The 72,089-nt window shown below is 44.9% G+C and overlaps 2 protein-coding genes across 6 annotated transcripts; both read left to right on the top strand.

Moving 5' to 3' along the window:
• Nucleotides 1–39,090: 39,090 nt before the first annotated feature.
• Nucleotides 39,091–42,950, top strand: LOC123052289 (ruvB-like 2). Its single transcript, XM_044475423.1, has 2 exons — nucleotides 39,091–40,030; nucleotides 42,098–42,950. The coding sequence occupies exons 1-2, from the start codon at nucleotides 39,252–39,254 to the stop codon at nucleotides 42,741–42,743; spliced, it is 1,425 nt and encodes a 474-aa protein (XP_044331358.1). The 5' UTR covers nucleotides 39,091–39,251; the 3' UTR covers nucleotides 42,744–42,950.
• Nucleotides 42,951–43,299: 349 nt separating this feature from the next.
• LOC123052288 (uncharacterized) lies at nucleotides 43,300–54,773 on the top strand. 5 transcript variants are annotated; one of them, XM_044475418.1, is made up of 16 exons: nucleotides 43,321–43,678; nucleotides 44,895–45,109; nucleotides 45,346–45,482; nucleotides 45,570–45,680; nucleotides 45,768–45,869; nucleotides 46,634–46,742; nucleotides 46,799–47,014; nucleotides 47,228–47,396; nucleotides 47,493–47,574; nucleotides 47,659–47,752; nucleotides 49,232–49,328; nucleotides 49,966–50,059; nucleotides 50,669–50,741; nucleotides 52,378–52,551; nucleotides 53,686–53,808; nucleotides 54,336–54,773. In XM_044475418.1, the coding sequence occupies exons 1-16, from the start codon at nucleotides 43,648–43,650 to the stop codon at nucleotides 54,495–54,497; spliced, it is 1,989 nt and encodes a 662-aa protein (XP_044331353.1). In that variant the 5' UTR covers nucleotides 43,321–43,647; the 3' UTR covers nucleotides 54,498–54,773. The 5 variants fall into 5 exon arrangements, with proteins under 5 accessions (XP_044331356.1, XP_044331353.1, XP_044331354.1 ...); XM_044475419.1 differs by having other exon boundaries at nucleotides 43,324–43,678; nucleotides 46,814–47,014; XM_044475421.1 differs by lacking the exons at nucleotides 53,686–53,808; nucleotides 54,336–54,773 and adding an exon at nucleotides 50,892–50,964 and having other exon boundaries at nucleotides 43,300–43,678.
• Nucleotides 54,774–72,089: the final 17,316 nt, after the last annotated feature.

Here is a 72,089-nt window from a genome sequence, read left to right as displayed (position 1 = left end):
ATAGAAATGTGCCTGAAAGGGGAGGTGTCCAACTCCCGATACTCTCCACGAAGACGTGTCAGAGCAGCATAGGCAGCATCGTGGACAGCCATATCGATGGTCACTCCAACACCATGAGCGTTGTGCAGCACAGTAGTGGAGTCATACTCCCGCGAGTAGAGGTGGACGATGGCACGGTACTGCTCCTGGTTAAAGTCCTGGTACTCCTCGTAGACGGTGTACTCAGGGTGCCAGCGATAACCCAGGTAGGTCATCATCTCAGCTAGCACATCAGGTGATCCCGAGGCACCAATGGCCGTCGTGTGGCGCACGACCTGCCTCGTGGGTTCCATCTGAAAGCAAAGATGTTTCAAAGGAGTCAAATGACAGTGTGTGAATTGTTCAAAATACTATTCTAAGAAATAGCTATGGCTTATCCAACTATGGGGTGAATGCGGTCACGGGATCCTAGTGTTAGAGTTAGTAAATTCGTTTAACCCGAGTAGAAGAGAGTTCAGAGTCCCAGAGTAAAGGTCGAGGAGTAAAAGATCCTAGTACCACCCAATGGCGACATGGGCCCATAACCCACAGGTCCCAGGATCGAAACCTGGCTCTGATACCAACTTGTGACGCCCCCGATTTGACCGTACACTAATCATGCACGCAAATATGTACGATCAAGATCAGGGACTCACGGGAAGATATCACAACACAACTCTAAAACATAAATAAGTCATGCAAGCATCATAATACAAGCCAGGGGCCTCGAGGGCTCGAATACAAGTGCTCGATCATAGACGAGTCAGCGGAAGCAACAATATCTGAGTACAGACAAGTTAAACAAGTTTGCCTTAAGAAGGCTAGCACAAACTGGGATACAGATCGAACGAGGCGCAGGCCTCCTGCCTGGGATCCTCCTAACTACTCCTGGTCGTAGTCAGCGGGCTACACGTAGTAGTAGGCACCCCCAGTGTCGTAGGAGTCGTCGTCGATGGTGGCGTCTGGCTCCTGGACTCCAACATCTGGTTGCGACAACCAGGTAGAAAGAAAAGGGGGAAAAGAGGGAGAGAAGCAACCGTGAGTACTCATCCAAAGTACTCGCAAGCAAGGAGCTACACTACATATGCATGGGTATATGAGTAAAGGGCCATATCAGTGGGTTGAACTGCAGAATGCCAGAATAAGAGGGGGATAGCTAGTCCTGTCGAAGACTACGCTTCTGGCAGCCTTCATCTTGCAGCATGTAGAAGAGAGTAGATTGAAATCCTCCAAGTAGCATCGCATAGCATAATCCTACCCGGCGATCCCCTCCTCGTCGCCCTGTTAGAGAGCGATCACCGGGTTGTATCTGGCACTTGTAAGGGTGTATTTTATTAAGTATCTGCCACTCAGTCGCTGACGTCACAAAGGCTTCGGCTGATACCACGACGCCGGGATACCCATAACTACTCCCGCGTAGATGGTTAGTGCGTATAGACCAAATGGCCAGACTTAGATCAAATACCAAGAACTCCTTAAGCGTGTTATGTCGAAGTAACCGCGGACGCCGTCCAGGGCCATGCCCACCTCTCACTAGGCGGTCTCAACCTGCCCTGTCGCTCTGCCACAAAGATCCACTTGCGGGTACTCCTACGAGCCGACCCGACTTTAGTCACCACAGGTATCATGTATAGAGTATATAAGTATATACCCGTGATCACCGCCCAAGTGATCACGGCCCGATAGTATAGCACAGCAGACGGACAAGAATGTAGGGCCACTGATGGAAAACTAGCATCCTATACTAAGCATGTAGGATTGCAGGTAAAGGTAACAACAGTAGTAGCAAGGATAGGCTATGCATCAGGATAGGATTAACGGAAAGCAGCAACATGCTACACTACTCTAATGCAAGCAGTATAGAGAAGAATAGGCGATATCTGGTGATCAAGGGAGGGCTTGCCTGGTTGCTCTGGCAAGTAGGAGGGGTCGTCAACTCTGTAGTCGAACTAGGCAGCAGCAGTGTCGGTCTCGTAGTCTACCGGAGAGAAGAGGGGGGGAAGAAACAGTAAATACAATGCAAACATAAGCATGACGATGCGTGATATGACAATGAGCAGTGCTAGGTGTGTCCTAACACGGCAGTAGGTGGTACCGGCGAAGGGGGGACATCCGGGTAAGTATTCCCGATGTTTCGCGTTTTCGGACAAACGGACCGTAGGGGGAAAGTTCCATGTTCGCTATGCTAGGAACGTGTGGCTGACAAACGGACTACGTATTCGGATTCGTCTCGTCGTTCTGAGCAACTTTCATGTACAAAGTTTTTCCATCGGAGCTACGGATTATTTTATATTAATTTTTAAAGATTTAAATCATTTTTAGAATTTAATAAATTAATTTAATTCGAAATTTAATTAATGCATCAGCATGACGTCAGCATGACGTCAGCAGTTGACCGTTGACCTGGTCAACCTGACAGGTGGGTCCCACCTATCAGGGGCTGTTAGCTAATTAACAATAGTTAATTAGGTTAATTAGTTATTAGGTTAATTAATCTTAATTAGTTAATATTAACAGGATTAATTAAGTTAATTAATTATCTTAATTAATTATCTTATTTATTTATTTATTTTTATTAATTTAATTTATTTTTATTTTTTAAATCATTTTTTTAAAGCGTTCTCTGGGCGGGGCCCATGTGTCATAGGCCCTGGGGGCCTTATCGGGCACACGGGCGCGGGTGGGCGCCGGAACGTGCGGGTGCGGGCGCTGGGCTAACCGGGGCCCCGCCCCGGTGGTGCAGGCGCGTGTGCCAGGCGCCGGAGCGCGCAGCCAGGGGGAAGCAGCGGGCGGCGCCGGTGAAGGGCGGCACCGACGGAGGGCTGCGCGCGCGAGAGCACTGGGGGGGCAGCGCCGTGAGCGAGAGGGGGCTGCGGGCGCGTGGGCCGATAAGGCCAGGGCGCGCTGGGGAGCAGGGGCGCGGATGGCGCGGGCGCGGTGTGGCCGCGGCAGTGGCAGGCGCGGATGCGCGTGGCGAGCAGGGGGGGCGAGGCGACGGTGGCCTCGCTTGGCAGCGACAGGGGCAAGGCGGGGCTCGGGTGCACGTGTGCGGCAGTAGGCGGGTGCGAGGCACGGCAACGGGGCAACCAGCGCGGCGACGGCGCGCGTGGGAGGCGGGCGTGTAGCGGCAGTGGGTGCAGGCGAGCAGCGGGGCGAGCGCGTGCGGGGTGGACGGCGGGCGCGGTGACGGCGCTCGGCAAGCGTCATGGCGAAGCGGGGACAGGGACGGCAAAAGGGGCAGTGGCCGCGGGCAAGTGCGGGCACGCGCGGGCGGAGCGCGGTGACCGCGGGGTGAGGGAGAGGGGCGGTCGCGGTCCTCACCGCGATTCGTAGGGAACGGGGCAGTGGGGGTCGGGGTGGTGGTCGAGGACGACGGCGACGGAGGAGGCAGACCGGTGGGGAGGAGGAGGCAGGCCGGCGAGGGCGAGGCGGCGCGTGCTCCTGGCGGCGGCGGGTGATGCCGGTCTCCTCTCGATCCCGATCCAAATCGGGGGAGAGGGGGGAGATATTTCGGGGGAGTGGGGCGTGTCGGTGGTGAGTGGATAAGGGGGGGAGTGGGTGGCCGGCTTAGGTGGTGGCCTGGTGGGCCGAGGCCGTTCGGCCAAGTTGGGCCACGGCCCAGTGGGGGGCTCCTTTTCCTTTTTTTTAGCTTTCTTTTCTTTTTATTTATTTTCTTTTCTGTTTTACATCATTTTAAAATATTTAGGCATTTTCTAAAAATGTGTTTACTTCACCATAATTAAATATGCCTTATTTGGCACCCACCGAACATTTTTGTTTTGACTTTTGAAAACTTCGGGTGTTTGCCACTATTTAGAATTTAAATTTTGGAACGGTTTCGAATCATTGTGAGGTTAGCAACCGTAACAGAGGTGACGTGGCATGATTAGCGTGGGATTACTAATAGCATATTATCCGGGCGTTACAGCTTGGGAGAGGATGAAATTAATGATACGTAATTGCCCCACTCATGGTTTGAATTTGTGGATGATTATACAAAAAAATTATGCCGGATTGAATTTTGCTTCTAGAAATCTTTTAGATTCGTCCGCGGGAGGCACTTTTATGGAAATCACTTTAGGAGAAGCCACTAAACTCCTAGATAATATTATGGTTAATTATTCTCAATGGCACATTGAAAGATCTACTAATTAAAAAGTGCATGCGATAGAAGAAATTAATGTTTTGAGTGGAAAGATGGATGAACTTATGAAATTATTTGCTACTAAGAGTGTTTCTTCTGATCCTAATGATATGCCTTTGTCTACTTTGATTGAGAACAATAATGAATCCATGGATGTGAATTTTGTTGGTAGGAATAATTTTGGTAACAACGCGTATAGAGGAAACTTTAATCCTAGGCCTTATCCTAGCAATTCCTCTAATAATTATGGTGATTCCTACAATAATTCTTATGGAAATTTTAATAAGATGCCCTCTGAATTTGAGACTAGTGTTAAGGAATTTATGAATTCGCAAAAGAATTTCAATGCTTTGCTTGAAGAGAAATTGCTTAAAGTTGATGAATTGGCTAGGAACGTTGATAGAATTTCTCTTGATGTTGATTCTTTGAAACTTAGATCTATTCCTCCTAAGCATGATATCAATGAGTCTCTCAAAGCCATGAGAATTTCCATTGATGAGTGCAAAGAAAGAACCGCTAGGATGCGTGCTAAGAAAGATTGCTTTATAAAAGCGTGTTCTTCTAATTTTTATGAAAATAAAGATGAAGATCTAAAATTTATTGATGTGTCCTCTATTAAATCTTTGTTTTGCAATATGAATCTTGATAATGATGGGACTGAATATGATCCCCCTTTACCTAGAAGGCGTTCCAAAAATTCGGAGTTTTTAGATCTTGATTCTAAAATTGATGAAAGTGGGATTGAAGAGATCAAAACCCTAGATGTTAATAAACCCACTATTTTGGATTTCAAGGAATTTAATTATGATAATTGCTCTTTGATAGATTGTATTTCCTTGTTACGATCCGTGCTAAATTCTCCTCATGCTTATAGTCAAAATAAAGCTTTTACCAAACATATCGTTGATGCTTTGATGCAATCTTATGAAGAAAAACTTGAGTTGGAAGTTTCTATCCCTAGAAAACTTTATGATGAGTGGGAACCTACTATTAAAATTAAAATTAAAGATCATGAATGCTATGCTTTCTGTGATTTGGGTGCTAGTGTTTCCACTATTCCCAAAACTTTGTGCGATTTGTTAAGTCTCCATGATTTTGATGATTGCTCTCTAAACTTGCACCTTGCAGATTCCACTATTAAGAAACCTATGGGAAGAATTAATAATGTTCTTATTGTTGCAAATAGGAACTATGTGCCCATAGATTTTATCGTTCTTGACATAGATTGCAATCCTTCATGTCCTATTATTCTTGGTAGACCTTTCCTTAGAACGATTGGTGCAATTATTGATATGAAGGAAGGGAATATTAGATTCCAATTTCCATTAAAGAAAGGCATGGAACACTTCCCTAGGAAGAAAATAAAATTAAAATATGAATCTATTATGAGAGCCACTTATGGATTGCCTACCAAAGATGGCAATACCTAAATCTATCCTTGCTATTATGCCTAGCTAGGGGTGTTAAACGATAGCGCTTGTTGGGAGGCAACCCAATTTTATTTTTAGTTTTTTGCTTTTTGCTTCTGTTTAGGAATAAATTTTTGTTCTAGCCTCTGGTTAGATATGTTTTTATGTTTTAATTAGTGTTTGTGCCAAGTTAAACCTATAGGATCTTCTTGGATGATAGTTATTTGATCTTGCTGTAATTTCCAGAAACTTTCTGTTCACGAAAATAATTGTTAAAAATCACCAGAACGTGATAAAATATTGATTCCAATTGCTGCTGATCAATAAACAAATTGTCTAGCGCGTCCTATTTTGGATGATTTTTTGGAGTTCCAGAAGTTTGCGTTAGTTACAGATTACTACAGACTGTTCTGTTTTTGACAGATTCTGTTTTTCGTGTGTTGTTTGCTTATTTTGATGAATCTATTGCTAGTAAAATAGTTTATAAACCATAGAGAAGTGGGAATACAGTAGGTTTAACACCAATATAAATAAATAATGAGTTCATTACAGTACCTTGAAGTGGTCTTTTGTTTTCTTTCGCTAACGGAGCTCACGAGATTTTCTGCTGAGTTTTGTGTTGTGAAGTTTTCAAGTTTTGGGTGAAAGATTTGATGGATTATGGAACAAGGAGTGGCAAGAGCCTAAGCTTGGGGATGCCCATGGCACCCCCAAAATAATCTAAGTACACCAAAAAGCCAAAGCTTGGGGATGCCCCGGAAGGCATCCCCTCTTTCGTCTACTTCCATCGGTAACTTTACTTGGAGCTATATTTTTATTCACCACATGATATGTGTTTTGCTTGGAGCGTCTTGTATGATTTGAGTCTTTACTTTTTAGTTTACCACAATCATCCTTGCTGTACACACCTTTTGAGAGAGACACACATGATTCAGAAATTATTAGAATACTCTATGTGCCTCACTTATATCTGTTGAGTTATATAGTTTTTGCTCTAGTACTTCACTTATATCTTTTAGAGCACGGTGGTGGATTTGTTTTATAGAAACTATTGATCTCTCATGCTTCACTTAGATTATTTTGAGAGTCTTAGATAGCATGGTAATTTGCTTAAATAATCCTAATATGCTAGGTATTCAAGAATAGTAAAAAAAATCTTATGAGTGTGTTGAATACTATGAGAAGTTTGATACTTGATAATTATTTTGAGATATGGAGGTAGTAATATTAGAGTCATGCTAGTTGGGAAGTTGTGAATTTGATAAATACTTGTGTTAAAGTTTGTGATTTCCGTAGCATGCACGTATGGTGAACCGTTATGTGATGAAGTCGGAGCATGATTTATTTATTGATTGTCTTCCTTATGAGTGGCGGTCGGGACGAGCGATGGTCTTTTCCTACCAATCTATCCCCCTAAGAGCATGTGCGTAATACTTTGCTTTGATAACTTGTAGATTTTTGCAATAAGTATATGAGTTCTTTATGACTAATGTTGAGTCCATGGATTATACGCACTTTTCCTCCTTCCACCATTGCTAGCCTCTCTAATACCGCGCACTTTTCGCCGGTATCATACACCCACCATATACCTTCCTCAAAACAGCCACCATACCTACCTATCATGGCATTTCCATAGCCATTCCGAGATATATTGCCATGCAACTTTCCACCGTTCCGTTTATTATGACACGCTCCATCATTGTCATATTGCTTTGCATGATCATGTAGTTGACATTGTATTTGTGCCAAGCCACCATTCATAATTCTTTCATACATGTCACTCTTGATTCATTGTATATCCCGGTACACCGCCGGAGGCATTCACACAGAGTCATATTTTGTTCTAAGTATTGAGTTGTAATTGTTGAATTGTAAGAAAATAAAAGTGTGATGATCATCATTTTTAGAGCATTGTCCCAAGTGAGGAAAGGATAATGGAGACTATGATTCCCCCACAAGTCGGGATGAGACTCCGGACTAAAAAAAAGAGGCCATAAAAAAAGAGAAAAGGCCCAAATAAAAAAATGAGAGAAAAAGAGAGAAGGGACAATGTTACTATCCTTTTACCACACTTGTGCTTCAAAGTAGCACCATGATCTTCATGATAGAGAGTCTCCTATGATATCACTTTCATATACTAGTGGGAAATTTACATTATAGAACTTGGCTTGTATATTCCAATGATGGGCTTCCTCAAAATGCCCTAGGTCTTCGTGATCAAGCGAGTTGGATGCACACCCACTTAGTTTCTTTTGTTGAGCTTTCATATACTTATAGCTCTAGTGCATCCGTTGCATGGCAATCCCTACTCACTCACATTGATATCTATTAATGGGCATCTCCATAGCCCGTTGATACGCCTAGTTGATGTGAGACTATCTTCTCCTTTTTGTCTTCTCCACAACCACCATTCTATTCCACACATAGTGCTATGTCCATGGCTCACGCTCATGTATTGCGTGAAGATTGAAAAGTTTGAAAATGTCAAAAGTATGAAACAATTGCTTGGCTTGACATCCGGGTTGTGCATGATTTAAATATTTTGTGTGGTGAAGATAGAGCATAGCCAGACTATATGATTTTGTAGGGATAACTTTCTTTGGCCATGTTATTTTGAGAAGACATAATTGCTTAGTTAGTGTGCTTGAAGTATTATTATTTTTATGTCAATATGAACTTTTATCTTGAATCTTTCGGATCTGAATAGTAATACCGCAATTAAGAAGAATTACATTGAAATTATGCCAAGTAGCACTCCGCATCAAAAATTCTGTTTTTATCATTTACCTACTCGAGGACGAGCAGGACTTAAGCTTGGGGATGCTTGATACGTCTCCAACGTATCTATAATTTTTGATTGCTCCATGCTATATTATCTTCTGTTTTGGACATTATTGGGCTTGATTGTTCACTTTTATATTATTTTTGGGACTAACCTATTAACCGGAGCCCCAGCCCAGAATTGTTGTTTTTTGCCTATTTCAAAGTTTCGCAGAAAAAGAATATCAAACGGAGTCCAAACGGAATGAAACCTTCGGGAACGTGATTTTTGGAACGTACATGATCCAAGAGACTTGGACCCTACGTCAAGAAACAAAGGAGGAAGCCACGAGGTAGGGGGGCGCGCCTACCCCCCCAGGCGCGCCCTCCACCCTCGTGGGCCCCCTGTTGCTCCACCGACGTACTCCTTCCTCCTATATATACCTACGTACCCCAAACGATCAGATACGGAGCCAAAAACCTAATTCCACCGCCACAACCTTCTCTACCCACGAGATCCCATCTTGGGGCCTGTTCCGGAGCTCCGTCGGAGGGGCATCCATCACGGAGGGCTTCTACATCAACACCATAGCCTCTCCGATGAAGTGTGAGTAGTTTACCTCAGACCTTCGGGTCCATGGTTATTAGCGAGATGGCTTCTTCTCTCTTTTTGGATCTCAATACAATGTTCTCCCCCACTCGTGGAGATCTATTCGATGTAATCTTCTTTTGCGGTGTGTTTGTTAAGACCGATGAATTGTGGGTTTATGATCAAGTTTATCTATGAACAATATTTGAATCTTCTCTGAATTCTTTTATGTATGATTGGTTATCTTTGCAAGTCTCTTCGAATTATCAGTTTGGTTTGGCCTACTAGATTGATCTTTCTTGCAATGGGAGAAGTGCTTAGCTTTGGGTTCAAACTTGCGGTGTCCTTTCCCAATAACAGTAGGGGCAGCAAGGCACGTATTGTATTGTTGCCATCAAGGATAACAAGATGGGGTTTTTATCATATTGCATGAATTAATCCCTCTACATCATGTCATCTTGCTTAAGGCGCTACTCTGTTCTTATGAACTTAATACTCTAGATGCATGCTGGATAGCGGTCGATGTGTGGAGTAATAGTAGTAGATGCAGGCAGGAGTCGGTCTACTTGTCTCGGACGTGATGCCTATATACATGATCATACCTAGATATTCTCATAACTATGCTCAATTCTGTCAATTGCTCAACAGTAATTTGTTCACCCACCATAAAATACTTATGCTCTCGAGAGAAGCCACTAGTGAAACCTATGGCCCCCGGGTCTATCTTCATCATATTAATCTTCCAACACTTAGTTATTTCCGTTGCTTTTTTACTTTGCTTTTATTTTACTTTGCATCTTTATAACAAAATACCAAAAAATATTATCCTATCATATCTATCAGATCTCACTCTCGTAAGTGACCGTGTAGGGATTGACAACCCCTTATCGCGTTGGTTGCGAGGATTTATTTGTTTTGTGTAGGTACGAGGGACTCGCGCGTAGCCTCCTACTGGATTGATACCTTGGTTCTCAAAAACTGAGGGAAATACTGACGCTACTTTGCTGCATCACCCTTTCCTCTTCAAGGGAAAACCAACGCAGTGCTCAAGAGGTAGCACCTCCCAACAAGCGCTATAGTTTTACGCCCTTAGCTAGGCATAAAGCAAGGATCTACGTTTTGTCTTACGAAGTTTTTTGGCAACTTTTTTAAGGGTTTTCTCAAACCTGGGAGGCTCTTTACGCTTCCCTAAATTCTCCAGAAAAGAAACCATCTTAAGATCCAAAATATCCAATCACTTGTTGCAAAGAGTAATCAGGGTATTCATGCGATTGATACTACCATTGAGGTGTTTGAGGGGTTCATTATATTTCTGTATTTCAACCATATGTTTATGCAAATCACCAAGTTTATCCAACATTTGAACTCCCTCAGGGGTAAAAGAAAATCCCGTCTTTTGAGGTGGAATTCCCAAAATTCCTTCTAAAATTTCATAGGCAGCATTGGCATCAAGCTCAATAAAATTTCCTTTGGAGGCAAAATCCAGAAGTTGTCTATGATGCAAAGCTAATCCTATGTAAAAATTACGAAGCAAAACCTTAGCGTCCCCCTTTAAATTAGAAATACGATACGATTCCATAACCCTATATCAGGCATCATTCAAATTTTCTCCTTGTCTTTGCTTGAACTAAAGGACTTCAAAATCTGGTGACAAAGGAGGAGTAAGGACGCTAGCCATCAAGGCTAGAAAGCAAGAGAACGGCGAACAAAAAAGAGGGGCGAATAAAACGACAAATTATTGTGAAGTGGGGGAGAGGAAAATGAGAGGTAAATGGCAAATAATGTAAATTGCGAGGAGATGAGATTTGTGATTAGGAACCTGGTATATGTCGAAGATCCTCCCCGGCAACAGCGCCGGAAATTCCTTTTGATGTCGCTTGAAGCTACGTCGGTATTTCCCCAAAGAGGAAGGGATGATGTAGCACAACGGCGGTAGGTATTTCCCTTAGATATGAAACCAAGGTTATCGAACCAGTAGGAGAACCAAGCAACACAACGTAAACAGCCCCTGCACACAGATAACAAATCCTCGCAACCCGACGTGTTAAAGGGGTTGTCAATCCCTTCTGGGGTACGGCGCCTCAAGATAGGCAAACGGGCGTGAGGTAAATTGTAGTAGATTGATAGATCGAACGCCAAATAAAATAAATAGAAATAAAACGCAGCAAGGTATTTTTGTATTTTTGGTTTAGTAGATCTGAAAATAAATGCAAAAGAAAAGTAGATCGCAGAGGCAAATAATATGAGAAAGAAGACCCGGGGGCCGTAGGTTTCACTAGTGGCTTCTCTCGAGAAAAATAGCAAACAGTGGGTGAACAAATTACTGTTGGGCAATTGATAGAACTTCGAATAATCATGATGATATCCAGTCAATGATCAGTATATAGGCATCACGTCCAAGATTAGTAGACCGACTCCTGCCTGCATCTACTACTATTACTCCACACATCGACCGCTATCTAGCATGCATCTAGTGTATTAAGTTCATGGACAAACGGAGTAATGCAATAAGAACGATGACATGATGTAGACAAGATCTATCCATGTAGAGATAGACCCCATCGTTTTATCCTTAGTAGCAATGATACATACGTGTTGGTTCCCCTTCTGTCACTAGGATCAAGCACCGTAAGATCGAACCCACTACAAAGCACCTCTTCCCATTGCAAGATAAATAGATCAAGTTGGCTAAACAAAACCCAAATATCGGAGAAGAAATACGAGGCTATAAGAGATCATGCATATAAGAGATCAAAGAAACTCAAATAACTTTCATGGATATAAAAAGATAGATCTGATCATAAACTCAAAGTTCATCGATCCCAACAAACACACCGCAAAAGAGTTACATCATATGGATCTCCAAGGGACCATTGTATTGAGAATTCAGCGAGAGAGAGGAAGCCATCTAGCTACTAACTACGGACCCGGAGGTCTACAAAGAACTACTCACGCATCATCGGAGAGGCACCAATGGAGGTGGTGAACCCCATCCGAGATGGTGTCCAGATTGGATCTGGTGGTTCTGGACTCTGCGGCGGCTGGATGAATATTTTGTCGACTCCCCTAGGGTTTCTGGAATATTGGGGTATTTATAGAGCAAAGAGGCGGTCCGGGGGGCACCCAAGGTGGGTACAACCCACCAGGGCGCGCTTGGGCCTCCTGGCGCGCCCTGGTGGGTTATGCCCCCCTTGGGGCACCCCCCAGGCGCAGCCAGGGCCCATTATGTTCCTTCTGGTCCAAAAAATCTCCGTGAAGTTTTGTTGCATTTGGACTCCGTCTGATATTGATTTCCTGCGATGTAAAAAAATCCAGAAAACAGCAACTGGCACTTGGCACTATGTCAATAGGTTAGTACCAAAAAATAATATAAAATGACTATAAAGTGATTATAAAACATCCAAGATTGATAATATAACAACATGGAACAATAAAAAATTATAGATACGTTGGAGACGTATCAATTGGTGGTAAGCAGTATGACTATCAACGCCCACAACTCTTTGTGTTCTACTCGTGCATATCATCTACGCATAGACCTGGATCGGATGCCACTATTGGGAAACGTAGCATGCAATTTCAAAAAAATTCCTACGCTCACGCAAGATCTATGTAGGAGATGCATAGCAACGAGAGGGGGATAGTGTGTCCACGTACCCTCGTAGACCGAAAGCGTAAGTGTTTGACAACACGGTTGATGTAGTCGAACTCCTTCTCGTTCCGATCGATCAAGCACCAAACGTACGGCACCTCCGAGTTCTGCACACGTTCATCTCGATGACGTCCCTCAAACTCTTGATCCAGCAAAGTGTTGAGGTAGAGTTTCGTCAGCACGACGGCGTGGTGACAGTGATGGTGAAGTGATCCGCGCAGGGCTTCACCTAAGCACTATGACAATATGACTGGAGGCATAAACTGTGGAGGAGGGCGCCGCACACGGCTAGGAATTAATGTTGTGTGTTCTAGCGGTGCCCCCCCTCATATATATAGGTTGGAGGGGAGGAGAGGCAGACAAGGGGGCGCCCCAAGTAAGAGGAATCCTACTTGGGCGGCTCGCAATTCGGCCTTGATAACCCACAAGTATAGGGGATCGCTTGTAGCCTTTTTCGATAAATAAGAGTGTCGAACCCAACGAGGAGCTAAAGGTAGAACAAATATTGACTCAAGTTCTATCGACCACCGGTACAACTCTACGCACGCTTGACGTTCGCTTTACCTAGAACAAGTATGAAACTAGAAGTACTTTGTAGGTGTGATAGGATAGGTTTGCAAGATAATAAAGAGAACATAAATAAAATCTAGGGGCTGTTTAGATAAAGACACAACTAAGTTAGTTTTAGTAGAGAGCTTTTGTGAACAAGAAAGTCATTTGTCCCTAGGCAATCGATAACAAGTACCGGTAATCATTCTTGTAATTTTATATGAGGGAGAGGCATGAGCTAACGTACTATCTCTACTTGGATCATATGAACTTATGATTGGACCCCTAGCAAGCATCCGCAACTACTAAAGATCATTAAGGTCATGAAACTCAACCATAACATTAAGTATCAAGTCATCTTTACTCTCATACGGCATACCCCACTTACTCGGGTTTAAGCTTCTGTCAGTCTCGCAACCCACCATAAGCGAACCATGAACATATTGCAACACCCTACAGCGGGGGCCCCTCACGTTTGCGCAAGAACAGAGGGCACCGTAGGACAACACCATAAATAAAATATACAATCATACTAACCAAGATGACGATTAACCCACAGGACAAAACTGTTGGGGAACGTAGTAATTTCAAAAAAATTCCTACGCACACGCAAGATCATGGTGATGCATAGCAACGAGAGGGGAGAGTGTTGTCCACGTACCCTCGTAGACCGAAAGCGGAAGCGTTAACACAACGCAGTTGATGTAGTCGTACGTCTTCACGATCCGACCGATCAAGTACCGAACGCACGGCACCTCCGAGTTTGGCACACGTTCAGCTCGATGACGTCCCTCGAACTCTGATCTAGCCGAGTGTTGAGGGAGAGTTTTGTCAGCACGACGGCGTGGTGACGATGATGATGTTCTACCGACGCAGGGCTTCGCCTAAGCTCCGCAACGATATTATCGAGGTGTAATATGGTGGAGGGGGGCACCGCACACGGCTAAAATATTGTATATCAATTGTGTGTCAAGAGGTGCCCCCTGCCCCCGTATATAAAGGAGCAAGGGGGAGGACGGCGGCCAAGGGAGGAGAGGCGTGCCAGGAGGAGTCCTACTCCTACCGGGAGTAGGACTCCCCCCTTTCCATGTTGGACTAGGAGTGGAAGATGGGAAGAGGTGGAGGGGAGGAAGGAAGGGGGGCGCCCCCCCTCTCCTTGTCCTATTCGGACTGGGGGGGAAGGGGGGCGCGGCCCTGCCCTAGCCTCCTCTCTTCTCTTCCACCTAGGCCCACTAAGGCCCATTAAGTTACCGGGGGGGTTCCGGTAACCTCCCGGTACTCCGGAAAAATCCCGATTTCACCCGGAACACTTCCGATGTCCAAACATAGGCTTCCAATATATCAATCTTTATGTCTCGACCATTTCGAGACTCCTCGTCATGTCCGTGATCACATCTGGGACTCCGAACAACCTTCGGTACATCAAAACAAATAAACTTAGAATATAACTGTCATCGTAACGTTAAGCGTGCGGACCCTACGGGTTCGAGAACTATGTAGACATGACCGAGACACCTCTCCGGTCAATAACCAATAGCGGAACCTGGATGCTCATATTGGTTCCCACATATTATACGAAGATCTTTATCGGTCAGACCGCATAACAACATACGTTGTTCCCTTTGTCATCGGTATGTTACTTGCCCGAGATTCGATCGTCGGTATCTCGATACCTAGTTCAATCTCGTTACCGGCAAGTCTCTTTACTCGTTCCGTAATACATCATCCCGCAACTAACTCATTAGTTACAATGCTTGCAAGGCTTATAGTGATGTGCATTACCGAGTGGGCCCAGAGATACCTCTCCGACAATCGGAGTGACAAATCCTAATCTCGAAATACGCCAACCAAACAAGTACCTTTGGAGACACCCGTAGAGCACCTTTATAATCACCCAGTTACGTTGTGACGTTTGGTAGCACACAAAGTGTTCCTCCGGTAAACGGGAGTTGCATAATCTCATAGTCATAGGAACATGTATAAGTCATGAAGAAAGCAATAGCAGCATACTAAACGATCGAGTGCTAAGCTAACGAAATGGGTCAAGCCAATCACGTCATTCTCCTAATGAGGTGATCCCGTCAATCAAATGACAACTCATGTCTATGGCTAGGAAACATAACCATCTTTGATTAACGAGCTAGTCAAGTAGAGGCATACTAGTGACACTCTGTTTCTCTATGTATTCACACATGTATTATGTTTCCGGTTAGTACAATTCTAGCATGAATAATAAACATTTATCATGATATAAGGAAATAAATAATACTTTATTATTGCCTCTAGGGCATATTTCCTTCAAAAACAGATCTACTCAAACATCATAGGATAACCATAGATCATTGGGAAATAATATATGCAGTTGAGCACCATGTTTAAGTAGAGATTACAGCGGGGGGAGAGGTGTTACACCGTTGCATAGAGGGGGAGAAAGTTGGTGTTGACGGTAGCAAGATTGTTGATGTATATCACCATCCCGATCTGTGCCCCGATGGCACTCCGACGCCACCGGAGGCGAGGGAGAGAGAGCCCCCTCCTTCTTCTCCTTCCTTGGCCTCCCCCTTAGATGGGAGGAGGGTTCCCCCTCTGGTCCATGGTCTCCATGGCGGAGGAGGGGCGGGAGCCCCTCCGAGATTGGATCTCTCTCTCTGTTCTCTTCTGTTTCGCGTTCTCCAAATCTGGCCGAAAACCGTTTCTTATATTCCCGGATATCCGTAACTCCGATTGCGCTGAGATTTTAACACGATTTTTTCCGGATATAAGCTTCCTTGCTCTCCAAGTAGAGCTCCAACCGACATACGAGGTGAGCACAACCCACCACCACACGCCTGGCTCAGGGGTGGTGCGCTGGTGTCTTGTGCCCTGTGTGGGCCTCCGTTTGCGGTAATTCCAGCCCCCAAAAATCACATATATTCCAAAATAATTCTCCGTGAAATTTTATTGCATTTGGACTTCGTTTGATATGGATATTCTACGATACAAAAAAGATGCAAAAAAACGGGAACTGGCACTGGGCACTGGATCAATAGGTTAGTCCAATAAATCATATAAAAAGGTGCCAAAAATATGTGAAACTTGTATAATATTGGCATGAAACAATCAAAAATTATAGATACGACGGAGACGTATCAGCATCACCAAGCTTAATTCCTGATCATCCTTGAGTAGGTAAATGATAAAAAAGATAATTTTTGATGTGGAATGCTACCTAGCATAAACTTGATCATATATCTAATCATGGCATGAATATCAAGACATAAGTGATTCAAAGCAATAGTCTATAATTTGACATAAAGACATCTACTCAGGCGTCGCAACAAACAATCATGTCTTTCAAAATATCAATGCTGAAGAAAGCTATCCCTACAAAATCATATAGTCTTGTCATGCCCTGTCTTCTTAACACAAAGTATTTATCATGCACAACCCCATGACAAGCCGAGCAATTGGTTCATACTTTTTAACGCGCTTCAGCTTTTTCAACCCTCACGCAATACATGAGCGCAAGCCATGGATATAGCACTACGGGTGGAATAGAGTATAATGATGGGGGTAAATATAAAGAAGACAAAAAGTAGAAAGTCTCACATCGATGCGGCTAACCAACGGGCTATGGAGATGCCCATTAATTGATATCAATGCGAGGAGTAGGGATTGCCATGCAACGAATGCACTAAGATATATAAGTGTATGAAAGCTCAATATGAAAACTAAGTGGGTGTGCATCTAATCCTATAATGAAAAATTCCCACTAGTATATGAAAGTGACAACATAGGAGACTCTCCATATGAAAAACATGGTGCTACTTTGAAGCACAAGTGTGGTAAAGGATACTAACAATGCCCCTTCTCTCTTTGTTTTTTTTCTTTTTCTTTTTCTTTCTTTTCTTTTTTCTTTTTTTCTTTTTTTCTTTTTCTCTCATTGTCTGGAGTCTCATTCCGACTTGTGGGGGAATCATAGTCTCCATCATCCTTTCCTCACTGGGGCACTGCTCTAAAAATGAATAATGATGATCATCACACTTCTATTTATTTATAACTCAAAAGAAATAAAAATTACAACTTGATACCTATGACAAAATATGACTCTATATGAATGCCTCTGGCAATGTACCAGGATGTGCAATGATCTAGCATAACATGTATGAAAAATGATGAACGGTGGCTGAGCCACAACTACTATGTCAGCTATATGATCATGCAAAGCAATATGACAATGAATGCTCAAGTCATCAAACGAAAGCGGTGGAAGTTGCATGGCAATATATCTCGGAATGGCCATGGAAAAGCCATAATAGGTAGGTATGGTGGTTGTTTTGAGGAAGATATAATAAGGCTTATGTGTGATAGAGCGTATCATATCACGGGGTTTGGATGCACCTGCGAAGTTTGCACCGACTCTTGGGGTGAGAAAGGGCAATGCACGGTACCGTAGAGGCTAGCAAATTGCGAAAAGATAAGAGTGCGTATAATCCATGGACTCACATTGGTCATAAAGAACTCATATACTTATTGCAAAAGTTTATTAGCCCTCGAAGCAAAGTACTACTACACATGCCCCTAGGGGGATAGATTGGTAGGAAAATACCATCGCTCGTCCCCGATCGCCACTCATAAGGAGTACAGTCAATAATAAATCATGCTCCAACTTCATAGCATAACGAGAGACTATACGTGCATGCTTCGGGAATCACAAACCTTAACACCAATATTCTTACTAAACACAACCATTTACTAGTACCTCCCACATATTCCATCTCTATATCGCAAAACTATTGCAAGGAATCAAACATATCATATTCAGTGATCCATAAGTTTTATGTAGGACTTTATGACTAATCATGCAATTGACCAATTCCTGTTGACTCTCTAAATAGATATAAGTGAAGCATGAGAGTTTAATTCTTTCTACAGAAGATCACGCTCTAACAAATATAAGTGAAGCAAAAGATCATTCTTCAAATAACGATTTTCTATGTGAAGAGAAACAGGCAATCCAAACTTCAAATGATATAAGTGAAGCACATGAAGCATTCTATAAAGCCATACTCAAAAGATATAAGTGAAGGGCAATGAGCATTCTACAAATCAACCATGGACTATCTCATACCGGCATGGTGCATAGAAGAAAAATGAAAACTAAATGCAAAAAACGCTCCAAGATTTGCACATATCATGTGAACGAAACGAATCCGAAAACATACCGATACTTGTTGAAGAAAGATGGGATGCCTTCCGGGGCATCCCCAAGCTTAGACGCTTGAGTCTCCTTGAATATTTACTTGGGGTGCCTTGGGCATCCCCAAGCTTGAGCTCTTGCCTCTCCTCCTTCTCCTCACATCGAGACCTCCTCGATCTTCGAACACCTCATTCACACAAAACTTAACCGAACTTTTAGTGGCGGGGTTAGTGAATATGGCAATGAAATCCCGTCATGTACTGCTGTAACATTATTGTATAATTATAAACAAATATTACCCACTGTATGCTATCACAATTCTATGGCCCCAAGTCAAGGAGGTTTAGACAAGAATTCAAACATACGCAAATAATGAAGCTATAACAGCAATCTGTGAAAACAGGACAGTCTGTAAAGATTTGAACATCCACCATACTTTTGTAACTCTAAAAATTCTGAAAAATTAGGAACAATAAACAATATGTATAGAAATATAGTACAAAAAGTTTCAGAACCGTTTGACGTTCTAGTAAAAAATGTAAAATCTCGCACTACAGCCAAAGTTTCTGTTTTGCACCGCACAAACCAACAAGCAATCTAAACATCCTAAAGGCAAACCTTGGCACATTATTTTTATAATACAATGAAATTGTACAAGGGGATAATTATTTTTGTGAGAATCTTCATGAAAAATTCTACATTGTTTCCATGAGCATGAACACAAGTGTTCAAGGTCGACCCTCACTTCTCCAATCCATAACTTCCAATCGCTTCCGTTTTTGAAAAAGTTTTAAGTTCCCCTCTATTTTTTGTTTTTAAACTTTATAAAAGCACTCAACAGAAATAAATGACTATCTAAAACTTCCAGGTTGTCTCCCTGGCGGCGCTTTCTTTAAAGCCATTAAGCTAGGCATAAAGTGCTCAAGTAATGAATCCACCCGGATCCCAAGGTATATCAAAGCCAATTTGAATTAACAATGATTTGGCATTTAGTAGTGAGCACAAAGAAACATATATCATGCAATGATGAAGTCTAACTCTCTTCCTATGCATCGGCATGTCATACAAGAACAATTCATGCACATCAAGTAAAGGCCAATACATAGCATAAGCAGTTTCTTGCAATTTTATCGTGTTGGAAACATAGAGAGGCGGAGATGTAGTTCCTCTCTCATAATAATTGCAAGTAGGAGCAGCAAGCACATGCATATTATATTCATCAAAATTATCATGTGAAATAGTAAAAGGCAACCCATCAATATAATCCTTAATAAGTGCAAACTTCTCTGATATAGTGTAGTTGGGAGAATTCAAAAAGATAATAGGACTATCATGTGTGGGTGCAATAGCAACAATTTCATTCTTAATATAAGGAACAATAGCAAGTTCAAGGAACAATAGCAAGTTCATCTCCATAAGCATAATTAATATTGGCATCATGGCCACAAGCATAGCAATCATCAAGTTCATCAAAAAGGGATATTTCAAAAGAATCCAAGGGATCATAGAAATCATCATAGCATTCATCCTTCGATAAGAACGAAGGGGCATTAAACAATGTATGGGATAAATAGTTACTCTCATTAGAAGGTGGGCACGGGTGATCAATCCGCTCTTCCTCCTTTTGTTCTTCGCTCTCCTCCTCATCTTCTTCATCCAATGAGCTCATAGTTTCATCATTTTCTTTTTCCATAGACTCCTGCAAAACATTAGTCTCTTCTTGGACAGCGGAGGAGTCCTCACTATATGGTTTAACATAGGAATTAGAAGCATAATTATCATAACAATATTTAAGTATGGCAAGATTTTCAGATTTGTAAAGAGTAGCATCATACTTTTCAATCAAAGAAGCAATTTCATAAGCACCCTTAAAAGCAGCAAATAATTATAAACACCTTTGGCATAAGAAGATACGATTCCATTATCAATAAACTCACATTGGTAGGGAAGGTGTTTCTTAGGGTCTTCAGAACAACAAGTAAAATCATATAATTCACATAAATTCCAGGCAAGCATTGCATAGTATTAATTTGATGCTGTAAAAGTTTCCCTTTTTGAGATAAGCGGTGTCGCATAAAACAAGCATGCTCATCTAATGATTTTCCCTCAATTAAGCTAGTTGAGTTTTCAGCACGAGCACAAATGGATCAAAGATGGTCCAAATAGAAAGTTTCAGTAGTATGATAGATTTTGGGTGGTTCTTCAACCATTGATTTAGTAGGTACAACTATTTTTTTGGTATTTTGCGTTTCCTACCCATAACTAGAGATATAAAACAAGAGCACAAAATAAAAATTACTTAGTGATAAAGCAAACAAGCACACACGAGAATATTCACCCCGCGCTATTGCTCCCCGGCAATGGCGCCAGAAAAAGGTCTTGATAACCCACAAGTATAGGGGATCGTTTGTAGCCTTTTTCGATAAATAAGAGTGTCGAACCCAACGAGGAGCTAAAGGTAGAACAAATATTCCCTCAAGTTCTATCGACCACCGATACAACTCTACGCACGCTTGATGTTCGCTTTACCTAGAACAAGTATGAAACTAGAAGTACTTTGTAGGTGTGATAGGATAGGTTTGCAAGATAATAAAGAGCACGTAAATAAAATCTAGGGGCTGTTTAGATAAAGACACAACGAAGTTAGTTTTAGTAGAGAGCTTTTGTCAACAAGAAAGTCATTTGTCCCTAGGTAATCGATAACAAGTACCGGTAATCATTCTTGTAATTTTATACGAGGGAGAGGCATGAGCTAACATACTTTCTCTACGTGGATCATATGCACTTTTGATTGGACCCCTAGCAAGCATCCGCAACTACTAAATATCATTAAGGTCGTGAAACCCAACCATAGCATTAAGTATCAAGTCCTCTTTACTCTCATACGTCATACCCCACTTACTCGGGTTTAAGCTTCTGTCACTCTCGCAACCCACCATAAGCGAATCATGAACATATTGCAACACCCTAGAGCGGGGGCCCCTCACGTTTGCGCGAGAATGGAGGGCACCGTAGGACAACACCATAAATAAAATATACAATCATACCAACCAAGATCACGATTAACCCACAGGACAAAACAGGTCTACTCAAACATCATAGGATAACCATAGATCATTGGGAAATAATATATGGAGTTGAGCACCATGTTTAACTAGAGATTACAGCGGGGGGAAGAGGTGTTACACCGCTGCATAGAGGGGGAGAAAGTTTGTGTTGACGGTAGCAAGATTGTTGATGTAGATCGCCGTCCCGATTTGTGCCCCGGTGGCACTCCGACGCCACCAGAGGCGAGGGCGAGAGAGCCCCCCTCCTTCTTCTTCTTCCTTTGCCTCCCCCTAGATGGGAGGAGGGTTCCCCCTCTGGTCCATGGTCTCCATGGCAGCGGAGGGGCGGGAGCCCCTCCAAGATTGGATCTCCCTCTCTGTTCTCTTTTGTTTCGCGTTCTCCAGATCTGGCCGAAAACCGTTTCTTATATTCCCGGAGATCCGTAACTCCGATTGCGCTGAGATTTTAACATGATTTTTTCCGGATATAAGCTTCCTTGTGCCCAAAGTAGAGCTCCAACTGACGTACGAGGTGAGCACAACCCACCACCACGCGCCCGGCTCAGGGGTGGTGCGCTGGTGTCTTGTGCCCTGTGTGGGCCTCCGTTTGCGGTGATTCCAACTCCCAAAAATCACATATATTCCAAAATAATTCTCCGTGAAATTTTATTGCATTTGGACTTCGTTTGATATGAATATTCTGCGATACAAAAAACATGCAAAAAAACAGGAACTGGCACTGGGCACTGGATCAATAGGTTAGTCCAGTAAATCATATAAAAAGGTGCCAAAATATGTGAAACTTGTATAATATTGGCATGAAACAATAAAAAAATTATCGATACGACGGAGACGTATCAGGCCTCCCCCCTTCCATATTCATCCGGAGGGGGAAGGAAGGAGGAGGGAGGAGAGAAGGAAGGGGGAGGCCGAATCCCTCCCCTTCCTTTCCCTCTTCTCCTCTTTCCCTCCCCCTATTTTGGCCTACATGGGGCGCACCAGCCCCCTAGGGGCTGGTATGTCCCCTTCTTGGCCCATTAGGCCCATGTAGTTGCCGGGGGGATGCCCGGAACCCCTTTCGGTGACCTGATATGTACCCGGTACCCCCAGAACACTTCAAGTGTCCGAATATCATCGTCCTATATATGAATCTGTACCTCTCGACCATTTCGAGACTCCTCGTCATGTCCGTGATCTCATCCGGGACTCCGAACAACATTCGGTCACCAAATCACATAACTCATATAATACAAAATCGTCATCAAACGTTAAGCGTGCGGACCCTACGAGTTCGAGAACTATGTAGACATGACCGAGACACCTCTCCGGACAATAACCAACAACGGAACCTGGATGCTCATATTGGTTCCCACATATTCTATGAAGATCTTTATCAGTCGTACCATAATGACAACATACGTTATTCCCTTTGTCATCGGTATGTTACTTGCCCGAGATTCGATCGTCGATATCATCATACCTAGTTCAATCTCATTACCGGCAAGTCTCTTTACTCGTTCCGTAATGCATCATCCTGCAACTAACTCATTAGTCACATTGCTTGCAAGGCTTATTATGAGGTGCATTACCGAGAGGGCCCAGAGATACCTCTCCAATACTCGGAGTGAGAAATCCTAATCTCAATCTATGCCAACCCAACAAACACCTTCGGAGATACCTGTAGAGCATCTTTATAATCATCTAGTTATGTTTGTGACGTTTGATAGCACACAAGGTATTCCTCCGGTATCCGGGAGTTGCATAATCTCATAGTCAAAGGAATATGTATATGACATGAAGAAAGCAGTTGCAATAAAACTTAACGATCAATATTCTAAGCTAATGGATGGGTCTTGTCCATCACATCATTCTCCTAATGATTTGATCCCGTTCATCAAAGTACAACACATGTCTATGGCTAGGAAACTTAACCATCTTTGATTAACGAGCTAGTCTAGTAGAGGCTTACTAGGGACACGGTGTTTTGTCTATGTATCCACACATGTATCAAGTTTCCGGTTAATACAATTCTAGCATGAATAATAAACATTTATCATGATATAAGGACATATAAAACAACAACTTTATTATTGCCTCTAGGGCATATTTCCTTCACGTAGAGGGGAGACGAATCCACGGGTTGGCCGATGAAGTCTGGAGGAAAAAAGTTTGCCCTAACCGCCTAGGGTTAGAGGAGGAAATGAGATGAAGTCCCATGGAACACTTCAACAAATAGATGAAATTTCGAACACGGGCTAATTCACCAGCGAGCCACAACAACTAGCTAGTACTACACGTAAATCTTGAAGTGTGATTCATGGAAACCACTCAGGCCAGCAACATTAGGTAAAAGGTCATCACCGGAACATAAAATAAGAAAACTAAGGACTACGAGGCTAGTGACTTTAACTATATGTTTTTCACTTGGAACATCGTCCTTTTCTTTGGGGAATTTCACTTGCTTCACAAGTCAAGTTTTATTCACATTTTTTAATTTCATGCTTTTCCTTAAAAATTCGCCTCACTTTATTTCTCAGCGATGTTCATAGGAATCATTACAAGATCATGTGGCACCCAACCAAATGTGGCGGCCAACATATAATGTTATTGCATGCTTAGCCATATAATGAACCTGAAAATTACTACTTCTACCCTCATGAATAAAATTACAAGCTTCAAATTAAGTTTTGCTTGGCAAAATCTCTTTTTGATAATTGCACCACGTAGACCTCCTCCTGCTATATCTTTCACCACCCCTTGACAATCACATGAAATGTGAACATGATGAAGGTTTAAATCAAGCGTCGAGTGCATGTGCCTCTCCGCAAGCAATTGTTGGGGAATGCAGTAATTTCAAAAAAATTCCTACGCAGACGCAAGATCCATCAAGGTGATGCATAGCAACGAGAGGGGAGAGTGTTGTCCACGTACCCTCGTAGACCGTAAGCGTAAGCATTATGACAACGCGGTTGATGTAGTCGTACGTCTTCACGATCCGACCGATCCTAGCACCGAAAGTACGGCACCTCCGCGATCTGCACACGTTCAGCTCGGTGACGTCCCATGGACTCTAGATCCAACTGAGGTCGAGGGAGAGTTTCGTCAGCACGACAGCGTGATGATGGTGATGATGAAGTTACCGACGCAGGGCTTCGCCTAAGCACTACAACGATATGACCGAGGTGGAAATCTGTGGAGGGGGCACCGCACATGGCTAAGACAACTGCCAACTTGTGTGTCCTAGGGTGCCCCCCTGCCCCCGTATATAAAGGAGCAAGGGGGAGGCCGGCCGGCCCTATGGGCGCGCCAAGGAGGGGAGGAATCCTCCTCCTAGTAGGAGTAGGATTCCTCCTTTCCTAGTCCTACTAGGAGGGGGAGGAAGGAGAGGGGGAGAGGGAGGGAAAGAGGGGGCGCCGCCCCCCCTCCTTGTCCAATTCGGACTCCTCAAGGGGGGGGGGCGCACGGCCAGCCCTAAGGCCCCCTCCTCTCTCTCTCACACACAGGGCCCATGTTGGCCCATTAGTTCCCCCGGGGGTTCCGATAACCCCCGACACTCCGATAATTATTCGGTGACCCCCGGAACTCATCCGGTGTCCAACTATAGTCATCAAATATATCAATCTTTATGTCTCGGCCATTTCGAGACTCCTCGTCATGTCCGTGATCACATCAGGGACTCCGAGCAACCATCGGTACATCAAAACACATAAACTCATAATACCGATCGTCATCGAACGTAAATCGTGCGGACCCTACGAGTTCGAGAACTATGTAGACATGACCGAGACTCATTTCCGGTAAATAACCAATAGCAGAACCTGGATGCTCATATTGGTTCCTACATATTCTACAAAGATCTTTATCGGTCAAACCGCATAACAACATATGTTGTTCCCTTTGTCATCGGTATGTTACTTGCCCGAGATTCGATCATCGGTATCTCAATACCTAGTTCAATCTCGTTACCGGCAAGTCTCTTTACTCGTTCCTTAATGCATCATCCCGCAACTAACTCATTAGTCACATTGCTCGCAAGGCTTATAGTGATGTGCATTACCGAGAGGGCCCAGAGATACCTCCCCGATACACGGAGTGACAAATCCTAATCTTGATCTATGCCAACCCAACAAACACCTTCGGAGACATGTGTAGAGCATCTTTATAATCACCCAGTTACGGTGTGACGTTTGATAGCACACAAGGTGTTCCTTCGGTATTCGGGAGTTGCATAATCTCATAGTCAGAGGAACATGTATAAGTCATGAAGAAAGCAATAGCAATAAAACTAAATGATCATTATGCCAAGCTAACGGATGGGTCTTGTCCATCACATCATTCTCCTAATGATGTGATCCCGTTCATCAAATGACAACATATGTCTATGGTCAGGAAACTTAACCATCTTTGATAAACGAGCTAGTCAAGTAGAGGCATACTAGGGACACTTTGTTTTGTCTATGTATCCACACATGTATCAAGTTTCCAGTTAATACAACTCTAGCATGAATAATAAACATTTACCAAGATATAAGGAAATATAAAATAACAACTTTATTATTGCCACTAGGGCATATTTCCTTCAGTCTCCCACTTGCACTAGAGTCAATAATCTAGTTCACATCGCCATGTGATTCAACATCAATAGTTCACATCGTCATGTGACCAATACCCAAAGGGTTTTACTAGAGTCAATAATCTAGTTCACATCGCTATGTGATTAACACCCAAAGAGTACTAAGGTGTGATCATGTTTTTCTTGTGAGAGAAGCTTAGTCAATGGGTCTGTCACTTTCAGAGTCGTATGTATTTCGCAAATTTTCTATGTCTACAATGCTCTGCATGGAGCTACTCCAGCTAATTTCTCCCACTTTCAATATGTATCCAGATTGAGACTCAGAGTCATCCGGATCGGTGTAAAAGCTTGCATCGATGTAACTCTTTACAACAAACCCTTTATCACCTCCATAACCGAGAAATATTTCTTTAGTCCTCTAAGGATAATTTTTGACCAATGTCCAGTGATCTACTCCTAGATCACTATTGTACTCCCTTGCCAAACTCAGGGCAGGGTATGCAATAGGTCTGGTACATAGCATGGCATACTTTATAGAACCTATGGCTGAGGCATAGTGAATGACTTCCATTCTCTCTCTATCTTCTGTCGTGGTCGGGCTTTGAGTCTTACTCAACTACACACCTTACAACACAGGCAAGAACTCCTTCTTTAACTGTTCCATTTTGAACTACTTCAAAATCTTATCAAGGTATGGATTCATTGAAAAATCTTATCAAGCGTTTTGATCTATCTCTATAGATCTTGATGCTCAATATGTAAGCAGCTTCACCGAGGTCTTTCTTTGAAAAACTCCTTTCAAACACTGCTTTATGCTTTCCAAAAAATTCTACATCATTTTCGATCAACAATATGTCATTCACATATACTTATCAGAAAGGCTGTAGTGCTCCCACTCACTTTCTTGTAAATACAGGCTTCATCACAAGTCTGTATAAAACTATATGCTTTGATCAACTCATCAAGGCGTATATTCCAACTCCGAGATGCTTGCACCAGTCCATAGATGGATTGCTGGAGCTTGCTCATATTGTTAGCACCTATAGGATCGACAAAACCTTCTGGTTGCATCATATACAACTCTTCTTTAATAAATCCATTAAGGAATGTAGTTTTGACATTCATTTGCCAGATTTCATAAAATGCGGCAAATGCTAACATGATTCGGATAGATTTAAGCATCGCTACGAGTGAGAATATCTCATCGTAGTCAACACCTTGAACTTGTCGAAAACCTTTTGCAACAAGTCGAGCTTTGTAGATAGTAACACTACCATCAGTGTCCGTCTTCCTCTTGAAGATCCATTTATTCTTAATGGCTTGCCGATCATCGGGCAAGTCGACCAAAGTCCACACTTTGTTCTTATACATGGATCCCATCTCAAATTTCATGGCCTCAAGCCATTTCGCGGAATCTGGGCTCATCATCGCTTCCTCATAGTTCGTAGGTTCGTCATGGTCTAGTAACATGACTTCCAGAACAAGAGTACCATACCACTCTGGTGCGGAACGTACTTTGGTTGACCTACGAGGTTCGGTAGTAAATTGATCTGAAGTTTCATGATCATCATCATTAACTTCCTCACAAATTGGTGTAGGCATCACTCGAACTAATTTCTGTGATGAACTACTTTCCAATTCAGGAGAAGGTACAATTACCTCATCAAGTTCTACTTTCCTCCCACTCACATCTTTCGAGAGAAACTTCTTCTCTAGAAAGAATCCATTCTTAGCAACAAAGATCTTGCCTTCGGATCTGTGATAGAAGGTGTACCCAACATTTTATTTTGGGTATCCTATGAAGACGCACTTCTCCGATTTGGGTTCGAGTTTATCAGGTTGAAACTTTTTCACATAAGCTTCGCAACCCCAAACTTTAAGAAACGACAGCTTAGGTTTCTAGCCAAACCATAGTTCATACGGTGTCGTCTCAACGGATTAGACGGTACCCTATTTAACATGAATGCAACTGTCTCTAATGCATAACCCCAAAACGATAATGGTAAATCGGTAAGAGACATCATAGTTTGCACTATATCCAATAAAGTACGGTTATGACGTTCGGACACACCATTATGCTGTGGTGTTCCAGGTGGCATGAGTTTGTGAAACTATTCCACATTGTTTTAATTGAAGACCAAACTCGTAACTCAAATATTCGTCTCCACGATCAGATCGTAGAAACTTTATTTTCTTGTTACGACGATTTTCCACTTCACTCTGAAATTCTTTGAACTTTTTAAATGTTTTAGACTTCTGTTTCATCAAGTAGATATACCCATATCTGGTCAAATCATCTGTGAAGGTTAGAAAATAACGATACCCGCCGTGAGCCTCAACACTCATCGGACTGCATACATCAGTATGTATTATTTCCAATAAGTCAGTTGCTCGCTCCATTGTTCCGGAGAACGGAGTTTTAGTCATCTTGCTCATGAGGCACGGTTCGCAAGCACCAAGTGATTCATAATCAAGTGATTCCAAAAGCCCATCAGCATGGAGTTTCTTCATGCGCTTTATATCGATATGACCTAAACGGCAGTGCCACAAATAAGTTGCACTATCATTATTAACTTTGCATCTTTTGGCTTCAATATTATGAATATGTGTATCACTACGATCGAGATCCAACAAACTATTTTCATTGGGTGTATGACCATCGAAGGTTTTATTCATGTAAACAAAACAACAATTATTCTCTGACTTTAAATGAATAGATGTATTGCAATAAACATGATCAAATCATATTCATGCTCAACGCAAACACCAAATAACATTTATTTAGGTTTCAACACTAATCCCAAAAGTATAGGGAGTGTGCGATGATGATCATATCAATCTTGGAACCACTCCCAACACACATCGTCACTTCACCCTTAACTAGTCTCTTGTTCATTCTGCAACTCCCGTTTCATGTTACTAATTTTAGCAACTGAACCGGTATCAAATACCCAGGGGTTGCTATGAACACTAGTAAAGTACACATTAATAATCTGTATATCAAATATACCTTTGTTCACTTTGCCATCCTTCTTATCCGCCAAATATTTGGGGTAGTTCTGCTTCTAGTGACCATTCCCTTTGCAGTAGAAGCACTCAGTTTCAGGCTTAGGTCCAGCTTTGGGCTTCTTCATGGGAGTGGCAACTTGCTTGCCATTCTTCTTGAAGTTCCCTTTCTTTCCCTTGCCCTTTTAGTTGAAACTAGTGGTCTTGTCAACCATCAACACTTGATGCTTTTTCTTGATTTCTACCTTCGCCGATTTCAGCATCGCAAAGAGCTTGGGAATCGTTTCCGTTATCCCTTGCATATTATAGTTCATCACGAAGTTCTAGTAACTTGGTGATAGTGACTAGAGAACTCTGTCAATCACTATCTTATCTGGAAGATTAACTCCCACTTGATTCAAGTGATTGTAGTACTCAAACATTCTGAGCACATGCTCACTCGTTGAGCTATTCTCCCCCATCTTGTAGGCAAAGTACTGTCAGAGGTCTCATACCTCTTGATACGGGCATGAGTATGAGATACCAATTTCAACTCTTGGAACATCTTATATGCTCCGTGGCGTTCAAAACATTTTTGAAGTCCCGGTTCTAAGCCTTAAAGCATGGTGCACTAAACTATCAAGCAGTCATTATATCAAGCTTGCCAAATATTCATAACGTCTGCATCTGCTCCTGCAATCGGTCTGTCACCTAGCGGTGCATCAAGGACATAATTCTTCTGTGCAGCAATGAGGAAAATCCTCAAATCACGGACTAAGTCTGCATCATTGCTACTATCATCTTTTAACTTATATTTCTCTAGGAACATATAAAAAAATAAATGGGAAGCTACATCGCGAGCTATTGATCTACAACATAGATATGCTAATACTACCAGGACTAAGTTCATGATAAATTAAAGTTCAATTAATCATATTACTTAAGAACTCCCACTTAGATAGACATCCCTCTAATCATCTAAGTGATCACGTGATCCAAATCAACTAAACCATGTCTGATCATCACCTGAGATGGAGTAGTTTTCAATGGTGAACATCACTATGTTGATCATATCTACTATATGATTCACGCTCGACCTTTCGGTCTTAGTGTTCCGAGGCCATATATGCATATGCTAGGCTCGTCAAGTTTAACCCGAGTATTCTGCGTGTGCAAAACTGGCTTGCACCCGTTGTATAAGAACGTTGAGCTTATCACACCCGATCATCACGTGGTGTCTCGGCACGACGAACTTTGGCAACGGTGCATACTCAGGGAGAACACTTGTACCTTGAAATTTTTAGTGAGATATCATCTTATAATGCTAAAGTCAATCAAAGCAGAATAGGATGCATAAAGGATAAACATCACATGCAATCAATATAAGTGATATGATATGGCCATCATCATCTTGTGCCTTTGATCTCCATCTCCAAAGCACCGTCATGATCACCATCGTCACCGGCGCGACACCTTGACCTCCATCGTAGCATCGTTGTCGTCTCGCCAACTATTGCTTCTACGACTATCGCTACCGCTTAGTGATAAAGTAAAAAACAATTACAGAGCGATTGCATTGCATACAATAAAGCGACAACCATATGGCTCCTGCCAGTTGCCGTAACTCTGTTACAAAACATGATCATATCATACAATAAAAATTAGCATCATGTCTTGACCATATCAGATCACAACATGCACTGCAAAAACAAGTTAGACGTCCTCTACTTTGTTGTTGCAAGTTTTATGTGGCTGCTACGGGCTGAGCAAGAACCGTTCTTACCTACGCATCAAAACCACAACGATTTTTCTTCAAGTGTGCTGTTTTAACCTTCAACAAGGACCGGGCGTAGTCACACTCGATTCAACTAAAGTTGGAAAAACAGACACCCACTAGCCACCTGTGTGCGAAGCACGTCGGTTGAACCAGTCTCGCGTAAGTGTACGCGTAATATCGGTCTGAGCCGCTTCATCCAACAATACCGCCGAACCAAAGTATGACATGCTGGTAAGCAGTATGACTATTATCGCCCACAATTCTTTGTGTTCTACTCGCGCATATAACATCTACGCATAGACCTGACTCGAATGCCACTGTTGGGAAACGCAGTAATTTCAAAAAAATTCCTACGCACACACAAGATCCATCTAGGTGATGCATAGCAACGAGAGGGGAGAGTGTTGTCCACGTACCCTTGTAGACTGTAAGCGGAAGTTATGACAACACGGTTGATGTAGTCGTACGTCTTCACGATCCGACCGATCCTAGCACCGAAAGTACGGCACCTCCGCGATCTGCACATGTTCAGCTCAGTGACGTCCCACGAACTCTAGATCCAGCTGAGGCCGAGGGAGAGTTTCGTCAGCACGACGGCGTGATGACGGTGATGATGAAGTTACCGACGCAGGGCTTCGCCTAAGCACTACAACGATATGACCGAGGTGGAAATCTGTGGAGGGGGCACCGCACACGGCTAAGACCACTGTCAACTTGTGTGTCCTAGGGTGCCCCCCGCCCCCGTATATAAAGGAGCAAGGGGGAGGCCGGCCGGTCCTATGGGCGCGCCAAGGAGGGGAGGAATCCTCCTCCTAGTAGGAGTAGGATTCCTCCTTTCCTAGTCCTACTAGGAGGGGAAGGAACGAGAGGGAGATAGGGAGGGAAAGAGGGGGCGCCGCCCCCCCTCCTTGTCCAATTCGGACTCCTCAAGGGGGGGGGGGCGCACGGCCAGCCCTAAGGCCCCCTCCTCTCTCTCTCTCACAAGGCCCATGTTGGCCCATTAGTTCCCCCGGGGGTTTCGATAACCCCCCGGCACTCCGATAATTATCCGGTGACCCCCGGAACTCATCCGCTGTCCGAACATAGTCATCCAATATATCAATCTTTATGTCTTGACCGTTTCAAGACTCCTCTTCATGTCTGTGATCACATCCGGGACTCCGAACAACCTTCGGTACATCAAAACACATAAACTCATAATACCGATCATCATCGAACGTTAAGCGTGCGGACCCTACGGGTTCGAGAACTATGTAGACATGACCGAGACTCATTTCTGGTCAATAACCAATAGCGGAACCTGGATGCTCATATTGGTTCCTACATATTCTACAAAGATCTTTATCGGTCAAACCGCATAACAACATACGTTGTTCCCTTTGTCATCGATATGTTACTTGCCCGAGATTCGATCGTCGGTATCTCAATACCTAGTTCAATCTCATTACCGGAAGTCTCTTTACTCGTTCCGTAATGCATCATCCCGTAACTAACTCATTAGTCACATTGCTTGCAAGGCTTATAGTGATGTGCATTACCGAGAGGGCCCAGAAATACCTCTCCGATACACGGAGTGACAAATCCTAATCTTGATCTATGCCAACCCAACAAACACCTTCGGAGACACCTGTAGAGCATCTTTATAATCACCCAGTTACGTTGTGACGTTTGATAGCACACAAGGTGTTCCTCCGGTATTCGGGAGTTGCATAATCTCATAGTCAGAGGAACATGTATAAGTCATGAAGAAAGCAATAGCAATAAAACTAAACGATCATTATGCCAAGCTAACGGATGGGTCTTGTCCATCACATCATTCTCCTAATGATGTGATCCCGTTCATCAAATGACAACATATGTCTATGGTCAGGAAACTTAACCATCTTTGATAAACGAGCTAGTCAAGTAGAGGCATACCAGGGACACTTTGTTTTGTCTATGTATTCACACATGTATCAAGTTTTCGGTTAATACAATTCTAGCATGAATAGTAAACATTTATCATGATATAAGTAAATATAAAATAATAACTTTATTATTGCCTCTAGGGCATATTTCCTTCAGTCTCCCACTTGCACTAGAGTCAATAATCTAGTTCACATCGCCATGTGATTCAACACCAATAGTTCACATCGTCATGTGACCAATACCCAAAGGGTTTTACTAGAGTCAATAATCTAGTTCACATCGCTATGTGATTAACACCCAAAGAGTACTAAGGTGTGATCATGTTTTGCTTGTGAGAGAAGCTTAGTCAATGGGTCTGTCACTTTCAGAGCCGTATGTATTTTGCAAATTTTCTATGTCTACAATGCTCTGCATGGAGCTACTCCAGCTAATTGCTCCCACTTTCAATATGTATCCAGATTGAGACTCAGAGTCATCCGGATCAGTGTAAAAGCTTGCATCGACGTAACTCTTTATCACCTCCATAACCGAGAAATATTTCTTTAGTCCTCTAAGGATAATTTTTGACCAATGTCCAGTGACCTACTCCTAGATCACTATTGTACTCCCTTGCCAAACTCAGGGCAGGGTATGCAATAGGTCTGGTAGATAGCATGGCATACTTTATAGAACCTATGTCTGAGGCATAGGGAATGAATTTCATTCTCTCTCTATCTTCTTCCGTGGTCGGGCTTTGAGTCTTACTCAACTTCACACCTTGCAACACAGGCAAGAACTCCTTCTTTAACTGTTTCATTTTGAACTACTTCAAAATCTTATCAAGGTATGTATTCATTGAAAAATCTTATCAAGCGTTTTGATCTATCTCTATAGATCTTGATGCTCAATATGTAAGCAGCTTCACCGAGGCCTCCGTAGTATGCATGATATGCTCAAGAACATCTTTCATCAAAGCCCAAACACACGTGGACATCAAGCACTCAATGAGGGAGTGTCTCCACGAATTCTCGCTGCCACACATAGAGCAACACGGTTTGTTAGACATATTGCAGCGCTTTAGCACATTGTATGCTGGCAAGGAGTGTTGTGTTAGACGTCATAAGAAAATTTTAATCTTTTAACGAAACGGATGTATTTTTTATGAGACATGGAATGGATGTATTCCAGAGTGACAGAGGAACCTGAGTAATCCGGCCTGTTAGCATTGTTTTTGTTTTTTGAGGAGAAGCATTGGTTTTGGAGGGAATTCCTTACTTGGCCCTTTCTTAAAATTTGCTTCCCTTTTTGGCCCAAAAAACTTTTTCTTCCCTTTTTGACACTTAAATTTCATTTTGTTCCCTATGTGACACTTCCGTCAGATTTGGCTAGTAACGGTGTTAAGTCTGACAAAAAAGACATTTTTACCCCTAGTGTAGTATCTCTACTATTAAAGGAGGATCAAACGTCGTGATGGTTCGACCTCGTTCGATCCCCTCCTCCCTTAGAACGAAAACCATCTCGAGGGCCACGCGCCCGGCCGCAGCAGCCCAAAAATCGCCAACTCGGCCCATGTACGAGATCCACATTCGAAAAACACAGATCGGCCCTTTCCTCCCCTCGTACGATAGCACGCACGAAAAAAAATCTACCGAAAACCTCGCGCACCACACCGAAGCAAAAACAAGGCAGAACCCACATCCAACACCTTCTCCCCGACCCAATCTCCATCTCCAGAACAAGACCTCTCTCCCAATCCCGAACTACCCACGAAAAACAAGAGAAAATCCCGCACATCTCCACGACACCCACGATCTCCCCCGATCCAGGCGACGAACATCCATGCCGCCCTACACCATGCCGAGAGATGGGAAGCGGGCCCGTCCTTTGACAAGGAGGTGTCACCGGAGGTCCCATCTGCCTCTTCCCTTCGCCCAGGCACGCCGACCCGTCGTTAACCAGTGGCGGAGGTGTCGACGAGTTCGTCCCGGGCCTGCGCGTGGAGCACGTGAACGGCTCCATGCCAATCCTGGTGTTACTCAACATCGACCTCGAGACGGCCGGCTGGGGGTTCCTTCTTGCCGTTGAGGACTTCCACGACTGAGTCCACAGTACCACCCAGTAAGCTCTTTTTCTTCCTTTTCCTCTCTGAAATTTTGTTTAGTTCTCTTCTTGATCTGGTTCCTAATACAGAACTCGAGCCCGATCTTGATTTCTTGGTTATGTCCTGCACTATTGTTGTTGATACAAATTCATCGAATAACTTCTAATGAAGACGGAATAATAAAAGTTATATTGTTCTTCTATTTCACGACTTACTGTGATTTCTTCATGGTTTGTGCCAAGTACGGTGCAGGTTCATGTGCCCCTGCTAACCGTCATATTTTTCAGGTTAAAGAAAAGGTATGGGCATGGACCTCTAATATTTCTCTATACATTTGACAATTTGATTATTTCTCAAAAAAGATAGTAAATCCATCATTGCTGATATGTAGATGTAGGAGAAATTATATTTTTCAGTTTTGTAACTACTGACGGAGTTTTGCGTTCTTTGTAGCAGAAATTTGATAGTCTTGTTTATTTTGTTTCGCCATTCTCTACATATAGTCTTCTTGTTGTGATGGATAGGCCACGGGGGCAACAATCGGAAGAGAGTTTCGCGGATGGGGTGGATAACTGACGAGTTTACACGTATGGCTGTAGCGGTACATCAGACTTAACTTCATATTTATCGCTGGCAATAATTTCCTCTTTATGTTTTGGTTCTGCTCAGTATCCCATGTGTTAGTTCTGCATGTATTTTATTTGTTTACTGAAACTATGAGCAGTAGTACATCAGAGTAGTTACTGAAAATACTCCTACTACAGGAGGTATTGCATATGGTTTTGGCAGAGAGTGCAACTTGTTTTCTGATTTTTATCTGATATATCCATATTTGTGTTTGCTGTAACAGTGATTCAATACCAAGGTCAGGATAAGGTGGAAGACTGTGTAAGCTCCACAATGCCGAAACTTTTGGTAACCATCTGTTTACTTCTTCCGACTATTCATTGACCAATATATCCTGAAAATTAGCTACTATGATGTACTAAAATGCTGCTCAATCGAGAGCTTTCTGTACACACACCTACCTAATATCTGTGTGTTGCTACTTAAGATGATGCTGGATGTAGTACATGCCTTTTTTGTTAATTCCAGCCTTAAGATGTTGCTCTCAAATTTATATAAAAAGTTAGTTCTATAAAATTGTTATGAAGTGTACTTCACTTGATCATAACAATTTCTACAGAGTATTTTAATGTTTTTCAAATAAAAAGTATGTGTTTAAAATAATAACATTAAGTATCTTTAGACTTTGTTCAGTAAATCACTGCAGATAGACGTATGTCTTTATGTAGCATTTTATAGTGAGGTAGTGGCACAGGTAAGTATATACGAGATGTACCTTGTGTTCACATAACCTTTTCCCAAGAAGGAAAATACTACAAAGGTCTTAGTGCTACATCGTAGTTATTTTATTTATATTCATTATATACTCCCTCTCTAGCAAAATAAGTGTCTCAACTTAAGTTAAAGTTGAGACATTTATTTTGGGACGGAGGGAATAGAATACATTTCATGCCTTGCAGGCTTGGTTCCTTCACTATCAATTGAGTACTTCCGTTTGTTCCACTATAACTATATTGGAGGCAAACATAATGTTGATATACCCGTGATTGATAAATTTAAGAAAACACTGGAAAGTGGAAACCATGATGCTGATATACATGTGACTGATAGTTCATGCAGTGTTGCATATTAGTACATCTATATGCTCTTATATTTCTTTACGGAGGGAGTACTACTTTAGTCTTCAGACTTCACTAAAGAGGACAAAAATCTACATTCTTCCAACTTAGTTTTATCTTCACTATTGTTTTCTGGTTCTATTTTTCAAATTATAAACCACTTCTTTGGTTCGAAGGAAGAAACTCCATTGCTACTTAGGACTTGGTGGTGAGTAATTTAAAAGGGCATGGTAACTATGACTATACATAACTATTCATAGCTTATTTTTGTTTTGAAACTACAACTACATGTTAGATCTCATATGGATATACATGCACCAAGTATTTCATGTGTCCATTGTTAAAATAGAAAACCATAAAAAATGATGTTATGTTTTGAATAGAACACACAAACTCAACTAAGTACATTTGTGAAATCCTATGCAGAAGAGAATATATTGTCTTTTAAGCTAGGTATGCTGATGAACACCTTGAAGAGGATTGCTCTCACATTTGAAAAAGTTTTAACAGTCCACTATTTATGGGATTCTGAAGGAAGGTTTGTTCCAACATCTATCTCTGTCATTGGGCTGAACACGGCAGACCTAAGGGAACATTATATTTATATCCTTAGTCGGAAGCTTGGGAAGGGCCAAGTTGGGACTGCATACTTCTGCACTGAGATAAGTACATCTGACCTGAAGGTTGTAGAGCTTGCAGGAATTGTTGTCAGCGCTTTGCCTATGTGCTATTCACAAGAATATTTTATAAGTAAAAACATTCTAGAGAAATCATGTGATTCGATAAATTTCAAATTTTTAAATACCTACTTTTTATTAATTGTTTTAATTCGACATAGTTTCTGCGATTTCCTTGATTTTTTTTCTAAATTTCTGTGCATTTTCTGATTTCTCATTTGATTTTATCATGCATGGTGAGCTTTAGATATGAGACAGGCATGTGGTTAGAGGGCAGTAGGTTTCCGAAAGCAAGGAGTGAATGAAGACGTCTGCATGAGGCCAAGGCATGATACTGTTAGAAAGCACCCCCTCCGTCCGAAAATACTTGTCGTGAAAATGTGTAAAAATGAATGCATCTAAAACTAAAATATGAGTAGATACATCCATTTTCCCGACAAGTATTTCCGGACGGAGGGAGTACATATGTATTATTCAACGTATGTGTTCAAGTGACTATTATTCCATTTCCAAATCATGTGGTTTTGTCAAAACAAGTGGAGGGGTGTTAAGAAGATCATTGTCATTATGTCAGTAAGGTGATGAAGAGGGTGGATATTGGTCTACAGACATAGAAGAGTGAAACATGTTTATCTTCTTTCAAAGTCGATTTCTGAATAGAACAAGTATTCATGCTCTTTATTCCGTGGCAACGCACGGGCAATCATGGTTATTTTGACATATGGTTTCAGAAAATGCAGAGCAATATGAGTTTGTCATAGCAGATATTTAGTTGGAAGAACATAGATTGAAGATGGACATATCAGATGTGGCTGCTTGATAGGATGCTTATTTAGTTATGTTGAGATGCAGTTATGCTTCGTTTGATGTGGTATGTGTTCTCTTTTTTTAATATTTGCTTACTTGCTTCTTACTTGTCTATCAGGCTACTTTGGTACATGGCTACTTTGGTACATTTTAGAGAGAAATTTGTAACAAAGGGAGTACATTCTATAGAGAAGAACGTATCATACTATTTTGTGAGGTGGGCGCATTAAGGAGGGGTTGTCCAGGCTACAATAGGGCTTATCGTGGGTTCGTTGATAACAGTGAGCAACTAGCAAGGTTGGATCAGCGTTGGCGGTGAATAACAATGCTGAGTGACACCCAAATTTATGTTCCGTGGCAACGCACGGGCACTCAGCTAGTGTGACCAGATTATTCACATGCAAACAAAGAGGCAATATGATATATTTTGTCGTGGTTGGATAAATAAAAAAATAGTACTATATGACTAATCATGAAAAAAATTTGCGGGGGACTAATAATAATATGATGAGTGGAATAATGACTAACCATTCAGCCTCTACTGTAGACTGTAGTGTATAAATTTGTGCAGATTAATCTTGCGGGTGATAGTTTAGACCTTGACATGTCAACGAGTGATGTCCTGAGCTGTGTTCGCGCTTCAATTGCTGCACAAGCTCACGCCTCCATCGAGTAAAATGTCTCCATCGAATCGTTCCAAAAAAAAGTCTCCTCACTACCATGTATATACACGAATCAGTACGATAGTTACCAGAGTATTCCGCCGAGATCGAATTGATCCGGTCGATGCTTCTTGTGCTAGCTTTGCACGTACTCGTGCATGAGCACCCGAGTGCCGGGCTCTCGCGGATCGAGCTGTGCAACGCGACTGGTTGGGCGCAGGTGCATATGAATATTTGAACGTGGAATCTCCAACGCTCAACACTTTACATTCATATTCACGCTCCTTCTCTTCCCTTTCTTGATGACATATACTACCACTAGGGATAAAATTGTCTTTGTACGTCATAGTTAACACCGTCGGATGAAAAAATGGATGAAAGTGTCACGTAGGGAACAAAATGGACTTTAAGTGTCAAAAAGAGAAAAAAGGAAGTTTTTTAGTCAAAAAAGGAAACCAAATTTTAAGAAAGGGCCAAATAAGGAATTCTATCTTGTTTTTCTCTGAGCAGGATGGGGAATAGCATTACATCTGGGCTGAAGGTACCGGCCCATTACGATCAAGACGACAAACACACTTCCGCTCTTCTCATTTTTCTCCCCCTCTTTTCCTCCTCCCCTCCGCCTCCATATATCTCCACCTGACCGGCGACTGCTAAACCCTAGCTCGTTCCCCTTCTAGCCTTAAACCTTCTTCCCCCATCTCACGAAAAAGGGCAACATCTAAGCGGCGGCGGCGGCGGGCGGTGACCATGGCGGAGCTGAAGCGGCTGTCGGAGAGCCGCGACCTAACCCGCATCGAGCGGATAGGTGCGCACTCCCACATCCGGGGGCTGGGGCTGGACTCCTCCATCGAGGCCCGCGATGCCTCGGAGGGGATGGTCGGCCAGCTCCCCGCGCGCCGCGCCGCTGGACTCATCCTCCAGCTCATCCGCCAGGGGAAGATCGCCGGCCGCGCCGTCCTCCTCGCAGGGCAGCCGGGGACCGGCAAGACCGCCCTCGCCATGGGCATCGCCAAGTCGCTCGGCGCCGAGACGCCCTTCGCCTCCGTCGCTGCCTCCGAGCTCTTCTCCCTCGACCTCTCCAAGACCGAGGCGCTCACCCAGGCGTTCCGCCGCGCCATTGGCGTTCGCATCAAGGAGGAAGCGGAGATCATTGAGGGCGAGGTCGTTGAGATCTCAATCGACCGCCCTGTCTCCGCCAGTAGCTCGGGCATACCTTCAGGTGCTACCGCGGCCGGCAAGACTGGAAGGCTCACTTTGAAGACCACGGACATGGAGACGGTGTACGAGCTGGGTGGGAAGATGATTGAGGCCCTGGGGAAGGAGAAGGTACAGAGCGGGGATGTGATTGCGCTCGACAAGGCCTCCGGGAAGGTTACTAAGCTTGGCCGCTCCATCGGGAGGTCACGGGATTATGATGCCGTTGGTGCCCACACCAAGTTTGTGAAGTGCCCTGAAGGAGAGCTCCAGAAGCGCAAGGAGGTTATGCACTGCGTTACCTTACATGAGATTGATGTCATCAATAGCAGGTAACTCCACGCCCCTTCGCAGAAATTTGTCCTAGTTAGAGAATTGGAGTCAAATATGAAGTGTTTGCACATACAACAATTAAGCCACGTTCCTTACCTTTAGAAACTCGACAGGAATTTGCATTGAACCTTCAGGATGTAGTAGATAGAAACCTTGAAGGGCGCATGGTTTTGCTCATTACTGCCACAAGAGGACACTTGCTAGTTACACGTCTCCCAGAAGGATTATATATAAATTTAGGTGTAAAAGATTTTGTATTCTACTCCCTCCTTTCCATAATTCTTGTCGTGAACTAAAACCTATTAATAAGTAGGATAACTGTTGGTGACTTTGAATTACTCAGGCTATGCTTAGTGTGTGTGTTTGTAACCACTGTGATAGACTATCCATCGTCCAACAAACTATTTTTGTATTATTATAAAAAAATCTGCCGAAAGGAGTATTTTTACTGTTTGCAGGAACTTATTCGCTTAGCAAAGGATACTGTAACCCTATGTTAATGGTTCACTTATACTTCACTTCCACATCCTGAACTGTGAAGCATCTGCTTTAGTATGCCAATCTATTGTTGTTTTAGACCTTACCTATACTGATTCATGCATAATTATCTGTTAGTGAATAAGATCATCTAACTGCTAGTTACTCGAGCTAGTCTTGCTCTGAGCTTTAATTTGGAACAAATTCGAGCAGAGACTTCTGATTAATGTATTTTAAGTCGTAGGCATATTTCCATGGAATGCATGACATAACCAAATTGGTTGTAGAAATTATGATCAGTTTTCATGTCTTCATGTACAACAGTGTTGTAGTATATACCACATTTTCATGTTCGTCACACCATTTTGGTCGAATGTTAAAAAACTTGCTGACCAGCTAATTGTTAATATACCTACAAGGCCACAGTTCGGATGTGCTATTGGTTTTAGCAAATCATTCCTCTGAGATTAGATTATAGGCAATTAAGATCCTGCAATCAATATCCACTCCCTGGAAGGCCACAGTTCGGATGTGCTATTGGTTTTAGCAAATCATTCCTCTGAGATTAGATTATAGGCAATTAAGATCCTGTAATCAATATCCACTCCCTGCGAAACACCAATCCTGTTAACAACTGTTGAATTTAATAGAGTTATGCGGGTAATTCGAAGGTGCAATTGAGAGTGCGTACTATAGTTTTTTCATGCCATAAGATTAGCTGATACCTTTGAAAAGGTGGTCTCCTTGGATAGCATCTAGTCCTGGATGCACAAACTGGGATCTGATATGCTTTTTAGTTCATAGAGAAATACAGAGTGCTATTTTATCCAGCCGGATCCTTCCACTCTTATACAAAAGAAATGATCTGTGAAATCTTGCAGCTTCCAGTTTGTTACAGGGATGCTCATGTAAAGAAACATGGTTCTATGAACATAAGTCAATAGTATTGGTACAAGTTAGATGATACTTGTACAAGGAAATAGAAGCTGTTCTCAGAGATGGGCTAGACATATTTTGCATCCATACATTCTGCAGATATCTGCAGCCGTTGATATCTGTAACTGATATTGATGCTGTTATTAGCTGAAGGTCTTCTCCGTGAAACTATTGACGTTGTTCTATGCTTCTCTTAGATGATACTAATTCTTTGGATAGTTTTGAACTTTTTCAAACTTTTCTTTTACAATCTTCTTTATACAAGCAAAGTTTTCCCCCCTATCCCATCCTTGATCACATCACATGATACACGAGTATCTTGTTTCATATGCATATTCGACTGTAGTTTACCGTGGCATTTTTGCTATCTTTTTATTCCTGAAGGTCTTTGATGCCAAACTATTGACATTATTCTATACTTCTCTTAGATGACACTGCTGCTTTGAATAGTTTTGAACCTTTTCAAACTTTTCTGTTACAATCTTCCTTATACCAGCAAAGTTTTCTTTTCCCCCATCGCATCCTTGATCACATCACATGATACAAAAGAGTATTTTGTTTCATATGCATATTCTAGACTTCGAGTGTAGTTTACCTTGGGAATTTAAATGCCCCAACCAACTCATTTTTGTTATCTTTTTATTCCTGTTCAGGACACAAGGCTTCCTTGCACTTTTCACTGGTGACACCGGTGAGATTCGTGCAGAGGTTAGGGAGCAGATCGACACAAAAGTTGCCGAGTGGAGAGAGGAAGGGAAGGCTGAGATTGTCCCTGGCGTTCTGTTTATTGATGAAGTCCACATGCTAGACATTGAATGCTTCTCCTTCCTGAACCGTGCTTTGGAGAATGACATGGCTCCGATCCTCGTTATTGCAACGAATCGAGGCATCACAACCATACGCGGGACCAACTACCGGTCACCACATGGTATACCGTCGGATTTCCTCGACCGCCTCTTGATCATCACAACACAACCATACACGGCGGAGGAGATCCGGAAGATCTTAGACATCAGGTGTGAGGAAGAAGACGTTGAAATGTCTGCTGAGGGCAAGGATCTGCTCACAAAGATTGGCACCGAGACCTCCCTCAGGTACGCGATCCAGCTGATCACTTCGGCCGGCTTGGCTTGCCAGAAGCGCAAGGGCAAGGTGGTGGAGATGGAGGACATAAGCCGGGTGTACCACCTGTTTCTGGACGTGAAGAGATCGACGCAGTTCTTGATCGACAGCCAGAGCGACTACATGTTCAGTGAAGTGCAAGGGGATTCAGATGGGGATGACGCCATGCAGTCCTAGACGGAGAATTTTGCAATGTAACTGGGGTTGGCTTGATGGTTCGTGTATCTTGGATACTTGTTGCTCGTTTAGATTAGTTAAGCGTGAGAAGTTGTTACCTGACAAGCACACTTGATGGGTGCAGTGAGCTATGTTAACGGCTGTAACCGGTGACTTCACAATTGAGTGTATCCTTCGTCTCAGGCTCGTTCGTTCAGTTCTTTTTCAGACTCGTGTCATCAGTTTATATGTCGTTTCTGATCAATGCTATTCTTTGGGGGAAAAGGTGCACACTAGTTAGAACGGCCGTGCAGCAACCAGCACGTGTCCTTGGAAGGAGTGAAAAGTGTCTCAAACCGTAGTGGGGTGCCCTAAAACGTGTCTCAAACCGTAGTAGGGTGCCCCTGACGTGCTACTGGCCGCGAATGGTCTGATCTGAATCATGGAAGCAAAGTACAGTAGCTGAGGAATAGCATTTGATCACATCCGCTCAAGATGAAACGAAACCTTTCTGCTGCGGACTGACGATTCTGAAGCGGGACAATACTCAATTGGGCAGAGGCGGACACACACGCACGGCACCACGCCACCGCATAGCGCAAGGTGATTTCGCAGGCCGCGCGGCGCGGCGCGCGGGGTCACCGGGACCGGGGCGATCGATCGATCATTGAGAGGCCGCCACGGCCGGCCCGGGCCGCGCCCCTCACCCGCGTGCGTCCCCGCGCTCGGGGCGACGTGGTTCCGTGGGCCCCTCGTCCTTCTCGGGAGCCGGGACGTTGGACAGCACGATCAAAGGAAACCGTCCTCTTCCGCTTCCCCCCATTCCCCACTTCCTTCCCCTCATCCCCCTCCCCCACTATCCAACAGAGCAGCCCACGCTCTGCCCCCCTCCTCGACCGACCGATCGCTCCCCGCCGCCGGCGCCATGGAATCCAGCGACCCCAGCCCCGCCGCAGGTACGCGCCGCCCCCCTCTCCGCGGCCTCATCCAACTGGATTGCTGCCCGGAACAGCTCGATCGCCCGTCCACCCCGGAGCCGGACCCCCCGCGCCCATTTCCTTCTCCGTTTGCTTCAGCTGCTTCGCGCGTGGAGCTGCCGTAGGATTAGCGAGTGCTGGTGTTGCTCGGTCCGCATGGTGCTCGTGTGTCGGCGGCGGTGGCGAGGCTGAAATCTACCGCGCACGAGCTGAGCCTGCGTTGTGCCGAGTTTGCTCGCTGTTACTCTCAGTTGTCGAATAGGCCACTGAATTGTGAATGGAGCATGGGTAGGTATATATCAGCATTACGATGGCAAGTTCGTTCTGACCTGATCACAGAGCACAACTTGGGCGGAGGTGTTGTAGCTAGTGTCGATTTCAAAAGGAAATTCGGATGTGATTGGTCATTGGCCTGATCCCATTCTGTTCTCAATTCTGAGCTTAAGAGAGTGTACCTGTTCAGTTTAGTGATCGCCTGAAAACCAAATCCAGACACGCATCTTATGGATCACACGTAGTTTCCACCAGGCAGATACAGTTGCAAGCTAAGAAATGAATCATGTAAGGCATCATCCCACCTAGTGAATGCATAAAAAGCCTACCTGTTATTCCCTTTCTCCCAGCTTACTGAATTCTTAGGCACCCACTCCATGCGAGCTTAAGGATGCTCACCTATATCTGATATCCTGGTTATCTGCGTACTACTGAATTTGGACTTGTTGTAGAACTGCGATTAATCTATGCATCCATATTTATCAGGCACTTTGGGTTTAGGTTCAGATAATGTTAGGAGATGGTATCCGATGATTCACATAACTGGCTGTTTGCCTTTATTCAGGAAATATGATTTAGTTGAATGATGCATGTGCACTGTGATGAAGATATTGAAGTTGCATCAGGGAAAAGGCACAGCATTTATAAGTTAACATAGTTTATGCATAACTAGCACACTCAATGTTTTCTCGGTCTGTTTGTTGTGAAATACAGGTATTCGAGCCTCATATAACAACTGTTTGCATAAGTTCAATGCATAGTATGTCACAACTGGAACTGACTATTACATATGAGAACTAGTGATTGATAACTATTCTTTTGTGTATATTGAGATTTTTACTTTTATCAGCAATGAAGGAAACTTTGGAGCTTAAATTCTGGTTATGTAGCCTGATAACAGATATTTTTGTTCTTATGACAGTAAGTAAGACGCAAGAAATATCCGTACCACCTGTGGAGGGTGTAGCTGGAGGAGGCACTAGTTATGGCTGGGTGGATGGAGGCTTACAGGGGTCGCATCTAGGTTCTAGTGTGATTGACCCTACTAAGGTGCACTCGGCAGATCTTTTGCATGTGTGGTCTATGCCCAGCACAGCAAATGTTAGCCAACAAGAAGCACCTCGACCTCTAGAGCATGTAAGTTGTACTTGATTTTATTAGCACTGCTAGAACATATAATCTCTTGCTTCACAGCACTATGCAGAATGTTCTAGTGTCGTGCCATATTTCTGTTCCTTCTGATCATTTTTCTTCTTTTGACTGTAACTTGGGACATGCTGTTGTTCACCAATCCTACTGCTTTATGATCTGGTACTGCTCTGTTACTATTAGATTCCTCATATTTTATTATCTTCTTTCCAAAATCCCTTCAGGTTAACCTTTTGGCAGCAAGAAATGAAAGGGAAAGTTTTCAAATCGCGTTACGTCCAAAAGTTTCATGGGCCAGTTCAGGTATTGCAGGGCCTGTGCAGATTCAGTGCACTGATCTATGCTCATCCTCTGGAGGCAGGTTTGTTTGGTTAAATTTTGAATTCATTCGGTGGCTAACCAAGATGTGTACATTCTACTTTGGATGATTATAACAATGCTGTATCAGGTTAGTGGTTGGTCAATCTATAACGTTGCGACATGTGGTGCCTATATTAGGTGTACCAGATGCCCTTGTGCCTATCGATCCTTCCAGTCCGCAAATAAACCTACTTCCTGGGTACTGCTTCTGTGCTTTAGCTAGCCACATGATTGAAACATTTGTCTTCATTTTTTTTAATAATTGCTAATTGCTTTCTTTCTACAGGGAGACAACTGCAGTATGGGTCTCACTAAATGTTCCTTGTGGGCAAGAACCTGGTCTATATGAAGGAGAAATATGTATTACTGCTGTGAGGACAGACTCAGAGTAAGCTTAAATTGGCTACTTATTTGGTCATGTACTTATGTCACAAATGGTAGTATAATCTGCTCAAATTGCTTGGAGAAAAACATGAGGACAAATTCTAACCACTTACGCAAGTGACCAAATGGCATACTGGAACGAGATATCAATACGAGAAGACATATAAAGTACTCCCTCCATCCCAAAATTCTTGTCTTAGATTTGTCTAGATACGGAATCTAAGACAAGATTCCGTATCTAGACAAATCTAAGACAAGAAGTTTGGGACGGAGGGAGTATTGGAAATAATTTGTTTTACTGTAGGGTCATATTCTCAGTATATATTGTTGGTGGAAAATCCAGCCATTAGAGCTTGATATGAGTTTGTATAGTTGCGTCTTGTAAAAACCAAGACATTGTTTTCTGTTTGTTCCAAGTTTTTGGACTTGCATTATCATGATCCTGTATGAAGTGGTAATTTGAAACCTAGTGTGAGTTCACGAGTCTGATTTTCTTATATGCTTCCAATAATGTTAGTAAATTGGATGGGGTTCAGTTCATGAAACAAGCAAACATCTTTACAAATAGTTCTTATTCATCCTGAAGCTAGAATTCTGAGCTTAGGTCTCAGATGCGGGTATTGGATGTGTGCCAATCTGATGCTTGCAGGTGGTAACGTGTGTCCAGATGATATTTAGCCTGGAATTGTAGCCACATATGCATCTATGTGCTGTTAGTTATTCATCATTTGAGTTATTAACTGTTATTTTTTGGTATATATTTGGCAGTTCCAAGGCAGACTCGTTACCAAAATCTGAGAGATACCAGCTGTATAAAGACTTAAAGACTTGTCTTGATATCACTGAATCCAGAGACCACTCTTCGTCAGAGGAAATGGTATTTTATCTGTCAATAACACTTCACATACTAGCATATAATTCCTTTCCTTCCAGTGCTATAACATGCAGATACTAAGACTATCATCAACTTCAACCACACTGAGGAGGATGCTAGTGCTTCCAGCATTCCAGGACTGCCATGAGAATAATGGATTAGGAGACATGATGGATGAAGATGTTATGAACAATGTTGCTGTTCGTGTAAAGTTAAGCCTGACTGTGTGGGATTTCACTCTCCCATTGACACCTTCCTTACCTGCTGTTTTTGGTGTATCCTGGCAATATTCTCCTTTAGTATGTAGTAACGTTCTGACATATTATGATATGAGGAATTCCATATGCCTTCTTTGTGGTGCAAGACATTCAATTTGCAGACCTGAAGTTGTGAATTTATGTTTGAGTTGTCTATGTAGGTATTGCAGCTATCATCATTTTGCATTTGAATTGTATTTGTATGCATTTGTTGTCCTTTAACTATATTAGATATCTGAAACTGTCATTGAAGACCGGTTTTGTTTGGAGCATGGCACCAAAGGGTGGTATGATGCACTGGATCATCACTTCAGGTGGCTCCTCCAGTACAGAATCAGTCCATTTTTCTGCAGATGGGGCGATAGCATGCGTATTCTTGCGTACACATGCCCCTGGCCTGGTAATGCATCTATTTCTAAAGAAAAAAAAAGAGTATGCTTCTTTATGTAAATTTATTCTCAGATGTGATTTTCCAACTTTGTCTTTGTTCTTTTAGCTGATCATCCAAAGGCTAATGAATATTATTCTGATCCAAGACTCGCAGCATATGCTGTACCTTACGCGCCTATTCTGTCATGGTAATGCTAGAATTTCTACTAAATTTCATATCAGCTTGTTTACTTCTCTTCTATTAATTTCGTTCCTTTGTTGATGCACAACAGTACCGATGCAGCAAAAAATTCTCTGCGAAGAGAGGTTGAAATCTTGAAAACAGAGGCTCATTGGTCGAAAGCTTACTTCTACTTGTGGGATGAGGTGCATGATTTTACTTCTATGCTATATCGAGTCCGTAAAGAGAGATCTGAAGGACTAGAGTATCACCAAAGAACTAGCCATGGACAGTGGTGTGTGGAAGCTTGCTATCAATGTGCCAGAACCATGAGTTGGTCGCGAGATCTTATGGGTTTCACCTCTAGCCTACCCCAACTTGTTTGGGACTAAAGGCTTTGTTGGGTTGTTGTTGTTGCTGTTGTTGCTATATCGAGTGAAATGGTTCTACAACACAAAGTTCAAGGGTTGCTATGCTTATATTGCGTAGTGTGATGTCACATAGTTTTCAAATCCCATTAGATCCTGCCTAGTTCTATGCAGTTGGAACGATAATATAGTTATGAGTTATGATAACAGCAATTAATGAACCACGCCAGGCTTAAGCGTCGTAAATAGAAAGATAAAACTCATGAATCCATAGGCAGCTCATAAATCCCTAGGCGAACTTCCCAAATTGCCCTATCAGACCTGTGAATTCCTGTATTTGTTACCCATGTTACATGCTTGAGATGTTATCGAGGGTATTTTCGTCCATAATTGCGTTTGCATTAGTTGTCAGTATTGTGAAACACAGGGTAGTTAATATTCAATGCTACCTAAGCATTTTTGTTTAATTTGGATGACTGCAACTGCTTTTGTTATATAATGATGATGCCAATGCAACATGTCAAAGAACACTAGTGCTCAGTACACACTGCTACATGTAACTGCTGACTAGGACCTGCCGCTGAATGTTGAGCTAACCCTTCCTTAATTGGTTCGAAGGGTAGATCCAAACTTCATTTAGCCAACTAAATCGCTTCTATGCTCCTAGGATATCCTGATTCTTGAGAAAACTGTATATTAACGGTTTGTTCTATGTGAGTTGTGAGTGTAGCTTCGACCTTCTATGTGCTAGCAGCTGATGGTTGCACCTTGGCAATATTCTGGTGCAAACCATGAGGTAATACATACAGCTACGCTACTCAAACCTTTTTGGTTTGAGCACCAAATCAACATAAAAAGAGAACCAGGAAATAAAGTTTTGAAGGTAGATTCCAACTTAGCATAGCTTCATTCATTGGGTTCATTCTTTCTGCGTGAAAAAATGTAATCCCTGACAATCTAGGAGTTGAAATAAGGTAGGAAAGAACATGACAAAAGTTTATTTCTAGGAAACTTCTACATTTTATTTCCTCTAACTCGCTTGAGTTTAAAATTAAAATTGTGAAGGGTCATGCAATAATTCATGAAGCATCTCGTTCTTGTGGGTCCATTTTAATCTGGTGCTGAAACTAAAATGGTTTGCACTATTGCACCTATACACTCAGGTGCTATGCATGTGCTTAAGTCCTTAAGTGCCCAACCAGTTGAACTCTATTCTGATGCGTCAAACCACATCAACTCATGTATATGGTGCACCTGTTCTTTTCATCGAAAAGAGATACATGTGATCATCTTATAATTTGTTCTTGTTTTTTTCAGCCATTGAATATGGAGCAGTACGAAGTGATCCGCAACATCTCTAACGAGTTAAGGACATACACACCTGATGTGCGTATTCTAACAACTTATTATGCTGGTCAGTATACTTCCATACTTGGACTCATATACGACAAAACGTAAAGCTCTTCTTGTGATGTACACTTGTTTAAAAAACACTACTTATTTGGATCCGAAATGAATATGTATGTATTTGTGCTGAGAATATTAAGAGATCATTGTACTGAGGTAGATATATAGTCTAAGTTACTTAATCAGCTTAGCCAACATGCTAGAAAACAATTCGGTAATAAAGTACCGCTGTATATTGTTTAGTGCTCAATATAATGGGGGAATGTTGAGAAGCAAACTGAAGCAAAGAAGGGAGGTGAAACTGAAAGTTTGTGGCAAAATGAATCAAACATGGGGTTGAATAATTACAATTCTCTTGGCTGCCATCTTGAAGTTTGAGATGTTCCAAGTTCCAACTAGTCTAATCACTGTTGAGATTTGATGTACCATAGAATTATTTATTTTGTTTATTGCTAAGCTACTGTGCTTGCTTTGTATATTTTTTCTTAAATGAACATCTGATTACTTGCTTGCGACTCATGAGGTAAAATATTTCTGTTACCCAGCCTGGTATTAGGTTTTATGGACATTTAGATAATGATTATATGGAAGCTGGCACTTGGGAAGCCTTAAGTTTCTTCTTACAATTTGAATGGCTAATGTAGGTCCAAGTGGTTCTGAACTGGCTCCTTCTACGTTCGAGGCTTTTACGAAAGTTCCAAATGTTCTACGTCCGCATACACAAATCTTTTGCACTAGGTATGCATTGTTGGGCACTTGTGTGTTCATTCTGGATTGCTAGTCTGCAAAATCTGGAGCATCTGATGTCATACTGATTTGGCATGATATGGACTTGCTTTTCCAGCTATATGGATATGAAACCACATCTATTTCAGTTTCCTATAGCATCTATACTAATGCAACAATAATTGACAATAATCGATTCACGATGTTTGGTTCTAAACACAAATTGCGTAAGGTTCAGAACATTAAAGTGTTATTTGGTTATCTATATCTTGAATTGTCTTTTCATACCAATCCCGAGCCTATGCTATTTGTAAAGTGCACAGGGTTTAGAAAGTTAGAGGTAGTTATGTTAACAAAAGTGGACCAAACAATATGAAGTTATCAATGCCCTGTTTGAGATAAATTTTGCACTGACATGGAATTGACAATTTGATGAAACTGAGAGCGCTTGTACATGTTGTGGATGTGTGAGATATGTGATAGTTAGGCCAGTATAAGTATTGGTGGCTTGGTGCGAACTAATGGAAGTGTCATGCATTGTTCAATTTTGGACTTGTTAACAAAATGCATACCTACAGGACTGAAGAACCATTTCCATCACTGATATTTTTTCTTATACAGCGAATGGGTTCTTGGCACAAGAGAGGACTTAGTGAAGGATATTATTGCTGAACTACGACCTGACCTTGGTGAAGTAATTACAGATTCTGTGTTTCTATTTAGTTTCATTTGTGCCATTTTCCTTTTACACTTTCTTTACAAGTTTACAGCGAGGAGGATGATCCTTACGTTATCTTAAAAGGACATTATTTTTAATGCTTTGATATTCTACATCAAATTCTAGGAAGCGTGTTCCATGCTTAAGGGTCTCATGAAGTTACAGCATTGTCTTCTGACAACATTGTTCTGATCTATTGGTATATTTCATCAGAAGTATAATTAAAGTTGTTGGGTGACAGTATGCCAGCTTGCGTGGGTTTATGTCATATTTTCTTATATTTTCATAAAGTATAGGAAAATGTTTATGAGTCATATAAACTTTATGAAAATATGGAGTGTACATTCCTTAATATTTTCTTTTACGAGTAGTGTCTCTATGGACAATGTGAGCCCAGTAACTGCATTTGCATACATTCCTGTGTACCATCCTTCTGCTATTCTTAGTTTCTTGTTCATTAATTTGTCTGATGCTATAGACTCAATGTAATTTTTTTTATGAAGGGTGTTTTTATTGACTCATAATGAAGCATCAAGCGGATACATACGCAATGAGCGACACCCGGCCTCTGCATAGCTAGGATGCACACAGCCAACACCAACACACACAAAAAAAACTCATGCCGGCCTCATGACCGAAGCTCTGCCTTGGCGGAGGAAGAAAAAAAAAGATCAAACAGCGATAGACTATTTACAACAACGACCATCGACACTGACTATCTCTTGACAACACAAGGACAATGAGAAGGGTTCTTCAAAAGCAATGCCTTCAAGAAGGGAACGACACACAAGTGCCGCCATTGCCGGATCCAACCCTCGAAGTCCAAATCATGGGTTTTCACCCTGTCTGAGCAAACTCCAAGCAATGCCATCAACATGGTAACGGCGTAAAAATGCTGCCATTGCCAGGTATAACCAAGTAGGGTCAGACCTAGGGTTTTTGCCCCGGAGCTCGAGACCTGGTGCTCGAGAAGCACCACCATGTCAAAGTCATCATATGTTGTCTTCTCCACTTGCCTCGATCCCAACAGCAGCAACACTAGCCCACCGTCGCACACACGACAAATTCAGATGATGGAGGATTTTCAGTAGCACTACCAAAATCTCAATTTCGGTACGCTTCGGCGGTGCCGCAACATCCTCACAAGTGGCAGCACTGGTGGTGCTCTGAGGCCAAAAATTGAAATAGCTCCTCAAATAATGTAGGGTTCTTTTGTCAAATCCCTCTCTTTTCAGTGATGCAGTGAAGAATTTCTTGTGTGTTGCCAATGCAGTCAGAGGTTCAGACCTTTCTATACAAGTTTAGTGATATGGTCGAGTACTATTGGCATCTGTATTTTAGGCTGTTTGATCGCCAATCGGCATGAACCCTACTGTTTTAACTACGAACCACCTCAAGTTTCCTAGTCAACTACCTTAAAAACTCTCTTGGTCAATGGAATTTTATATGACTCTCTCATATAGACTTATAGAGTGGTTTTATTATTTATGATTTTTTCTCTCAGATATGGAAGTATATGAATCTCTCTGCTCTTTTCGAAAAAAATATGAATCTCTCTGGTTTTTTAAGTTCGTGACCTTTATCTTGATGAAACCATCTTAATCGTATCTAGGAGTGGTGGACATATGTTTGTATGGGGCCTTCTGATCCTCAACCAAATTGGCACCTTGGGATGCGCGGAACCCAGCATCGGGCAGTGATGTGGAGAGCATGGAAGGAGGGTGGCACAGGATTTCTTTACTGGGGTACCAACTGCTACGAGAAGGCTATGATACCAAGTGCCGAGGTATGCTATACATTGGAAAACCTCTTGATACAGTGAGGTGACATTAATCTATGAAGGGTGTGATCATTTTTTACAGTAGAATTTGTGTAAAAGTTGCCTGCTAGTTTTTGTTCGCGGTGACATCTGGGGTGTATGTTTGAAAAATCCCCTGGTTCAAGTACCAAACCCTTGTTCAAGCACCGAATCGACAAAAAATTCCAAGTATTTTTTGGAGGTTGTTCCTAACCCATCAAATATCTCTTCAAAAGTTCCATTAGATTCATTTTGTGTTGGGAGAAATGAAAAGGAGATATGCCTGGCATGTTATAGGTTAAAAAAAATGTTTGTGTTGCATTGTACTCCGTCCGTCCCATAATATAAGAGCGTTTTTAATCTTATATTATGGGACGGAGGGAGTAACTTGTAAGCAAGAAAACATGATTTAGGATGCTTGTTTGCTCATGGAAATTTCAATTTCACATTCATTTTTTGTTGGTAGACATGGAGGTAGTTAGCTTGCATGAAATATGATTGTGATTAGTTGCATATATCTTCAGCACTGCCCCATTTTATGTTCCCATCTATGAACTTGATTCGGAATAATTAAAATTTATTGTATTTGGTGCTCATATTTTAAGATGTTACGGTAATTTCAAGAAATATTACCTGAACATGGGTTTGAATGTTGAACTTATATGCATGCAGCATGTTTGCTATTCAGTAACAAGTACTCCCTCTGTAAAGAAATATAAGAGCGTTTAGATCAGTAAAGTAGTGATCTAAACGCTCTTATATTTCTTTATGGAGGGAGTATAAATGTGTAAGAAAGTGAGAAGATAGTTTTCTTACTAAATTAAGACTAGAAGTCTAATAGAGATGTATCTAGTAACTCTTATTTTAGTGTATCTGTGGATGATATTCTTAGGTTTGAGATTGTCTTATTTTCTACTCCTACATTTAATCTTAAACTGAACTTTCAGCATTTGTATTGTTACACGATTTAGTGCTTTAAATATACCATTTCCTGTTAATTCAGGTACCTGACATCGTTATTCCGACTTCAATGTTTATTTTGCATTTCAAATTTAGACTATTTTTGTTTACTTGGTACAGTATATTATGTTTGATCTTATCCTCAAACTTGTGTGGTTGCAGATCTGTTTCCGACGCGGCCTTCCTCCAGGCGACGGGGTTCTGTTTTACCCTGGCGAGGTGTTTTCTTCGTCAAAGGAACCAGTTGCGTCCCTCAGGCTTGAACGCATTCTCAGTGGCATGCAGGTGATACTTTCTGTTTTAGTTTTTTGAAAATGCTACTCCTGCCGTTCACTATTATAAGATGTTCTAAGTTTTTTCTGATTAGATGTATATAGATGCATTTTAGTGTGTTTTTTCACTCGTTTCAGTCGGTAGGTAGTCCATATTGAATATCCAAAACATCTTATATTTGGAACGGAGGGAGTAGTTCATTTTTGTCCTATTTCACCAGTTCACCTTACCTTTTGTTTTTCAATGGTACAACTGTTGGCTTAGATTGGTTACATAACCAAATGAATTCTTCCAGTCTTTCACTTTAAACCAATTTCCAGTAGAGAACTATGAGCTGACTGAAACTTAGCTACTTGTTTCTCGATTTTGGTTATGTAACTTCTAGTAGAATAACTATGAGCTGTCTGAAACTTACAGTAGATAACTATGAGCTGTCTGAAACTTAGCTACTTCCAGCCTTTCACTGATTTCCAGTGGATAACTATGAGCTGTCTGAAACTTACAGTATCTAACACTTGTTTTTGGATTTTGTAACGCAGGACATTGAATACTTGAACCTTTACTCCTCAAAGTACGGCAGGGAGGAGGCCTTGGCCCTCCTGGAGAAGACTGGCGCGTATCTTGGCCCGGATCGCTATGCACATGATCATGGGCCAGTTGATGTGATGCGCGGTGAGGTATACCGCACCTGCAGATCTTAGGGCAGCCATGCATACCTGTCGCTCTTTCTTTCTTCCATTGCGGCATATCTGTTGTTGTATGTGGCTTATTACACTGTATTAGCCAACTGAAACTCGCTAAATACTTTTGAGCAAACTCGTCAAAGCTAGCAGTAATTGTAGATACTGCCTGTACTAAATCAGCGACGATTAATATGGACGGGAAAGGGATGGAGTAGAATATGGTAGTGTGGCCATCTCCATACGGGCCTTGTACATATACGGACGCTCTTTTTGAATCGTGTCTGTTTTTCTGTTTGTGCTGCGCCTGCCATGATGAATCGTTTGTTGTCAAGAGTTGCATTTCAACAGTACCTGGAGAGGGGGGTGGGAGACAGAAACCATACCTGGAAAGAGTTTTTCGCCAAAAGCCCCAGGACACTTAAGGGCCTAGTCAAATATGGAATTGACTGGCCGACAACGCCAGGCTGCCTCCTTCACCACTGGTACGGACCCATATGTCTCGACGAATCCCCTTGTAAAGAAAATCTATCCCCAACGAATATCTCATCTGTCAGCTTTTGGCTACACTCGGCGACGCATCGAAAACCATTTAAAATGTTCTGGCAAAGGGTCGCGGACAGATGGGACCCAGCCCCACCAATCCACCCAATCGTCCGAGCTGTTTTCTTATCCGGGCCCTTCACTCGCTCCGGCCTCTTGCTGCCCGGCCCTACCCTCCTCCATGTCGTACGGACACGCAACAGCATCACGGGCCACACACACAGGCACCCCTCTCGAACCCGAAGTGCATTTTATTATTTGCCAAAAATCCGCGGCATCGATTCTCATCTCATTTCAACAAGTGACACAATGCCACAATGGTGCCCTGTCCCTCTCCAGTCTCCAGTCTGGTAGCTCCATCACCTTGGCCCCCAGCGGCCAGAGCCATTCCAGGATCTAGCGAATATGTATACGTTATTTGTGTCATCCTTTATTATTGCAGATTACCTTGTTGTGGGGGGGGGGGGGGGGGGGGGGGGGGGGTCCGCACAAGTGGACGGTCATTATCGCAGATCCATGATCATTCGAAAGATCTCCGACATCTCCATTGTCAATTAGCTCTTGCCTTGATCCACACCGGCCGCACAAAGCTTTATTTAATTCAATTAAAAAGAGTCCGGAGAAAAAGCTTCTTCTCACTGCACTCACCGGTGCAATGCTTCTGTGCTTGCCACTTGGCTGATCTGCCTGTTGTTATCGGTCTACTCAGGTTAGAGATTATGTGATGTCTTTCCTACTTTTGAGTCGTAACCTCCTCCTGCCTTATTGGTTATTGCATTAGACTGTAGCCGCGAGATTCTTCCACTGGAGACACCCGTGATCCTGTTGCCATTGACCAGATGCACCAGCATCGGCACACCAAACAGCCAGCCGGTGCTATTGGTTCAAGGTATCTAGGCTGAATGAACACCGTCCATTAGCAGCAGCCTAAGTACGAGTAACAGTTTACCCAACACCGTCCAGTCATCTTTCACATGTGGAGCATTCCAGAAAGAAACAACCCAGTAAACGGCGGCGCCGGTCTGGTCTTGCGGCGGGCTGGTACTGATCTTGCGCGACGGCCGGTGGCTGCACGGCGATTCTCGGATACTCTGATGATCTCACGGAGCAACGACCCGGCCGTTCTCTCGTCTTCGCAAGGACATGCACCGTCCGCTCGCTGTTTCTGGCTGATCGCAGTTTCTGTTGAGAGTTTCGGTTAGAGACGGTTGTCCTTGTCCGGCTTACCTGACGTCGACGCCGATCCTTGTGTAGCTGTGACTTTGCCATTCATGCTCAGCTCGCCTCGCCTGCATATCTCCGGACCGCACGAGATCGTGATGAACGATCGGATCCTGATGAAACTGAACTGAAGGGATTACCAAGTGCTTTTCATGTGCAAGTGCAACAGTTTGCTTTTCACGCCACGGATAGTTATGGTTAGATACCAGCGGCAGTGCGTGTTGGTCAATGATCAGTTGCTTGAGGCTTCTCTTGCGTGGAAACGACTTCCTTTTCACTTTCACCAAGGGCCGGGGGGAGTGCAGGATGATGGGTTCCACCGAACGAATGGTTTCTTTTCGCTTCCCCAGGACAGGAGGCTCCCCGTGAATGATTGAATTGTTGCGTATGGCTCGTTTGTCTCCGGCTGCTTGGCCGTAGCGGCCAGCCTTTCCTTTTCGTCCGGGAGCTGATTATATTTTTGTGGAAGGTGTCTCCCGTTTATACTATATATTTCAAATAGCGATTAGATACCAGTAGTACGGTTACACTCACGTACAGTCACGGCCATGCGGAATTGTTTCTGCCTTTCGTTCTAATCTGGGGTGGCGATTGATGCGAAGATTTACTCTCGGTTCCCCGTTGGTTGGCTTTTAATAACAAATCTAGGGGCGCAGGTGGAAGCCTTTCGTCCCCTTGGAATGGCGGTGCCGCACGGCGAGAGAGGAGCAGAAAAGATCTTTTTTTTTAGGGGTAGAGCAGAAAAGATCTTTGGCGGAGAGAGAGGACCACGAGCAAATGGGGAACGTGTGACTGTGAGCGTGCGAGAGCTGGAACCCTGGAACCCAGAAAGAACAGATCGTTCAACAGTGCAAATAGACATGCATGGACCCAAATGGGAGGGTGTACCCTTACTGCTCGTTCATTTTTCTAACGGAGATAAAAGATTTGCCTGATCCTTTAGAGGGTGTTACAAACGACACGATTACACAAAGCCTCACTGTCCCAACATTAGTTCACCTATAAGAGTATCTACAGACGGATTTGGCAAATCCGATCCTTTATACGTCCGCGTACGCGTCTAGGCACGCCCGCGGGCACATCCGGACGAGCCCTCATATTCTCGTCCCAACATTTACATATTTCAAATCCAGACTCTCAAATCCATGCAAATACATGCACGTCGATCATACAAGCCGATGTCGCACGTAAATAGCAAATGTTGGTACGAAGCATAGATAATGTTTACATAAAAAATATTTTAAGTGTCAAATTCAAGCATTGGCTCCTTGGTTGCCATTGTGGGTCCACATGTGCTCCACAAGATCATTGAGTAGCTGCGTGTGCACCTGCTGATCTCGAAGATTCTGATGCATCTGCAGAAAGTTCATAAGCTGAGCCGCATCTTGATCTTCCGGGATTTCAACTTGTTCTCCAGGTGCTTCGAAATCATGGGTTTGGGCTACACCATCACCCTCATCCTCGACAATCATATTGTGCAGAATAACACAACATGTCATCAGCTGCCACAAAGTTTCTGATTCCCACATCAATGAGCCTGAAGCACACCAAATGCCCTCTTCACATCCTTCCTAGCCGCTTCCTGCATTGTTGCAAAGTGGCTCTGTTTATTGCCATGCGGTTCGGATATGGTCTTCACAAACGTCACCCACTGAGGATAGATACCATCGGCTAAGATAGTATCCCATGTTGCAATCTCGGTCGATGATAGTGTAGTTGCACGACGGTGATTCCCCATTGCAAAGCCTCCTGAACACCGGAGATCGTTGAAGCACGTTGATGTCGTTGTGAGAACCCGGCATTCCAAAGAAAGCATGCCAAATCCATAAGTCATGTGATGCCACCACTTCTAGTATGATGGTGGCCTCTCTGGTGTGACCTTGATACATTCCCCACAAACCTTTGAGGCGGTTCTTCCATTGCCAATGCATGCAATCAATTGATCTGAGCATTCCTAGAAACCCCCTTGCCTCTCCAATAGCCAACAACTTCTCCGTGTCCTTGCATTTGGTTCTCCGAGATACTCAGGTCCAAACACCTCAACCAGGGCGCGGCAAACGTGACAGTAGTCTTCAAGCACGTGTTGTCCCCCATCCTGACCATCTCACTAAGGGCATCTGCACCAGTACCAAGTGCAAGCATCCTCAGAGCAGTCGTGCACTTCTGCTTGGCCGAAAAAGAGAGTTGACCGCAGCAATCCCTTGTGAGCTTGAAGTAGTCGCCGTGTGCCTCCACTCCCTCCACAATGCAAAAAACAATGGTTTCCGCATGTGAAAGCGACGACGAAACCATGGATAATCCGGGAAAGTAGGTTTGGGAGTGATGCGTCTCCAACGTATCTATAATTTATGAAGTATTCATGCCATTATATTATCATTCTTGGATGTTTTACAATCATTTTATAGCAACTTTATATCATTTTTTGGGACTAACCTATTGACCCAGTGCACAGTGCCAGTTGTTGTTTTTTGGTTGTTTTTTACATCGCAGGAAATCAATATCAAACGGAGTCCAAACACCACGAAACTTTTTGTGGATTTTTATGGACCAGAAGACACCCAGTGGGCCAGAGAAGCACCTGGGGGGTGCCCCGAGGGGGCACAACCCACCAGGGCGCGCCTTGGGGCCCAGGCGCGCCCAGGTGGGTTGTGCCCACCTCGGTGGCCTCCCGCACCCCCTCTTTGCCATATAAATCGCCAAATATTCCAAAAACCCTCGGGGTAACCCTAGATCAGAAGTTTCACCGCTGCAAGGCTCTGTAGCCACGAGAAACCAATCTAGACCCCGTTCCGGCACCCTGCCGGAGGGGGAATCATCACCGGTGGCCATCTTCATCATCCCGGCGGCCACTACGATAAGGAGGGAGTAGTCCACCCTCGGGGCTGAGGGTTTGTACCAGTAGCTATGTGTTTAATCTCTCTCTCTCTTTCTCTCTCTCGTGTTCTTGAGATGTCATGATCTTGTTGTATCGCGGGATTTGTTAATATAGTCGGATCATATGGTGTTTTCCCCTCTCTATCTTGTTGTGATGAATCGAGTTTTCCCTTTGAGATTTCATTTTATTGGATTGAATACTTTTATGGATTTGAGAGCACTTGATATATGTCTTGCATATGAATACTCGTGGTGACAATGGGGTATCGTATTGATTCACTTGATATATGTTTTGGCACTCAACTCGCGGATTCCCGAGGTGACATTGGGGTAATCTATGCATAGGGGTTGATGCACGTTCTTGTCTTTGTTTCTCCGGTAGAAATCTTGGGGCACTCTTTGAGGTTCTTTGTGTTGTATTGAGTATTATGAATCTGAAATTATTTGGTGATTATTCCTGTACGAACTCTTGGATAGATCGATCCGAAAGAATAGCTTCGAGGTGGTTTCGTACCCTACAAACAATTTCTTCTTATGTTCTCCGCTTGATAGGAACTTTGGAGTGATTCTTCACCGCACTTTGAGGGATGGTTATATGATCCAATTATATTAGCATTGTTGAGAGAATGCACTAGCGAAAGTACGGACCCTAGGCCTCATTTTCAGGCATTGCAATACCGTTTGTGCTCCGTTTTATCAATTGCTACCTTGCTGTTTTTATTGTTCTTATTACAAAAACCAATATATACTATCCATATTACACTTGTATCACCATCTCTTCGCCGAATTAGTGCACCTATACAAATTACCATTGTATTTGGTGTGTTGGGGACACAAGAGACTCTTTGTTATTTGGTTGCAGGGTTGCTTGAGAGAGACCATCTTCATCCTACACCTCCCACAGATTGATAAACCTTAGGTCAACCACTTGAGGGAAAATTGCTACTGTCGTACAAAACTCTGCGCTTGGAGGCCCAACACGAGTCTACAAGAATAAAGTTGCGTAGTAGACATCAGGGAGCAAAGTAGTCCTTGTGCAGTAGCTTTGCTCCAGACACCCTGTCCCGGTTGGTTACTCTTCTCCCTTTGTTTGAGCCCTTGAAGTTGAGAATATGCTCCACTTGCCAGTCCATTTCCTCTTGCATGCTCATGAGCATAATCATGTCCACTTCTTCATCGCATCCGGCGAATCGAAGAACTCATCTTGAATCAGTTGGTCAAGCTCCGTCGGTCCATACTCCTCATCCGCCGAAGCAACGGAATCCATCATTTTCCCTAACAAAATCACAAAAATCCGGCCGGACAATGTGTCAAACACATCAAGCGCAAGGCGGAGCCAGATAGTTGCCGGACGTACCATGGTGGCGTCCGGGCCGACGATGACGTCCTTCATGGCGAGGACAGGAGAGAGGACTGCTCTTCCGGAGCTGGCGGCGGAGAGCCTGGGAACGGCTGCGGAGCGGGTGCTGCGGCGGAGCGTGAGACGGACGACGCGGGGTAGGAAGAAGAGAGGAGATAGCAAATGGATCCGGCTGGCCTTGGGGGTGGATTTGGTGCAATTTGGGGTGGGGTCGGGCTGTCGGGTGATTGCTTGTAATCTGCGTTGGTATTTCCCCGAAGAGGAGAGGATGATGCAACGCAACAAAGGCAATCATTCCCCTGAGTTATGGAACCAAGGTTATCAATCCAGTAGGAGAACCAAGCAACACTATGTAAACAACACCTTCACACAAACAACAAATACTTACAACCCAAAGCGTGAAGGGGTTGTCAATCCCTCAATAGTATTGAGATAGATTAAATTGTATGAGATTTGATAAATAGATCTAACTACAACATAAAAGAAAATAAATAAAAGAAAGTTGCAGCAAGGTATTTTTGGTTTTAATATGATAGGAAATGGACCCGGGGGCCATAGTTTTCACTAGAAGCTTGTCTCGAGAAAATAGCAATGGTGGGTAAACAAGTTACTGTTGGGCAATTGATAGAAAAACGAATAATCATGTGATATCCAAGGCAAATCATGTATATAGGCATCATGTCCAAGATTAGTAGACCGAAACGATTCTGCATCTACTACTATTACTCCACACATCAACCGCTCTCCAGCATGCATCTAGTGTATTAAGTTAATAAAAAATGGAGTAATGCAATAAGAACGATGACATGATGTAGACAAGATAAACTCACGTATGAATAAGCCCCATCTTGTTACCCTTAATAGCGACGATACATGTGTGTCATGTCTCTTTCTGTCACTGAGATTGAGCACTGCAATATCGAACCCATCACAAAGCACCTCTTCCCATGGCAAGATAAATCAATCTAGTTGGCCAAACCAAACCAATAAATCGGAGAAGAAATACAAGGCTATAACAATCATGCATAAAATAGTTCAGCAAAGACTCAAATAATATTCATGGATAGAACTGATCATAAACTCACAATTTATCGGATCCCAACAAACACACGGCAAAAAAGAGTTACATCAAATAGATCTCCACAAACATCGTGGAGAACATTGTATTGAAGATAAAAAAAGAGAGAAGAAGCCATCTAGCTACTAACTACGGGCCCGTAGGTCTTTGGTAAACTACTGACGCATCATCGGAGGGGCAACAAGGATGATGAAGAACCCCTCCGTGATCGTTGCCCCCTCCGGCAGAGTGCCGGAAAAGGCCTCTAGATTGGATCTCATGGTTTTGAAACTTGCGGCAGCGGAAAAAGTATTTCTTCGACTCCCCTAGGGTTTTGGGATTTTAGAGTATTTACAAAGGTGGAGGTAGGTCAAGGGGTTGCCATGGGCCCCACTACCCACCAGGGCGCGCCGGAGGCCTCTGGCACGCCTTGGTGCCTAGTGGGCCCCACGAGCGTCCCCTTGTGCCGTCCAGAAGCTTCCTGGGTGTCTTACTGCCAGAAAAAATCTCCAAAAAGTTTTTGTGGCATTTGGACTTCGTTTGGTATTTATATTCTGCAAAGTAAAAAACAAGCAACAAACAACAACTGGCACTGGGCACTATGTCAATAGGTTAGTCCCAAAAAATGATATAAAGTTGCTATTAAATGTATATAAAACATCCAATATTGATCATATAACAACATAGAACAATCAAAAATTGTAGATACGTTGGAGACGTATCAGCATCCCCAAGCTTAATTCCTGCTCGTCCTCGAGTAGGTAAATGATAAAAACAGAATTTTTGATGTGGAATGCTGCCTATCATATTCATCATATTCTTTTCTTTTGTAGCATGGACATTTGGACTTTAGATGATTCAAAGCAATAGTCTATAATTGACATGAGGACATCAATACTCAAGCATATCAACAAGCAACCATGCCTTTCGAAATATCAACGCTAAAGAAAGCTATCCCTAGCCCATTATGCTCAATCATTGATCCATTCATGAAACACACTCAAATATTAGCTACATCCAATGCACAAGTATGATAATAGTGTTCACTAGTTAGTGCTTTATAAGAGAATATGGAGACTCAATAAAAATAAAAATTGCATAAAAATAAATAGATAGGCCCTTCACAGAGGGAAGGAGAGATTTGTAGAGGTGCCAGAGCTCAAAGCTTAAATTGAGAGATAAAATTTATTTGAGAGGCATGCTTGTCGGATCACGGATTCCGGCAAAACCCTCAAGGTTCGAACACTGGGGTGCGCACGAAGATCTACCCCTACCGATCCACGTCCTAGCTTCGTTAAGATCTCAAGGTCTAACTCGACTAACTCGCAACACAAAGAACACAAGATTTATACTGGTCCGGGCCACTGTTGTGGTGTAATACCCTACTCCAGTGTGGTGGTGGTGGATTGTCTCTTGGGCTGAGGATGAATAGTTACAAGGGGAAGAACAACCTCCTGAGGTTGAGGTGTTCTTGTGCTCGGAGTGTGACTAAGGGTTGGCTCAAGATCAGATCGATCCGTCCCCTTCTACTGTGGTGGCTAGTCCTATTTATGGAGGCCCTGGTCCTCTCCCCGAATATCGAGTGGGAAGGGAGCCAACAACGGCCAACTTGAAAGGGGACAACTAGTATAACTTATCCTGACAAAAGCAGTCTCCGCCTGCCAAAGGCTCTGGTGGTGACGCCGCCTTGGGCTCCATGGTGACCTCCGTCCTGCCGTCCTGCTGGTCTTGGTCTCGTTGCACCGATATGGAAACCTTTGCTTGATGCCTCGGTACTCCACGCCTGCGCTTGCTTCCTTAGAACCAAAGAGGAAACAAGGACACTGCGCGGACTGGCGCCCGCCTGGCCTTGATCATCATGGCTCACGTCACGAGAACCTCGCGAGGTTTGCCTTGCCTTGATCTCTCCGCCCCTCGCGAGCCAACCTGATGAGGCCGCTCCTGAGGAGGTCTTGTGTCGCCCCCCTCGCGAGGGTCTTGAATGCCTGTTGGTGAAGATGGGCCATACGGGCCCACTCGCAGAGCCACGCCATGGGCCGCAGGCAGGCAAGTCTGGGGACCCCCGTTCCCAGAACGCCGACAGTAGCCCCCGGGCCCAAGGCGCGCTCGGGCTTGGCTTCGAGGCGAAGCCAAAGGTCAAGTGCGGAGCGCCGCAGGCCCCAATAGCCTGCGGCCTTGGTCGACGCGTGGCGGTTGATTGGACGTGGGCGTCTCCGCTTTCCCACGCTGCTTCGGCAACTGCCCAACTTGACAAGTCCCTGCAACATGCAAGGAAAAAACCATATTACCTGTGATCGTGGGAGGCGCCGGTTGGCCTCCTCCTGCTATAAATGGGGAGGGGGGCAGGGCCCCCGTCGCCCATCTCTTCCCATTCCACTTGTTTCTTCCCCCTTGCTCCATTGCTAGTAGTGACACCAATGGCGCCGTCGAGGAGGTTTTCTGCCGCGGAGAAGGGGAAGGCCCCTCGCGAGGGGTCCGGCTCCCCGGGGCCCAAGCGTGGACGTGGCCGTCCCCGCAAGCACACCGTGACCCCCATCGCGGCCCCCCGTTCTCGTGGTGGTGCCGCTGCGCGTGGTAGAGGTCGTTCCAGTCGTGGTAGCCCTGTCGATGAAGGGAGACATGCCATGGTTGCACGGCCTCCCCGGCCGCGCTTCCACTCGGCGGAGGTGCTGCCGGAGTTCGTCGTCTGGTCGGAGAACCCGGCCGGCAACTGGCTTCAGCTCCCGCGCTTCTTCGCCGATGAGCTGCCAGGCCCCGGTCCAGGTGGGCTCTGGCTACAGGCGGACGGTTGCTGCAGCAGGGCTTCTTGGGTTGCAGATGAGGTCTCCGTCGCGGGCAACATAGCTCTGGCCCGCGGTTGGCAGACGTTTGCCCCCGCGCGCAGCCTGGGCAGGCGGTGCACCCTCCATTTCAAGTACGACAGTGATGCGACCCTCTATGTGAGGGTGTTTGGGGAAGATGGTCGCCGCGCCGGGTGCTGCCCTGAGGTGAACGACGGCGAGGAGGTGCTCGGCCTTGGCGACGGTCGGGACGAGGAGGAGGGCGAACCCGCCCTTGGTGTCGACCGCGTCTCGTCCAGCTATGGTGGCTCTTCCCCTGGCGACAGCTCCAACAGTGGTGGCTACGACCAGGCGCCACGCCGCCGTGCCCGCTTCGAAGGTGGCAGCAGGTCGTCTCGTTGCTGCGCCTCCGTGAAGCGCGAGGAGGGGTCCGGCTGAGCTCAGGACATCGCCAAGAGCCCGCCCCCGTGAATCACTGTGGGGGCGGGTGCCGCTTTTACTTTGTTCTTCCTTTCCTTCCTGTATCAAAAATAAACCAGTATGGGCCCCGGAGGGGCGTGTATCGAACCGTGATTCCTCAATCGCTATGTTATGCTTATCGTTTCTGTGCTGTGCCGTTGTTTTGTGTAGAGACAACTTAGCTTGGCACGTTCGGGGTAGCCTCCTCTTCACGAGGCACTTGTTTCCTGGTGCCTGTCAAGGCCTTCCTTGACTCAGTGGGCGCCTAGGAACTGCAAAAAAATTCGTTAGGAAGCTCGCTAGGAGGCTTATCGTTCACCCGAGCCTTGACCCAGCGCTTCATATCGCGGTACTCGTGGGGCACAGATTAGGAGAGATGCACCAGCTTGTGGGCTCGAACGAGGGTGCCTCGCGAAAAAGCAGACGGAAGGCAGAGAAGAGGAAAAAGCTCATGAGGGCACCTGCCTAGCCCCCTCGCGAGGTATGCGAGAGAGAGAACATGTTAAACTGGAGTCGGAAATAGCGGCAAAAGGCGACGAAACCAAATCGGCAAGGAACACCAGAAGCAAACTTCAATCGAAAGGAGGCGAGCCAACTACGGAAAGCAAATGAAAAGCCGCGTCCGACACCTAGTCTAGTCTTCAAGTCTTCTCACCAGCGCGGAGCTAAGTGCTGCCACTAGGACGTGGGAGGGAGCCCCCGAGGCCCGAGGGCGGCACTCCTGAGACTCCGGGGCGTGTACAGCCCCACTCGTTATTACGTGAGAGTGTCACGGGCGGCGATCTTCACAGGCACTGGGCCTTCTTCACAGGCACCGGGCCTTTCTTCATGGGTAGAACTTCCGGAGGTGCTGGATGTTCCAGGCGTTCTGGATGGGTACCCCGTCCTGTGTCTCCAGGCGCGCGGCGCCAGGCCTGGAGACATGGACGACCTTGAACGGGCCCTCCCACATGGGTGAGAGCTTATGCAGCCCTTCCCTGGAGAGGACCCGCCTCAGGACGAGGTCACCCGCCTCGAGCGTCCTGGAGCGGATGTTGCGGCAGTGGTATCGCCGCAGCGCCTGCTGATACCTTGCCGCCCGCAGTGCGGCTTCACGGCGACGTTCCTCCCCCAGCACGAGGTCCACCCCCCGCGTGGCGTCCTGTTGTGTTTCATCAAACGCCAGGACCCGTGCGGAGCGATGCTTGACCTCGTGAGGGAGGACCGCTTCTGCTCCGTAGACGAGGAAGAACGGGGTCTCGCCCGTTGGCTTGGTGGCGGTGGTGCGGATGGACCACAACACGGACTGGAGCTCGTCGTACCAGCCCCTGCTGCAGGCATCGAGCTTCTTCTTGAAGGTTCTGGTCTTGAGGCCCCTCAGGACCTCTGCGTTGGCGCGTTCGGCCTAACCATTGCTTGGGGGGTGCGCCACCGAAGCGTAGCAGATCCGCGTTCCAAGGTTAGCACAGTATGTCTTGAAGAGATTACTAGTGAACTGCGAGCCGTTATCGGTGATGATGCGGTTGGGGACCCCGAAGCGGCTTACGAGACCCTTGATGAACTTGACCGCGGAGCCAGCTGGGATGGTGCGGACGGCTTCCACCTCCGCCCACTTGGTAAACTTGTCAATGGTGACGTAGAGGTAGCGGTAGCCCCTAGGCGCTCGAGGGAAAGGGCCCAAGATGTCCAGCCCCCAGACCGCGAACGGCCATGTGAGTGGGATGGTCTGGAGGCCCTGAGCCGGATGATGGATCTGCTTGGCATGGAACTGGCAGGCTTCACAGGACTTCACCAGCTTAGTCGCGTCGTTGAGCGCCATGGGCCAGTAGAACCCGCTGCAGAATGCCTTGCCGACGAGGGTCCGTGATGACAAGTGGTGCCCGCAGTCCCCACCATGTATGTCAGATAGCAACTCCTTCCCCTGGTCTCTGGAGATGCAACGCAGTGAAACATCGTTTGGTCGCTTCCTGTATAACTCACCGTCCCGAATGCAGTATGCCGTGGCTTACCGGGCCACGCGCTCCGCGTCCTCCTCCTTCTCCGGCAGCGCCCCTTGCATCAGGTATTCCTTGAATTCCTTGGTCCAGCATCCCTCCTAGGGCTCGAGCGCCAAGAGCAGGTGCGCTCCCGAAGTCGGGCCACAGGCTGGGGCTCCTGTGGCAGGCGGCTGCGGGAGTTCCTCCCGAGGCTGAACTGTTCTTGAGAGTGGTGGTGTCGCTGATGGCTTGAAGAGCCGCTCCTCGAAGACGCCAGGCTCTTGGGGCTGCCGCTTGGATGCCCTCCTGGCGATGTCGTCAGCTTCCTTGTTGGTGCCACGGGGCACGTGCTGCAACTCCAGGCCCAGGAACTGCTTCTCCATCTTGCGCACCTCCGCGAGGTATGCTTCCATGTGCTCGTCCTTCGGCTCGTACACCTTGTTGGAGAAGTTGACGAGGAGCTGCGAGTTGCACCTAACGGTGAGGCGCTTCACCCCTAGAGCTGCCGCAGCCTTCAGGCCAGCTATGAGGCCTTCGTATTCTGCGATGTTGTTGGAGACCTTCTCGCCCCGCTGAAAGCAGAGCTGCACGGCGTAGTAGAGCTTGTCTTGAGTGGGCGAGATGAGTACTGCTCCAGCCCCCGCGCCCTGGTGCGCGAAGGCGCCATCGAAATACATGACCCAGCCGTCAGGCGCCTCACTTCTCGACGAAGCGGACCGGTCCTCGCCTACTTCAAGCGTCGGGGCATCCGTCCATTCTGCCACGAAATCAGCGAGTACGGCTCCCTTGATGACCCTGGTAGTGCTGAACTCCAACTGGAATGCCTGCAACTCGATGTTCCACTCAGCGACCCTTCCAGCAGAGTTGGGGCTCCTGAGCACTCTCTCCAATGGGTAGGCTGAGACGACCTTGATGGGGTGGCCCTGGAAGTAGTGCCGCAACTTACGCGAGGCCACCAAGAGCGCTAGTAAGAGCTTCTGAGGCATGAGATATCATGCCCTTGCGTCCCGCAACACCGTGCAGACGAAATACACCGGGTGCTCGACGAGAGCTGGCGCGTTGGTGAGGCTCGTGTCTTGCGGAAGCTGGGTGTCTCCTGAGGCTGTGGGGCTCCCGACGCCTGATCGCTTGTCGGGATCTCGGCGGCGTCGTCCTGCCGAGCTTGGTCCTCTGTTGACGCTGCTTTGGCTCTTGCAGCGCCTTCCTAATCTTGCGTCATCTCGGCTGGCGGCGTGGCTTGGCGCCACGCACCTTTGGCTTGGCGTTCTTCCCGAACCACCACCAGAGCCGCGCTGGCGGAGTATGGTGTGGCGGCAAGATAAAGCACTAGGGGCTTGAGAGGTCGTGGCGCCACCATCACTGGAGGGCTGGTCAGGTATCTCTTGAGGTCTTGAAAAGCTCGGTCGGCCTCCGGGGTCCATTCGAACGGGCCCTTCTTCTTCATCAGCTTGAAGAAGGGCAGGGCGTGCTCTCCTAGCTTGGAGATGAAGCGCCCCAATGCAGTTACCCGACCATCCAGCTTCTGCATTTCCTTAAGGGTCTGCGATGGGCTCATGTCTTCAATGGCCTTGATCTTTTCTGGGTTCGCCTCGATCCCTCTGTGGGACATGAGGAAACCCAGCAGCTTGATGGAAGGGACGCCAAACACGCACTTCTCCGGGTTAAGCCGCAAGTTCACCTGGCGTAGGCTCGCAAAAGTCTCCTCCAGATCTTGGATCAAGGTTCTCGCCTCCCGAGACTTCACCACAATGTCATCGACGTAGGCTTCCGCGTTTCTCCCGAGCTGCCGCCCTAAGGCGATGTGCATCAACCGCTGAAAGGTTGCGCCCGCGTTGCGCAGCCCGAAAGGCATGCAAGTGTAGCAGTACACTCCACACGGGGTCAGGAAGGCTGTCTTCTCCACATCTTCTACTGCCATCTTGACCTGGTGATACCCTGAGAATGCATCCAGGAAGCACAGGAGGTCGCACTCGGTGGTGGAGTCGACGATCTGGTCGATGTGTGGGAGCGGGAACGGATCTTGGGGGCAGGCCTTGTTGAGGTTGGTGAAGTCGATGCACATTCGCTCCTTCCCGCCTTTCTTCGGCACAACGACGGGGTTTGCCAGCCATTCGGGGTACCGAACCTCGCGAATGGCACCCGCCGCCTCTAACTTGCGGGTTTCTTGGACGATGAAGGCCTGCTTCTCCGTGGACTGCCGTCTCGCCCGCTGCTTCACAGGGCGTACATTGGGGCACACCCTTAAGTGATGCTGAATCACCTCTCTCGGGACCCCCACCAGCTGCTTGGGTTCCCATGCGAATATCTCCTTGTTTGCGCGCAAGAACCTCACCAACGCTTCCTCTTGGCTCGGGTCGAGGTTGGTGCCTATGGTGAAGGTGGCTCCTGAGGACCCGTCCTCATCGACAGGCACCTGCTTGGTTTCTGCCTTGTCTTGGGTGAACAACTGCTTCTTCTTGGTTGGTGCGGCTCCCTCGGCCTCGGAGGTGCCCGCGCCGGCGGGCTGCGCCACCGCGGCGGTCTTGAGGGCAAGCTTGAGCGCCGTCAAGGCCTCCTTGACGTCCCCCTTGACGGTGAGGACGCCTTTGCTTCCATGCATCTTCATGAGGTTGTAGGCCGGATGGGTCGCTGCCATGAACTGGGCCAGAGCTGGGTACCCAAGGATTGCGTTGTATGGGAGGCCGATGTGGGTGATGTCGAAGTCGACCAGCCCGGTGCGGTAGTTGTCGACAGGGAGGCGGATCTGCCCCAGGGGGTGGGCGGTGCCACCGCCAACTCCTGAGAAAGGCTTGCTGAGGCGGAGTCGCTCGAGCGGCACGTGAAGAAGGCTGAAGGCTTCCACGGAGAGCAGTTGAGGCCGGCACCGCCGTCGATGAGGGTCTTGGTGACGGCCATGTTGCAAATGGTGGGCGTGCAAAGCATCGGGAGCATACCCGCGCCAGCGGTGGTGACGGGGTGGTCTTCTGAGTCGAAGGTGAGGTCAGCCTCGGGTGTAGCCCAGCCAAGCGGAGCCCCCGAGCGCTTGGAAGCGGCGCCGATCTGGCGAAGGAACGGCTTGATATGGCGATCTAAAGGCGGTGCTTGAGAGCAGCCCAGCAGGGCCGCGACCGCGTGGTGCGCCGGTGTCGCGTAGCGCGCGGTGAAGAGCTCGCGCAGCTCCTCCCAAGACGCCACCGTGGATCTAGGGAGGTTGAGCAGCCAGGCGCGCGGCGCACCAGTGAGGGCCATGGGAAGCCAGTTGGCCATGACCTTGTCGTCACCCCCGGCCTCGAGGACGGCCTCCTCGTACGCCAGCAGGAAAGCTGACGGGTCCGCCGCGCCGTCGTAGCGCGGCGGCATCTCCGGCTTGAACTTGGGCGGCTACTGCACCTGCCGCAAGGCCGGGGCCAGGGCTCGGAGCCCCCTGGCCCCGTCGTCGGCGCCAGTCGTCGGAGCCGGGAGCGGGACGCCTACCATGAGGGTGGAGTGCGGTGGTGGCAGAGCGCAGATCGATGGAAGGAAAGCCACATCGCACCCCTACATGGTGCACCAAATGTCGGATCACGGGTTCCGGCAAAACCCTCAAGGTTCGAATACTGGGGTGCGCACGAAGATCTCCCTCTACCGATCCACATCCTAGCTTCGCTAAGATCTCAAGGTCTAACTTGACAAACTCGCAACACAAAGAACACAAGATTTATACTGGTTCGGGCCACCGTTGTGGTGTAATACCCTACTCCAGTGTGGTGGTGGTGGATTGCCTCTTGGGCTAAGGATGAACAGTTACAAGGGGAAGAACAGCCTCCTGAGGTTGAGGTGTTCTTGTGCTCGGAGTGTGACTAAGGGTTGGCTCAAGATCAGATCGATCCGTCCCCTTCTACTATGGTGGCTAGTCCTATTTATAGAGGCCCTGGTCCTCTCCCCAAATATCGAGTGGGAAGGGAGCCAACAACGGCCAACTTGAAAGGGGACAACTAGTACATCTTATCCTGACAAAAGCAGTCTTCGCCTACCAAAGGCTCTGGTGGTGACGCCGCCTTGGGCTCCACGGTGACCTCCATCCTGCCGTCCTGCTGGTCTTGGTCTCGTTGCATCGATATGGAAACCTTTGCTTGATGCCTCGGTACCCCACGCCTGCGCTTGCTTCCTTAGCACCAAAGAGGAAACAAGGACGCTGCGCGGACTGGTGGCCGCCTGGCGCTCGCCTGGCCTTGATCGTCATGGCTCACGTCATGAGAACCTCGCGAGGTTTGCCTTGCCTTGATCTCTCCGCCCCTCGCGAGCCAACCTGATGAGGCCGCTCTTGAAGAGGTCTTGTGTCGTCCCCCTCGCGAGGCTTGGCCCCTCACGAGGGTCTTGAATACCTATTGGTGAAGATGGGCCGTACAGGCCCGCTCGCAGAGCCACGCCGTGGGCCGCAGGCAGGCAAGTCTGTTGACCCCCGTTCCCAGAACACCGACAATGCTTTTCCTGTCAATGAAAACGACCGAGAATTACCAATATCTTCCATGCTAGGTAAATCATAGGCGGTTCCCAAACATAAAATAAAGTTTATTCCTTTTCCACCATTCTTTCACAATCCATGGCTAGTCGTATCCATGGGTGCCTTCCATACCAACACTTTCCAAGGAATTTATTATTAACAACATAATTTTTTTTTCATTTTAGGACTGGGCATCCCTATTCCCTGCCACACTCTCATGCAATGACAAGTGAATAAACACTCATCTTGAGAATAACCTACCTAGCATGGAAAATATCGGCCACCCCCTGCCGCTTCATGAGCGGTACGGGCACACAAAAAGGAAATTCATTTTGAAAATTAGAGTTGGCACATACAAATTTACTTGGAACGACATGGAAATACCGCATATAGGTAGGTATGGTGGACTCATTTGGCACAACTTGGTTTAAGGATTTGGATGCACAAGTAGTATTCCCGCTTAGTACAAGTGAAGGCTAGCAAATAGATTAAGAAGCAACCAACCAAAACACGAAAATGATCATAAACGAGCATTGAACATAACTAACACTAAATAATGCACCACAAGTAGGATGTAACTTCATTGCATAACTATTGACTTTCATGCTTGCATACGGAATGACAACCTTAACACCAATATTCTTACTAAAGCATAATTACTCACCAACATGACTCACATATTACTATCTCAAAATCTCAAAACTATTGCAGGGAATCAAGTTTATAATATACAATGATCTTCATGAAAGTTTTTATTATATCCCTCTTGAATATCTATCACTTTGGGACCAATTTCATATCTTAAGCAAATTATAATTGCAAATAACAAGCTCTCAAATAAGTTTAAGTGAAGTACGAGAGCATAAATATTTCTTCAAAATTTTCATCTCTCAAAATAATAT

The sequence above is a fragment of the Triticum aestivum genome, chromosome 2D (assembly GCF_018294505.1).
Source record: "Triticum aestivum cultivar Chinese Spring chromosome 2D, IWGSC CS RefSeq v2.1, whole genome shotgun sequence".
In the NCBI taxonomy this organism is placed as follows: domain Eukaryota; kingdom Viridiplantae; phylum Streptophyta; class Magnoliopsida; order Poales; family Poaceae; genus Triticum; species Triticum aestivum.
Note: the sequence above shows the minus strand (reverse complement) of the source record. Positions and strands in the feature narration are given on the sequence as shown.

Bases quoted from the DNA above. Each gene is read 5' to 3' on its own strand.
- LOC123052289 (XM_044475423.1), top strand. From the start codon at position 39,252: ATGGCGGAGCTGAAGCGGCTGTCGGAGAGCCGCGACCTAACCCGCATC. The intron at 40,031-42,097 runs GTAACTCCACGC...ATTCCTGTTCAG, and splicing joins ATTGATGTCATCAATAGCAG to GACACAAGGCTTCCTTGCAC.
- LOC123052288 (XM_044475418.1), top strand. From the start codon at position 43,648: ATGGAATCCAGCGACCCCAGCCCCGCCGCAG. The intron at 45,110-45,345 runs GTAAGTTGTACT...AAATCCCTTCAG, and splicing joins CACCTCGACCTCTAGAGCAT to GTTAACCTTTTGGCAGCAAG. The intron at 52,552-53,685 runs GTATGCTATACA...GTGTGGTTGCAG, and splicing joins CTATGATACCAAGTGCCGAG to ATCTGTTTCCGACGCGGCCT.